Consider the following 72,089-nt stretch of genomic DNA (forward strand, 5'->3'; position numbering starts at 1 on the left):
GTGTTCAAACAATCACATACAGAGTTTATAACGGAGAACAAAAGGAGTCCAGTAAATTTACACTACGATTCCAGCTAATAAAAGTGAAGCTACTGTGTATTACGTGGCTTCCAAAGGGAATATGACAAACCAAGAATGAAAACAATGACTAAAAAGGGCATTCATTGTGTCTTTTATTCATTTAATCCTGCATGTCACACACACACCCATCTTGGTGTTATGGGAATAACAAAGGTTGCATAATTAATAGGAAATGCTCACTCACTGGGAGACATGGTTCGCATGTCAGTCCCCCGGAAAAGCCAGCTGAGTCGCCTCCACTGGTGGCTAGAAGTGTCCACAGTCACCCTGACACAGATGCTAGGCTAATTTAAGACCCGGCTGTTAATAATCCTCTCCAATCCCTTCCTAACTCTTTGTTGCAAAGTGTCTCCAGAAAACACACTGGATCACATGACTTCCTATCTTTCTAGACAGGTGCCTTATCGCTTTTCTGATAACAGACCCAAATGCAATCATAGGCGGGAGCACTGCAGTCAGGGTATCATGACATTTAGTGTCACCACAAGCAAGCGCATTGAATCCAAAAGGGCTTCCATGCACTACATACCCCCGGTAGATCTTCCTGGTCCTCTTGGGGACAAAGAGGCACACCATGGTCACTGACCTCCAGAGGAAACCCAGTGTGTAGAGCTTCTAACACTGTACACTTGTAAAATACAACACCTTGAAGTCCTAGCAGCACTGCCAGATGCGGCACTTGTGCATCGGCAGAACACCCTCAGGAGCTCAGGAGTAAATCCTGTTGGTGGTGCTGATGAAGGGCAAATAGAGTGCGCACGATGGCAAGGCAATCGCCACAACTTGATGCAACAGCTCCACTGCGCAACGCCCCATGGCCTAAAAACAGTCTACGGCTAATAATAACATGCAGCATGCGGTGCGTTTGTAGAAATCCAACACAATGTATGACTGAACTAATTGTAGACCAAACATTTATGGTATGTTTACACCGCAACAAGCTAGTAGTATGTCATCCCTGGCCTCTCTGAAGATATTTTTCAACAGATTTTCTACAGAACAGGTATCCAGTACAGCCGTACGCCCTGGTTAGTGTGTGTCGGTTCGTGTTAACAAATTATGGCAAAAATTTTGCATTGGTTTGCGTCCATTTTCTGGTTAGTATAAAATATGGAGCATACAAATACACTGCATGCGACCAACGGTCCGAAGCTCTGATATGAATACATGACTTTTCTGACATAGTAACGCTGTGGATTAACACTTTGTGCCTAATGATAGAGTCTTTTTATTGATACGGTTTAAATAAGGTGATGTATAACTAGCAAAGAGTGACTGCATTCTGGTCATTCCGTTCTGTTTTCGTTCCATTCCGTGCATTGAGTTTTATGCAGTTGGAAGTAGCAAAATGTGGAAATGTTCCAGATTAGAGGTTTATTAGATGAGTCAGTAGCTACGATGGGAAATGGAGCAGCTGTGAAGCACACGGGACTCAAGTCAAACATGATCAGATCATCTTAGAACCAGGAAATGCACTCTTCACTGAACCTAAGCCAAAAAAGGAAGTTTTGTTCATTGGAAGAATTACACTTAGTTCAACAATTTCCCTGGAGCGAGGGAGTTGATTGACATGTTGATACCTATTTGGATAAAATGTGCCAATAAAGAAGCGTAAGATAAAGCTTGATCCTTAAAATTAAGGCTCATTCAAAATTCTTAGTCATGTACAGGTTGACAAAATTGATTAATTTGAATTTTGTTTATGACAGCATTCTTACTCTTGAACAGATTTATATGAAAGTGGTACAGGTAAGTAAAATAAAAAGGAAACCGTGTCTTAATCCTCATCCTAATGGTCATAATCTCTTAGTCTCAATCTAACATCACTTAAAGCAGGATAGTTTGCGTAAACCTGCAGACTATCATGAAAGTATTTAAACCCTAACAAACAGGCTTGTCTTGATCTTAGCGTAGCATATGAGGCAGTTCAATAAAAGGGCAATTACAACAAAAAGGACACAAATGTTATTACAAAGACTACCAGTGATATATTTTGACTGACATGTAGAATGGCTTTTAAAAACTGGACATCTTGGGATCACTGTCTTGTTTCTATCTAGAAAAGGCTAGATTTGAGTCTCGCTATATGAGAAAAAGGTTGCACTTTAAAGGACAGAAATGACTACCCTGCTCCTATTTGACATCAAGCCACCTCCCTGGCTGCTTGCAAATGTAGTCAGTGTCAACAAGGCATCTCCTTTCACTGGTGCAGACCACTTTCCATAATAGGTTGAATAAAATGCCATTATTTCAAACATAAAAGCGACCTTCCATTTAAATATTAGTGTGCTTAACCTTACATGGTGGGGCTGTGATCACAATCGAATTGACTCTCCTCTGCTCACATCTTCAAGCAAACGACGATTTCACATCTTCAAGCAAACGACGATTAAAAGCAGTGATTTACAATGCAAGGATAACGACGGTTAATTGTGAATTACACTTAGCATGTTAACTATGTAGTGTAGCCGATGCGACACAAGTGACGTTCTTGTCACTGCGTCATATTTTCGCATTAGAGAGCGCTAGTGGAAGGGAAACTACCAATCAGAGGCCGAAGAGACGCACAGGCCACGCCTACAACCGGAAGAGTCAGGAAGCGAATCAACAATGGGGAACACTGCGTGCATCACATTACTATTTATCCCTTGAATGCATTTAAACCCGCACTGAGATGTTGTGAGTTTGATTAAGAATATAACCTGGCTTTCTCCGACACCGAATAAGATCTTAAAACTATTAGTCCATGATAGAATTAGCAAAATGACATTCTTATTGGCAGCCTGTATGGCACATCGCAATGTCGACATTCAAGATGGCTGAAAAGTTCATCACATAACGTCCACTTGTACATACATACGCCATATTTATCCATTTGTTTTTACGCTAGCTACTTTACAAAAGTGAGTGTTTAGGTTGATATATGATAGATAAGCCGTGGGATGTGAAATGCAACGCCACGCATTTTGAGGTGCAAATGTGACAAAAAACAACAACAGGCGACTCATAAACTACATTAAACACAATATGTTGATAAAATACAACTGGTGTTATCTTATACACCCACCTTGTCGCAGGAAACCGCTCACTGATGTAAGAGTCAGTACACTGACAAGCAGCAGCTCAAGGTGATCTCTACTCTCTTACTCCACGGAACTACTTTGTAGGGATGCTGAGACATATCCATCCGAGATAGACACCGTTCTATAATTCATATAAAGACCAAGTATTACCAAACAATAAACATGTATGTTACCTGATATATTAAATGATAAAATCCTACCGATTTAGTTTATATATATTTTTTAAATTTACGTCAGGAAATTTATTTCAGTGAGTTTAGCACTCGCACTCGGAAGGATACGCCGGATAGAGCTGTGATGCGAGGGGAAGTCTGAGTGTCAGCCAATCAGAACGCGAGCTTTCATCAGGGGGTGCCTCAAAAATGTGACACGTGATCCAGCGAGTTGCTGCAAGTTTCCGCAAAAAAAAGATCATTCCTTTTTGTTGAGAAATGTATCCAAATACTAAACAATGGTTCCACACTATATCTACAAATCTTATATTTACATCTTATACACACAAGCTGACATCGTATCGTCTTAAATAAGATTTCATACCAAAAGAATGACTATTTTAAATGACTATGCAATATCTGCCCGTACAAGTTTACATAAGCAGGCCTTTGTATCTCCACCAGGTTTGGCCTCTAAATGAATGTCGCCATCTAGTGTCAAAAATTGATAACTGCGTTCTACACAGAAAAAAATAATATAAAGTGTCAATATTAAATGTGATAATTGTAATGACTGATAATGACTACACATAATTTACAATTCATATACTAAACTTTACATTCAAATTGACGTAGTTTTTTAAATTGTGTTATTGCAAAGCCTCAACCTCTGTATTTTTACCTTATTGTAATCTAAACTGCAGTACATGGGGTACCAATTACAACAGTGCACAGTTCACAACATATGAAGTTTAGGAAAAGATACACAACTTAACTCATCAGCCATAAAGGAAAAAGTAAGTGAAAGGAAAAGAGTGAAGGAATATGTGCCAAATATATGAAAAAAAAAATGCAAGATACGGATAAGGTACTGTTCGGTATGTGCAAATATTGCATCTATCTATTGTGCATATATTTCTACACAAGTTGAAGCAAACAAAGGACTGTAAAAAAATGTACAAAAGTACCAAAATATATATTAGCTAATTTTTCATCATATTTTCCAGGACTTTATGGAGCTTTAAGTAATACCTGGAGTGAATATATCCATGGACTCCTCCCTGTGAGCCACTTTGCTCTCACCTGCAAGCACCGCTGCTTCCGCTGCCCATGATGTTGCTGTTGTTATCCCACTATGGTGCTGCACTCAGCCGCCAATGGACAATGGACACACATGTCCAGTTGAGGGACAGAACGGCCGTCCAGTCACGCCACTGCCCCGCTTGGTCAAGGCCGTGACCTGTCATTCGGAAATATTCATGGATGTGCGGGAACAATGAGACACAGCGGGAATCTCTGACATCAGCAGCTATGATGAACTGTTAGTGCATTAAGCATTAAAGCATTGAGAATATACAAGTAGGTTTATTTAATGTGCAGCATTTGATTATTCAAATACATCCTGTAATGAATTAGAATGTGGCGTTTATTAAATGTATATGAAAAATATATTTTGTAGCTTTCCAAAGTGGGCATCTCTTCGATTTTTATGCGACATTTTCTATTTGTGTGATGAAATGACAGTTTTCAAACAAAACGCAATTTAACAAGGATATAAAAACACTGAAACGTGGATAACAAAATAAATATACAGTCCTCAAAATTCTGTATGTGTACAATAATTTGAAAATGTTTTCACTTTCTCTTTCTAACAACAGGCAGAGCAGACAGTTGACACGCTTAAATCGTTTGAGTCTTTAGGTCAATCCCAAATAGACACCGTGGGATAACGAGGGTAAAGACAGATTATCCCAAAGGCCACGTAACTATTGTCTCCGACGTACACGCAAAGGCAGTCCGTGCTTATATAATACGTTTTATATAATAAAACAGCATTGCAGAAAATACTCCCCTTTATGAAATAAATAAAGTATCAAAAAAAAGTATACCTTTCAGAAAATAATACATGACATTTGAATGGAAGCCATTCCAAAACAAGGTATGAGGAATAAAACTGAGGAATTGTAATGATGAATAATGCTAGAATAAAATAAACGTGCCTTTTAAGGTAAAGTTTCAAATGAAGATATGATTGGATGAAGATTTACAGTATCGGCCCACCGGCTCTTCCTGTTAAGCTGTGCTTATTCTGCATAGTTGGATATGCTATTTGATGAGTGTAGATCAGCTTTAGATTTAGAGCAGGGGTCTCAAACACACGGCCCGCGGGCCAAATGTGGCCCGCAGGACACTAGTTTGAGGCCCCCGCCTTGATATGAAGGTTTAATGTTAGTGCGGCCCATGTAAGTTTGATATGGATGCTGTATGGTATCATGTACCCAGAAAAAATTATTACGTTTGATTAATGTTCATGTTAAAGGTTAAATAACTGTTAATAGTTATCCTCCCTATCCGTGTGGAAGTGGTACGTTTTTGGCTATTTAAGTTTAAAGGAAATAACTTGAAGGCTACCGTTTAGGTCGCTAGCTCTCTAGTTTGCGAGTTAGCATGTGTCTCAAGACCCTGCAGTTGCGCAATATGTTGTAAATAAAAAGAGTATAAATGTGACTATAGTCGTGTTTTGTCATGTCTACAGGGCTCTAATAATGCATTGTTCATTTTAAGCTCCAAGCTCCAGTGGCCCCCAAGTAAATTGAGTTTGAGACCCCTGACTTAGAAGAACCGTTAAAAACCTTGCATCGCTGGACTGCGTCAGATTTCACCATTGCTTGTTCGGGTGTGGTCCAGCTGAAGCAGGACCAGCACACCTGGTAAATAAGATGAAGGATTTCCTCATCTGACCCTAAGACTGGGGAGCTGGTCCAGACCTCCTGTACAGTACTTAAACCCAGGGAGCTAAGAAAAGAAAACAAACAATGGCAGGAGCCTATCGCAGCTGTCTTCAAGCGAGAGGAGGGGTACACCCTGGGACTGGTCGCCAGCCAATCACAGGGCACATGTAGACAAACAACCATTCACACTCACATTCATAGCTATGGACAACTTAGGCAATTAACCTAGCATGTTTTTGGAATGTGGGAGGAAACCGGAGTACCCGGAGAAAACCCACGCATGCACGGGGAGAACATGCAAACTCCACACAGAGATGGCCGAGGGTGGAATTGAACACTGGTCTCTTAGCTGTGATGTCTGCGTGCTAACCACTCGACCACCGTCACATACTTTAAATATGAAATATGTATTACAAAGGACTTAAAGTATCATAAATTATATATTATTGTACTGTCCTGTATTGAACATGCAATATTATTCAGAATGAAAACAGCACCATTCATATTAATAGGAACTACATATACAACATAGCCAAAGGGGGAAACAGCACCACCTGGTGGCGCACTACCTTCCCAATGCACAGTCTTATCGGCCCATATTACTCATCAGCAGACAATGACATGCGCACAAGCCTCTCCTCCATCTTTCCCTTTTTATTTGTCCCTTCCAGCAGCGGTGCAGTCAGCTGCAGGTCACATGACTTGGCTGTCTGCTCCCACTGAGCATGCTCCAATCCCTCTCTTGTGTTGTCAGGCAAAAAAAAAAAATACACTAGACAAGGCAGTCGGAGCGGAGAGCAGCAAATGACAAACACACTGGCTTGTTCTCTTTGCACGTTAAAATTTTTTTAAAAATCCTCACATTGAGGAGTGATATTTTATTTTTGATGAGCTTATCGGCGTCTGCGTTTTGCAGCAGCAGCAGCAGCAGCGAAGGAGGAAGGAAGGAGGGAGGAAGAGGCTGAGGCAAGGACGGCATCCTGACTCTCCATCCTTTCTGTGAAGGTAAATATGGATGGATGAAGGAGGTGTGATGGTGGCCTATAGAAGATGGAGGGAAGGGGTTGTGGGGGGGGGGGGGGGGGCGTTCTGCCTGACTGCATTTGTGCTAAATAATGAGGAGAAATGAGGACAATAGTTGTGGCATCTCTATTGGTATGTGACACCACAAAGCCTATGGGGATGCTGATGGGGGGGAGGGGGAGGAGGTGCATGCATGTCAGGGATGCTGTTTGCATCACGGAGACATTTTTTAGTGAGGATTCTTTTATGCAGATGTATTTTTTTTTTAAGGCGGCCATACTGCATAGGGACATTTTATGTTGGCGTTCTCTCACATAAACATAATAGCCCTTTCTGTGCTGCTTTGTTTTGCGGCGAGAAACGTGCTTCAATGTTTTGTTCATCGTGGAAATCAAACCATAGCACAACACTATTATTGTCATACAAAACAAACAGTGGAACCTCGACAATTGAACACAATCTGAGTTGCATTTTTAAGTAACATTTGTAACGTTTTCTTAACTCATTCTATCCCATCCATGCACTATATCGGCCATTTTAGTACTATTGTGCTCTCTGGTGATATAAACATAGAACCTGACTCCTGTCTTTCATTGGGAAAAATGACTTTTTTTTTGCTCTTTAGTAATCAGCAGGCAAGTTTCAGGAAAATATCAGCTCCCGACTCAAAAAGTGAGAAAATAAGCTTTTTGTGAAAATATTTTTTTTTTTCACAGTTGATGTTTGCTAAATACAAGGAGTCTTGAACCAGTCATGATGTGCTAAATATATCACTATATTGACACTTACTATGGTACCCATTATGTCATTGGATGGTCATATCACCTTGTACTTTGGTATGTGACAAAAAAAAAAATAATAATTTTTTTTTTAAACTATATTAGGAAAGCAGGAAGTGGACAAATGTAACAGTTACTGCATGCTTAATGCATGTTAAGCTGCTTGGATATTGTAAATATCACCTCGTACTTTGGAATGTGACAAAAATAAAAAATAAAAATAATATATATTTTTTTAACTATATTAGGAAAGCAGGAAGTGGACAAATGTAACAGTTACTGCATGCTTAATGCATGTTAAGCTGCTTGGATATTGTAAATATCACCTCGTACTTTGGAATGTGACAAAAATAAAAATATATTTTTTTAACTATATTAGGAAAGCAGGAAGTGGACAAATGTAACAGTTACTGCATGCTTAATGCATGTTAAGCTGCTTGGATATTGTAAATATCACCTCGTACTTTGGAATGTGACAAAAATAAAAAATAAAAATATATTTTTTTAACTATATTAGGAAAGCAGGAAGTGGACAAATGTAACAGTTACTGCATACTTAATGCATGTTAAGCTGCTTGGATATTGTAAATATCACCTCGTACTTTGGTATGTGACAAAAATAAAAAATAAAAATAATAATTTTTTTTTAAACTATATTAGGAAAGCAGGAAGTGGACAAATGTAACAGTTACTGCATGCTTAATGCATGTTAAGCTGCTTGGAGATTGTAAATATCACCTCGTACTTTGGTACGAGGTGCATTATTAAATAGAAAAAAAAGAAAAAAAAAACCCAAAACTCAGACTGTATTATGGAAAGCAGGAAGTGAACAAATGTAACAGTTACTGATTGTAAAAGTACCAGATAGTACCATCATTATGTGATGCATTCAATTGTCATCTGATGCATGTTCAAATTAAACCATTACCATTCACTTTGACACATTTTTTTTAGCTCAAATATCTAAACCATACCAGCACAAAAAGGTGTTGTTTACATCAAAATAACTATTATTTACAAATATAACACCATGGACTATTTGCAATTTTCACATTTGGGATTGAACTGTGTGTGTGCATGTACGTATACATGTGCATGCGTTCAAATTTCCCATACAATACCCTTGGTTAAGGTGATTTTGGGATTAGTGTTGCAAACAAACAAGCCAAAGAAAAAGCAACATATTGTTTTTTAGTGCTTGTTGAACTGAGCTAAAGTGCTAACAACAAACATTAGCAATGGACTACACCTGCTTTTTCTACTCTGGATCTTGGTTTCAAAAAAAAGTATATAATAAAAATAAAATATAATAAAATTTAATTTGCGTAATAATGTCAACATCTTTGATGTTGTTTTGCGCGAGAGGCAAAAAGAGGTGATGATGCAATGCCACAATAGAGGAGACCACATTTGGTGCAATTGTAAGCTGAAAAAACGGCCACAAGGTGGCAGAAGTGCATCTCATAAAAGCTCTAATGCATCTTTCCCATTGAAATACAACAACCAGGAAGTGAAACGGCATTTCAGGAGGTTAAGCATTGAAGGCATATTATAACATACGCATAGTTTGTGGTGTTATATTCATAAGACAACCATTTTTCTGTTGTTTATGTTGTGGCATTGTTGTTTGAACATTTTGGCTAAATATATATGGCTACATTTGTGTCAAAGTGAACGTTATGCTTGGAATGTATCCTTTCACAAAAAGCCGTTTTTCTCCCTTTTTTTGTTGGCAACTGATATTTTCCTGAAACATACCTATGTTCTACTACTGATTACTCAAGAACTGAAAAAGGTAGAAACAAAGTTTTTTTTTCTGATAAAAGATGTCTAATTTTTGTTTTGGAATATATCAGGATTGAAATATACCATAAAATTCTGTGTGCCTGGAAAAATCAGTCAAAATTATAAAAAAATTGCTGGGACTGAATGAGTTAATAATAATAATAATAATAATAATTAATAATAACAATGATAATAATACAAATAATTGTTATTATTATTATTATCTTATAATAACAACAATAATTATTATTAATAATGTAATATGTATAATATTAAATATAGCTATTATTATTAAGAATTATTATTAATAATAACAATAATTATTATTGTTGTCATAATAATAACAATAATAATAATAATTATTATTATTATATAATATTATATTATTATTATTATTATTATTATTATTATTATTATTATTATTATTATTATTATTATTATTATTATTATTGGATTGCATTGGAAAAAAGTTACATCGGTTTTCTGTGAAAATATGAACTGTAAATTTAGCCCATATAATAATAATAATAACAATAACAATAATAATAATAATAATAATAATAATAATAATAATAATAATAATAATAATAATAATAATAATAATAATAATAACAGGTCATATTATGTAACATTATGTAAATTTGGTGAAGGCTTTTTAAGAAGGCTTTATAAGCGGAATAGTTGAACCCCGTTATGTGCATTTTTAGCTGTCTATTTTTATTTATTTTTATATCTTAATAACAGACAAAAAAATAGAAAGATGTGTTCATGTCTCACATAAGGACTGCGGATAATTTTTGTTTGGAATAATGTCACACAAAAAAAGCCCCCCAAAAAAAGCAAAAGACATTGTTCGATGCTGGAAAAAGCAGTTTTGATTATTGTTTTTTTTTTTAGCTAATGTTAGCTGCGGACTCTTCTTTTTCTCTTAACATCCCTTGTTGAGACGGGTTCTTATTTTTATCCTGGGGTGTTGCAAAAAAAGCCAAAGCGTTGGTAGCTAACATTAGCCGTGCACTTAGACATTGGACATAGGCTTTTTTGGAATTAATGTCACACTAAATAGCAAAAAAAAAAAAGGCGTCTTTTGTATGAGGTTTGAGGCGTTTTGACTTCCCACTGTGTTTGTGTTATTCCTACAATAAAAACATCCAAATTACCACACACCCCCCACAACTGTACTACTTTTACAACAAGCCCATTAAAAGGTGAGACGACCTCCGCTGGTTTGGCCGCGAATAGATGTTTTTTTTTTTTTCCTCAAGGAAAAGACACAACATAACACAAAAGGCAACCCGAGTACTGAACATCTATCTTTCTCTTTCTCTCTCTCTCTCTCTCTCTCTCTCTCTCTCTCTCTCTCTCTCTCTCTCTCTCTCTCTCTCTCTCTCTCTCCCACGCACACGTTCTCTCCACAGTGATTAATGCCACTCTGAGAGGAGGCAGAGACGGCAGTTGCTAGGATACAAGGCAAGGTGAAGTGCCGACGTTTTAAAGGAAAGCAGAGGAGGAGGTCGGTTCGCCACCAACAAAGCGTGTAATCAGGCGAAGTGGCCTTTTTGTTTTTTCCGATTGCCACCTTTTATGGATTTGTGTTTGTCGTATCAAGGTGTGCCCGAAGCTGCTGCCATGGTTGGCATGAGGCCTGAAGCCGTCTGATCGAGACCCCCCCAAGAACTGCCGGACTGATGGTAAGTTACTCTGTGGATTTGTTTGGATTACATCAGAGGGGTCCGAAGTACAGGAGGGTCGCGGGGCGTGCTGGAGCCTATCCCAGCTGTCTTCGGGCGAGAGGCGGTGGCCAGCCAATCACAGGGCACATATAGACAAACAACCATTCACACTCACATTCATACCTATGGACAATTTGGAGTCGCTAATTAACCTAGCATGTTTTTGGAATGTGGGAGGAAACCGGAATACCCGGAGAAAACCCACGAATGCACGGGGAGAACGTGCAAACTCCACATAGAGTTGATGCATAGGATGAAATTGAACTTCGGCCTCCTAGCTGTGAGGCCTGCGCGCTAACCACCCGTCCGCCGTGCAGCCCTTTTCAATCAAACAATTCAACCACTGTACAATAAAACTAAAATAAAGTAAAATTTTAGCCTATCCCAGCTGTCTTCGGGGGAGAGGCGGGGTACACCCTGGACTGGTGGCCAGCCAATCACAGGGCACATATAGACAAACAACCATTCACACTCACATTCATACCTATGGACAATTTGGAGTCGCTAATTAACCTAGCATGTTTTTGGAATGTGGGAGGAAACCGGAGTACCCGGAGAAAACCCACGCATGCACGGGGAGAACATGCAAACTCCGGAATTGAACTCGGGTCTCCTAGCTGTGAGGCCTGCGCACTAACCACTCGTGTGCTGTGCAGCCTGGGTGTCATTACATTTAAATGTAATTCTAAAAATTTAAAAAAACAACAAAAAAATGGAAAAAATAGCAAATACTAAGTTGAAATGTTAAAATAATGTTAAAAAATATTTTGAAATAATTATAAATAATTATAAATATTTTTTTAAATAATTATAAATAATTATAAATATTTTTTAAAATAATTATATAATAATTATTTAATAATTATAATAATGATAAATGGAGGGAAATGATTAATGCAGACTTCCCGTACATAATTGCAAAATTCTTGGCCCCATGGCAGGTAATTCAGCAGTTCATCAGTAAAATATGTACAAACATCGAGTCAACAAGGTAGTGTACTTTTCCAGGAGTGATACAGTACATACATGCTATCCAAAAGCCCCCCCCCCACACAACATATTTGGCCCTGAGTGGAAAAAGTTTAGACACCCCTGCATTACCTGCTCAGTCAAAGTTTACAAATCTGCTGATATTTAATAATTGGGACCTCTGGGGGAATAAAGCTGGTTATTTTTAGTCCCTGATAAAACATATCCTCGCTCTGTAGTTGCTCTATTGAGCAAGTTTGATTTCCGCAGTCTGTGTTTATCTGCTTCTTTGGAGATGCTATAAAAAGCTCTGCTTCCGAGCCCTTGAACAGGCTGCTAAATAGATGAAAAGGATGACAGGAAATGGATGCATTTTTTTCCACTAATGTTCTCTTCACAATAAATACCCCACAGGACATCAAAGGCCAGTGTTGGACCGACGAGGAGTCCGATGGGGAGAACGAGCCGGAGCAATTTTTGTACGGCATCCAGGTACGGAAGTCAGGAGAAAACTTGAAAAGTTTCAGCACTCTTCTATGCAGTTCTGATAAAACTGATAAAACTAACATCCACGCTCATTCTTTACAAGCCGTGTCTGCACAATAATGATTTGGAGTGCATGGGAAAGTGGGCCAAACGGTCATTTATACAGAACCGCTGTTGTAATAGCGGTAAAGAGCAAATTAATCAGCTAGAATTAACACCGCTGATAAGTTAACTGTAAACAATAGTCCAGCAAGTGTAACTTAACAGTAATATATATACAGTGCATGTAGAGGTAGATCAAGCTGCTGTATGCTGACCACTCAGGATACTTCAAATGTAGCTACTGCCATCTTATGGAATTGTGTCCATTTGATATGCGCTAGGGCCTAGGGGTGGGCAAACTACGGCCCGGGGGCCACATCCGGCCCGCCAAGTGTTTGAATACGGCCCGCCCAATCTTTCCAAAGTATTTCATTTAAACTCAACATACAACCTGGCATCATGGCCTGAGCCAACCTTTTGATGGTTTTATCAATTTCGTTTTTTGACATGGTCTGTTGTTTAAAAGTGCTCCTGAAAAAAGGGACACAAGCACATAATAATAATAATTATTATTATTATTCGATTATTATAATTATTATTAGAACTATTATGATATTATAATTATTATATTAATGCTAATTATTATATTAATTATATATAATATTATTGTTATATTTGCATATTTTACATAATAATAATATAATAATTATTATTTTAATTTTATTGTAATTATTATAATATTTTATTATTTTTAAAATATTTAAATATAAATATAAAATAATAAATAATAATAGCAGATTGCATGACAATTTTACAGATACAATAAAACCAGGTGGACTGTTACGTGTAAAATATATAGTCTGCCCCCCCCCCCCGTAAATTTTGTCATATCAATGCGGCCCGCGAGTCAAAAAGTTTGCCCACCCCTGCGCTAGGCACATTTGAATGGTGATTGATGGTTTTAAAAACATAGCAATATGGCGCTTATTTTTTCAGTACTTTAAAGCATCTCCACGTGCCGTATTTCACTTTAACTTTACCATCCCCGATGTGCGTTATCATCCAAGACTTGTAATTGAAATGTAAATCCAAGGCGGGGTGGGCTTAAAGCTCATCTCTGTGCAAGTCTCAGAACATTAAAGCAGAGCTGAGAAGATAAGGATGAAAGCGCGTGGAGCTGCTCTGCAATCGAGCGCAGTCAAGGAGATGAAAAGTCTGACTTCCCGTCTAGACAGCAAAAGACGTGGACGACAGATTCGGGCCCCGCTGTTATCCTTTTTTTTTTTTTTTTTTTAGTCAAATGCACAAACCAGCATCGCTGCAGAACAGGATAACTGAAATGTGACAAATACCTGCATTAAAATGACCTTCACTGATCCGATAGGGGTCAAATATACTCCTGATACATCCTGATATTAACCTGGGGCATGGGCGTGGCTTTCACTGCAACTTTACAAAGCAATGGACAACATAACAACCATTTTGTTAGAACAGTGGAAAATGTCTTCATGCAGAGATCGATACGTGTCTTTTAGCTTGATTGACATGTGCAGTTCATTTAGAGCTGTTAATACATAAAATATATACAATCCTTTCTGTTCATTAAATACCGTAAAATTGGCGCATTTCAGACAAAGTTGTTAATGTGATTAATCGTGATTAATTCCTTTAAAAAAAAGTGATTAATCAGATTAAAAATTTTAATCATTTGACAGCTCTAAAAAAACTTTAAATATTGAAATGAATATGAAAAAATACAAAGTACTAAAATGTGAAAATATAATACACAATTTGAGAAATAAAATATTCATAGAATATTTGGTACATATGGTACATAATATATATATATTTTATATACATATTATATACATATATATTATGTTTTTACCATATGTACCATATTATGTACCATTCATGTACCATGCATGGACAGTGTAATGACAATTAAGTAGTCATAATGGTACTATTTAACAATTAAGTAGTTATAATGGTACATGCATGGTACATAATATGGTACATATGGTACATAATATATATATATATATATATACATATATATAATGTGCCATATTATATTATGTACCATGCGTGTACCATTATGACCACTTAATCTATATTTATACATTATATATATACATATATATATATATAAGATACTTTGTATATATATATATATACAAAATATTTAATATCAGAGGACAAGATTTGGAAAAAAAAATTGAGGAAAAAGCATAACGTGACAAAAATAGTTAATTATTTTTTAAAGAAAATGACTTGTAAAATTATTATATATATATAATATTTTATATATATATATATATACAGAATATTTAATATCAGAGGACAAAATTTGGAAAATTTTGAGGAAAAAAAATTGAGGAAAAAGCATAACGTAACAAAAATAGTTTTTTTTTTTTTTAAAGAAAATGACTTGTAAAATTCTTTTTTTTCTCATATTACACAAGTTTCTTATTGTTTTACTCATAATTCTAACGCCATTCTCTTCAGTTAGTAACATTTCAACATTAATCTCATACCTACAGATTTTTCTATACACTTACTACTTTTTTCTCATCATGCAGTGACCTCATCCTTATCCTTTATTCTTGTCAGTTTGTCCCTAATACTAATTCTAACTAATCACAATGACCACACTCACTTTTATAGAAGTTGAAATGAATGCTTGATAAAGATAAATGTTCCCCCCCATCCTTATGCTGCATTGATTGACGGCTAACAATTCTTGTGACAGGGGAGCTGCGCTGCTGACCTCTACCGCCACCCTCAGCTCGATGCAGATATCGAGGCGGTCAAAGACATCTACACCGACAGCGCCGTCTCTGTCAGGTAAATAGAGCTCAGACCTTTGCAATAATCATCCGTACACTAGGCCATACTGCAGCACGCCGATCATGGAATGCCAGTGGAGTGTAACAGCTAAGTAACCTACGAGGAACAAACAAACACATTGGAACCCCTAAATTGGAAGACAATTTAATGGCTGTTTGACTGCCAAATTGTTGACGTTTCAAAGCAGTGCTTTAAGTTCCTGTTATCAGGCAAATAAGGAGAATAATAATAATAATAAAGAGAAGTTAACTCCCAACTACTCAGACATGAAATGGAGAGGAGTTTTATAGGCATTGCTGGAATTTCGATGGCAGACAGGCGACATAATAGGAAATCATCTTGGTGCTTAGTACAAAAACCGAAACACATAAAAAAGTATGTAATTTTTATATGATAATTAATATTACAAGTAATATTTTTCCAATAAATTAAATTTTTTGTATATATTTAATATTAACAAAAAATACATCTCATACATAAAGGAAACAAGGCCAAAATAATTATTTTTAATTTTTTTTTATTTTATTTTATTTTTTAAATTAATTCAACAAGGCCAAATTAATTATTTTTAATTTTTTTTATTTTTTTATTTTATTTTTTTAATTAATTCAACAAGGCCAAATTAATTATTTTAATTTTTTTTTAATTTCATTTTTTTAATTAATTCTAAATGAGGAGTGGATGTCACCTATTTTTGATTGTTGATATTGTTGACTTCCTGTTTAATTCAATAGTGTTACTCGCATTCTTTATCAATGTTTTGGCACTTGCAACTTTCTTTGGCCCCATGGCGGGTTATTTTGCAGTCGCATGCAATTAAAAGATACATGGACAGCGATCATATGAAATCATATGACAATTTGGGGCATACAAAGACTGTATTTTCAATATGATGGGGCGGCACGGCGGTCTAGTGGTTAGCGCGCAGACCTCACAGCTAGGAGACCAGGGTTCAATTCCAATGTGTGGAGTTTGCATACGTGGGTTTTCTCCGGGTATTCCGGTTTCCTCCCAAATTCCAAAAACATGCTAGGTTAATTAGCGACTCTAAATTGTCCATAGATATGAATGTGAGTGTGAATGGTTGTTTGTCTATATGTGCTCTATGATTGGCTGGGTTAGGGTTAGGGTTAGACAGCTGGGATAGGCTCCAGCACCCCCCGCGACCCTCGTGAGGAAAAAGCGGAAGAAAATGAATGAATGAATGAATGTCTGCTTGGTGGGTTCTATGGTTATCATCACACATTCTCTTAATGCCTTCTGTGAGTTAATCTGAATTCCATGTTGTGTTGTATGTTTGAGGCCTATCTTCCCGGATAATCATGCAGAATCATTCCTGTCTTTCCAGGGAGTACGGCATCATCGACGACGTCGACATCGATCTTCATATCAACATCGGCTTCTTAGACGTGAGTTGCAGCGTTCAGCTTTTATTGTTCATTTTAGCTCATTACTGCTATTTCCAATGAATCTTATATTTCTAGTTTATTCATGTGAAGAGAAAGTGTCCTAATTAGCAGGCTAACGTTGTGTATATCTGCATGTGTATGTTTGTGTGTGTGTGTGTGTTTGTGTGTGTGTATATGTGTCTGACTCAGGAGGAGGTTGCGACAGCTTGGAAAGTAATCAGAACAGAGCCCATTATTCTGAGACTCCGCTTTTCTCTTTCTCAGTACCTCGATGGACCCGGTGAGTAGAGATGTCAGTGTTGATGTTCAAGGCGCTTTTTAGCAATTTGTGCCACTCACTGAGCGTGGGAGGTGAGTACGACGCGTGCGGCACGTGGTGGTGGAGGGCAAAGAAAAAGGGAGGGAGGGGGAGGAGCGTTTGCGTGACTGCAATGTGTAATCATAACAAAAAGTCATCTTTCCTCAGAGCCGTCGGTCGACGTGTTCCAGCCCTCCAATAAAGACGGATTCAGCTTGGGCCTGCAACTCAAAAAGTGAGTCTCCGCCGCAGAACACCGAGGTCTCAAATTAAAGATTCCTGCTTTACTAATGATGCACAAAAGGGAACATCATTATGGATAACATTTGTCATTAGTCGAACTAACCTTTTCTTCTTCGCTGGCAGGATCCTGAGCACGTTCACGTCTCAGCAGTGGAAGCATCTCAGTAATGAGTTCCTTAAGGCCCAGCAGGAGAAAAGGCACAGCTGGTTCAAAGCTGGCGGAACCATCAAGAAGTTCCGTGCCGGGCTCAGCATCTTCTCTCCGATCCCCAAGTAGGGTTTGCCGACATTGTCCTTCAATAATGATATGCTGCATGGTAACAGAGTAATAGTGGTACATTCATCAAAAACAATAGCTGTAAAACAGCAAGGTAAACGATGGTAATGGTTTTATTTCATTTGAACATGCATCAGATTACAATTGAATGCATCACATAATCAGTTCACAGTTCCACATGTCCGAAAGGAGTAGGAAGAAGCAAAGCTTATTAAATCCTACCCTTCCATCTGGTACTTTTACAATCAGTAACTGTTACATTTGTTCACTTCCTGCTTTCTTAATTTAATTTAATTTAATTTAATTTAATTTAATTTAATTTAATTTAATTTAATTTAATTTAATTTAATTTAATTTAATTTAATTTAATTTAATTTAATTTAATTTAATTTAATTTAATTTAGCACATCATGACTGGTTGAAGACTCTTCATCCTTGTATTTAGCAAACATCAACTGCTTGTATTGTTTCTTGAATTGGCTCATCGTTGTGCATTGTTTGATTTCCTTACTCAATCCATTCCATAGTTCGATTCCACATACTGAAATGCTATGGCTTTTTAACATAGTCCTAGCATATAAGTGTTTCAAATGTACTTCTTCCCTGAGATTATATTTCTCTTCTCTTGTAGAGAAGTATTGGATGACATTTTTAGGTAATTGGTTATTTTTAGCCTTATGCATTATTTTAGCTGTTTGAAGATGAACTATATCAGCAATTTTAAGTACTTGTGATTTTAGAAATAAGGAGTTAGTATGTTCTCTGTAGGCGGCATTATGAATTATCCTTACTGGCCTTTTTTTTGCAGTACATTTAGCGAGTGAAGATTGCTTTTATAGTTATTAACCAATTTTTCCACACAATAAGTAAGATATGGTAGAACCAGAGAGCAAGTGTGGAGTGATTTTTGATTGAGAACAAATTTTGCTTTGTTCAATATTGAAATATTTCTGACCACCTTATGTTGTATTTTTGTAATATGTGATATCCCATATTACGTATATCACCCTTTCAATGTCTGCACCGTCTATTTGTATTTGCTGGTGTGTGTCCTTTCTGCTGTAGAATAGTCAAATATAATCCAACATTTTCTCACTGGAAATAATGGGAATACAAATAATCTGTTCCAGAGTCAAACTGTTGCTTTTCTTATAAGAACATCCAAGTTTACTTTCTATTACATTGTCCCTTGAGAGGATATACTGTCTTAAAAATGCATGCTCACCTTTGCCACACTGAATGTAAACAGGAAGTGACGGCTATTCTTTGTTTTGGCTCTTACCAAGGTCTCCAAGCTTCCCCTTAATCCAAGACACGGTCCTAAAAGGGAAGCTGAGCGTCCCGGAGCTGAGAGTGACCCGACTCATGAATCGATCCATCTCGTGCACCATGAAGAACCCGAAAGGGGAGCTCTTCAGTTATCCGCCAAACAGCCAGGTGATTTGTTTCTTCGATAATCTGGAAGTTCTACACTCAAACAAAAGTCTTGGGACACAGCTCTCAATTGGTTAGACTAATTCACCACTTTGTGTTCATCTTATGAGACATTTTGGACAACGTTCAGAAAACAGTCCGAGTACACAATTGACTTGTCCCAAAACTTTGGTCCCAAGAGTCGGTCCTACAAAGCTGAAAAATGTACTACTTCTCTTCTCCTTTGTTATCCACCCACCCGAGCCTTTCCTATAACCCACCTGGCGTTCCGTTTCCCATAATGCTTTGTCTTCGCTTGACTCAGCAGACTGTGGCTGTCCCAGCGGCCAGGGCCCCAGCGCAGATTACCACCAGGCAGCTGATTGAATTGTTTTTCTCATCCCAGGCGGGCGGCCACTGCAAGAACATTCCTACGCTGGAGTACGGCTTCTTAGTGCAGGTGCAATACGCCGCTCGAGTTGTTGATGTAAACTGTATTTAGAACGCCGTAAACAAGTTGTCAATGCTTTAACTATATCAATATTTGATTTACTGTATTTTCTGGACTATAAGTTGCTCCGGAGTATAAGTCGCACAAGGCCAAAAATGCATAATTAGAAAAAAAACATACATAAGTCGCACTGGAGTATAAGTCGCATTTTTTGCGGGTAATTTATTTGATAAACGACTTGACCAAAACAGACATTACGTCATCTTGGAAGGCAAGTTCTAACAATAAAAGAATAGAGAAAAGGCTGAATAGGTGTAAGATATGCTAACACAATGCTTATTCAGCTACACAAAAAATAAACATGAACACAAAAGGTTTTTTGAGTTTTTTCATTTATAAGTCGCTCTGGAGTATAAGTCGCAGGAACAGCCAACCTATGAAAAAAGTGCGACTTATAGTCCGGAAAATATGGTATATATACCGTATTTTCTGGACTATAAGTCGCTACGGAGTATAAGTTGCACAAGTCAAAAAATGCATAATTAGGTAGAAAAAAACATACATAAGTCGCACTGGAGTATAAGTCGCATTTTTTGCGGGTAATTTATTTGATAAACGACTTGACCAAAACAGACATTACGTCATCTTGGAAGGCAAGTTCTACCAATAAAAGAATAGAGAACAGGCTGAATAGGTGTAAGATATGCTAACACAATGCTTATTCAGCTACACAAAAAATAAACATGAAGTGTGTGTTTATGTAACATAAACAGTTTTTTCATTTATAAATCGCTCTGGAGTATAAGTCGCAGGAACAGCCAACCTATGAAAAAAAGTGTGACTTATAGTTCGGAAAATACGATATAAATAAGGAATCCTACTTTGCTGAAATTCACTTATCACTGTCAGGACTGGAACTATTCATTCATTCATTTTGTACCGCTTATCCTCACGGTCGCGGGGAGTGCTGGAGCCTATCCCAGTTGTCTTCAGGCGAGAGGCGGGCTACACCCTGGACTAGTTGCCAGCTAATCACAGGGCACATATAGACAAACAACCATTCACACTCACATTCATACCTATGGACAATGATTTTGGAATGTGGGAGGAAACCGGAATACCCGTAGAAAACCACTCAGAGATGGCCGACGGTGGAATTGAACTCGGGTCTCCTAGCTGTGAGGCCTGTACGCTAACCACTCGTCCACCGTGCAGGCGGCCCGGAACTAACTAACAGCAATTAACAAGGCATGAAAAAGTAAACATAGCTCCCTTTGGCCACACGATCATACTGTACAACATAGCAACAGAACCAATGTTGCAATAGGCGTACACCCATCCACCATTAATACCGTGGATGACTTCATTGTATATAGTCTGTGTATAGTGCGACTTATAGTCCGGAAAATATGATATAAATGAGGAATCCTACTTCACTGAAATTCACTTATCACTGTCAGGACTGGAACTATTCATTCATTCATTTTCTACGGCTTATCCTCACGAGGGTTGTGGAGGGGGGGGGGGGGGGGGGGGGGATGGTGGAACCTATCCCAGCTGTCGTCAGGCGAGAGGCAGGCTACACCCTGGACTGGTCGCAGCCAATCACAGGGCACATAAAGACTAACCACACTCACATTCATACCTATGGACAATGATTTTGGAATGTGGGAGGAAACCGGAATACCCGTAGAAAAGCACTCAGTGGAATTGAACTCGGGTCTCCTAGCTGTGAGACCTGCGTGCTAACCCCTCCTCCACTGTGCAGCCGGACTGGAACCAACTAACAGCAATTAACAAGGCAGGAAAAAGTGGAGAAGTAAACATAGCTCCCTTTGGCCAAACGATCACTTATTAACAAGTACATTGTGCAACATAGCAACAGAACCAATGTTGTAATAAGTGTAAACCCATCCACTATTAATACCGTGGATGACTTCATTGTATATAGTATGTGTATAGTATACTGTGTACATTATACAGTATAGTACGGCAAGATTTCACACCAACAGCTGAGTAGTACAACATATTAAAGTGCATGCAGAGGTAGATTAAGGTTTTGGATGCTGAGCACCACATACTGGATACTTCAAGTTGCTGCCATCTTCTGGAGTTAATTAAAATTACATAGACTTCGCCAATAGGTATCGATTTTGATGCCAGGGTTTTTTTTTTTTTTGACCCGCCCGTCGATTATTTGCTTTGTTGTACCATGCATGAGGATTAGTGGTTAATTGGAGTTGTTGACAATCTTATACAAAATGAACATCCCCATGATAAATATGTATTTCATATGGCAGTGCTAAATTAGGGATTAATAAGCAGGAACACAACTCTTCTTGTGTGTGTGTGTGTGTGTGTTTTGGGCGCATTTTCTCTGAGCAGATAATGAAGTACTCCGAGCAGAGGATCCCCACGCTCAACGAGTACTGCGTGGTCTGTGACGAACAGCACGTCTTTCAGAATGGATCCATGCTCAAGGTAGTCGAAAACCGAAAGCCACAAAACGTCCTGGAGCGATGTGATCTTTAAAAAAGATCAACTGGTTTTGTTGCAGCCGGCGGTGTGCACCAGGGAACTGTGCGTGTTCTCCTTTTATACTCTGGGTGTGATGTCGGGGGCTGCAGAGGAAGTGGCCACCGGTGCAGAGGTGAGAAGAAGAATAACGCCACGGTTACGTTTAAAAGTCAACATCTGACCTTTCCTTCAACCAGGTGGTTGATCTCCTTGTGGCGATGTGCCGAGCTGCTCTTGAGTCTCCACGTAAGAGCATCATATTTGAGCCCTACCCCTCCGTTGTGGACCCCAATGACCCCAAGACTTTGGCCTTCAACCCAAAGGTCAGCATCACTAACATTCTTGATGCAATTAATGAGTAATTCTGAACGACAAGGCCTATTTTGATGATCATATTCGGATCACATCCGCGATACAACCATCTCGTCTCAGCTCGGTACGATATCATAAAACACATCGCCAACAATAAGGATAATATTAGGGATACAGCCATTCAGCATATCATAAAAAAATATATGCAATGCATATTATAGCATTTATTATTATTATAGCATTATATTTTTCCAAAGATAACAATGTTATTATACAATGACTCAGCAATGACAAACCCAATACAATATTATTGCGATAGTTTGCCAATTATAAAAATATTGCAATATTAAATTAGCTCAAATTTGCAATTAAAAATTAGCTCATAGGAAAAAATATATATTTAATATTAAAATATTTATCAAATAATATTTATTCAAACAAAGTAATAACAACCGTCTCTTGTTTTTATTATAATACTTTGCCAATGTAGATAGCAAAAGGATAATATCAGGTTACATATCAGTAATAATCGCCATAAAGTAAAAAATTAACTATATTTAAGTAAATATAGTGTAATATTCTAAATTATATTTGTTTAAAAAAAGGAAGAAAAATTGTCTCATCTTAACTTAATATTATTGCGATAGTTTGCCAATTATAAAAATATTGCGATAAATTTGCTTATGGGAAAATTTTTTTATATCAAAATATTTATCAAATAATATTTATTCGAACAAAGTAATAACGACTGTCTCTTGTTTTAACTCTGCATGGTATTATTATAATACGTTGCCAATGTGGATAGCAAAAGGATAATATCAGGTTACATATCAGTAATAATCGCCATATTGGAAACATCACTGATACACCAAAATAAAGTAAAAAATTAACTATATTTAAGTAAATATAGTGTAATATTCTAAACTATATTTGTTTAAAAAAAGTAAGAAAAATTGTCTCATCTTAACTTAATATTATTGCGATAGTTTGCCAATTATAAAAATATTGTGCTAAATTTGCTTATAGGAAAAAATATATATTTAATATCAAAATATTTATCAAATAATATTTATTAGAACAAAGTAATAACGACTGTCTCTTGTTTTAACTCTGCATGGTATTATTATAATATGTTGCCAATGTGAATAGCAAAAGGATAATATCAGGTTACATATCAGTAATAATCGCCATATTGGAAACATCACTCATACACTAAAATAAACAAAAAAATTAACTATATTTAAGTAAATATAGTGTAATATTCTAAACTATATTTGTTCAAAAAAAGTAAGAAAAATTGTCTCATTTTAACTTAATTATTTATCATTAATTATAATACTGTAATACAGCTATTCATCGATATTGAGTATATAAAAAATCTACTATACATAACAATATTACATAACTTGATACAGTATGATTGCCATCTTTTTCTCATGATATCGACACTATGACGGCATTTGTCCTAGCAACAGATTTGACATGTCTGCACGTTCTTTCCACTGTCATTACATGCAAATGCTGCTGGGCTGTACCGATCAACACAGAAGAAGAATTATGAGAGGCTTCAGAAAGCGTTGGATAGCGTCATGTCCATACGGGAAATGACCCAGGTATGGAGGGAATCAGACCACAGTTTCATCTTCAAGGAAGACTACACTTTTGGGGCAAATTTTACCCATCATGCCACAATCCGAATGTGAAACATGATGACACGGCTTAATTAAAGAGAGAATAACAGCTTGCACAGAATGGGACCCACTTTACATAACATAGCCTGCATATTAACCAAGCTGCAACAACATTGTTATTGTAGGAGCTAACTACAAGAACTCGAAGAACTACATTTCTGGTGTAGCGACACAGCGCATCGCTCCCTGCATCACTTACAATGTCAAAGACTACTAAGTACTGAGTGGGAACGTTGGAAAAGTTAATGCTAGGTTACAATTCATGCCTTGTATGAGTTGTTTAGTCAACAACTAAACATCCGGACCAATTGAACCAGTGGATACTGACTCTTAACTAACGACTCAGTTATACATGCTTGTTTGTTCTCAGCATTTTCCACCTGTGGACCATACTGAATTTACCATCTGAACGGGGAGCCTCGTGCTGGAAGATACAGCCATTAGTGGTGTGTCGGTCATGAACGAACAGGTCAAAATAACTAGTTTTTTTTGTGAACAGATTGAACGAGGTCACTGCCCTTAAAATACCCGTTCAGTACATTCAGTTGCAAATGCTGGGCGGGACTTTCTGCGTGCTTGCCTTGTCTTATCCTATCGTTGCGCCTCGCAATGTGGGTGGGTCGGGTTAGCTGACTGAAAGGCCGAAATTGAGAGATTCACTTCGTTCATTCCGTTCACAAAAAATTACTTTTGACCCGTTCGTTCATGACCGACAAACCACTAGTCAACACGTGTTGTTTGCGCTGTTGAGTCGGAACAAATGTGAACATGAATGAACAGACTGACTCACTGACACACAGGGGGAGATGACAAGCTAACGACCAATTGACCAAAATGAACGGATCACTGCCCCTAAAATACCCGTTCAGTACATTCAGTTGCAAATGCTGGGCGGGACTTTCTGCGTGCTTGCCTTGTCTTATCCTATCGTTGCGCCTCGCAATGTGGGTGGGTCGGGTTAGCTGACTGAAAGGCCGAAATTGAGAGATTCACTTCGTTCATTCCGTTCACAAAAAATTACTTTTGACCCGTTCGTTCATGACCGACACACCACTAGTCATCACGTGTTGTTTGCGCTGTTGAGTCGGAACAAACGTGAACATGAATGAACAGACTGACTCACTGACGCACAGGGGGAGATCACAGGCTAACGACCAATTGACCGAAATGAACGGATCACTGCCCCTAAAATACCCGTTCAGTACATTCCGTTGCAAATGCTGGGCGGGACTTTCTGCGTGCTTGCCTTGTCTTATCCTATCGTTGGGCCTCGCAATGTGGGTGGGTCGGGGTTAGCTGACTGAAAGGCCGAAATCGAGAGATTCACTTCGTTCATTCCGTTCACAAAAAAGAACTTTTGACCCGTTCGTTCATGAATGACACACTACTAGTCATCACGTGTTGTTTGCGCTGTTGATTCGGAACAAACGTGAACATGAGTGAACGGACTGACGCACAGGGGGAGATCACAGGCTAACGACCAATTGACCAAAATGAACGGATCACTGCCTCTAAAATACCCGTTCAGTACATTCAGTTGCAAATGCTGGGCGGGACTTTCTGCGTGCGTGCCTTGTCTTATCCTATCGTTGCGCCTCGCAATGTGGGTGGGTCGGGTTAGCTGACTGAAAGGCCGAAACCGAGAGATTCACTTTGTTAATTCTGTTCACAAAAAAGAACTTTTGACCCGTTCGTTCATGACCGACACACCACTAGTCATCACGTGTTGTTTGCGCTGTTGAGTCGGAACGAACGTGAACATGAGTGAACGGACTGACTCACTGGGGGAGATCACAGGCTAACGACCAATTGACCGAAATGAACGGATCTTTTTACCGAAATGAACGGTGAGAGCAGACAGGCGGTTCTATTATATCACTTTTCACGTTTTGCTTAAGGATTGTGGATTATGGGCAAAATTCCCCCAAAAAATGCAGTTTTACTTGAAATACCCCAAACCCAAAAGGTTTTTTTTATGTGTTCTCCTGATTCGGTTCTTACATTTGACCCCACTGTGGGTTTAGAGCCATTCGGCCATCTTAACGAGCTTGTGTGCTTTTGCCAGGGCTCGTATTTGGAGATCAAGAAGCAGATGGACAAACTGGACCCTCTGGCCCATCCACTGCTGCAGTGGTGAGTGGAGAAGAACATGAATTTGAAGTCAAAAAAAAGGTGAAAACCTTCAATGCCTAACTTTTCCATTTGATTTCATGGAGAAAATAATAATAAAAAATAATAATTAATAAAAAAACATATATTTTTATACTTGTTGACTTAGCCATATTGTCATTTATTACTGAATCTTATCTTTTTGCAGGATTATTTCCAGTAACAGATCTCACATTGTCAAGCTGCCTCTCAGCAGGGTAGGAAAAAACTCCTCTCCATGATCAAATACTGCATTCCTCGTTTAGTCTAATTTGAGGGTTAATTTCCCCTTGTGTCTCTGCTTTGTTTCCCCCTCTCGAATGATGTCATCGTGGTAGCAACTGAAATTCATGCACACCTCCCACCAGTTCCTGCTGCTCAGCAGCCCTCCAGCCAAGGAGGCTCGTTTCCGCACTGCCAAAAAGCTCTATGGCAGCACCTTTGCCTTCCAGTGAGTCCGATTCCCTCCTCCTCTGACTCTAATATAGTTTGCATCCTGTCAGAGTCTTATTTTTTATTTTTTTTTTCAAATGTGGGGCATTGTTGTTGTTATGTAAGATAGCAATTTTTATTTTTTTATTTGATGGAACGGCAACAAACACAACAACTCGGCAGGCACGCTTTCCTGGGACGTATACAAGCCAAATATGTGATTGTGAGATCAGGATTTGGGCACCAGTAGATGAAGCTGAGTGTTTCATACGTAGTCCATCTGGACACTAGCACGGCCCAAATAACGTCTTGTTAACCATGACATTCATCGAGATTTTTTAACGTTTTTTTAAAAAGGCATTCATTATGTAATATCTTATTTAATTTCTATGTTTATAATAGTATGGTAATGTAAGAAAAACTATCCTTTTTTTCTCATATTGTTGCTTCCAAGCTTTAATACAACTGAGCATTAGAGTCACATTGAAAAAATATCAGAGATTTAGAGAATAAATCATAATTTCATGAGAATAAAGACATAAATTTACGAGAAAAAGTCATACACTCATGGGAAAAAAAAGTTGTACATTTATGGGAATAAAATCGCAGATTTACCAGAATGAAGTAATCAATTTACTAGAATAAAGTCGTAAAGATTTAGAGAATAAAATCATAATTTCATGAGAATAAAGCAGGAAATTTACAAGAAAAAACTCTGACATTTCCGAGAATAAAGACGTAAATTTACGAGGAAAAAGTCACACACTCACGGGTAAAAAAAAAGTTGTACATTTATGGGAATAAAATCATAGATTTACCAGAATAAAGTCATCAATTTACTAGAATAAAGTCGTAAATTAACGAAAATAAAATCTCTGGCAATTCTCTTCACTTAATGCTACAGGCATTGCCTGAGACAGCTATGAAAAGGGAAGCCTGATGTGACCTTTGGCCTTTGGCATGTGGAGGGACCACGTTATAACACGTATTACATGAATTTATTCTCCTAAATGTATTACTTTTTTTTTCATAATATTACAACTTTTTTCCTCATAAATTTCGGATTTTATACTCGTGAATTTACATTTTTTTCTCTCATAAATTTAGGCTTTTTTCCTTGCAAATTTATTCTTGTACATTTACAAATTTATTCTTGTAAATTTGTGACTTTACTCTCATAATATTACAACTTTTTTCCTCATAAATTTAGGACTTTATTTTTGTACATTTTCATTTTTTTCATAAATTTTGGCTTTTTTCCTTGCAAATTTATTCTTGTACATTTACAAATTTATTCTTGTGAATTTACAAATGTATTCTTGTAAATTTGTGACTTTACTCTCATAATATTACAACTTTTTTCCTCATAAATTTAGGACTTTATTTTTGTACATTTTCATTTTTTTCATAAATTTTGGCTTTTTTCCTTGCAAATTTATTCTTGTACATTTACAAATTTATTCTTGTGAATTTACAAATGTATTCTTGTAAATTTGTGACTTTACTCTCATAATATTACAACTTTTTTCCTCATAAATTTAGGACTTTATTTTCGTAAATTTTCATTTTTTTTAATAAATTTAGGCTTTTTTCCTTGCAAATTTATTCTTGTACATTTACAAATTTATTCTTGTGAATTTACAAATGTATTCTTGTAAATTTGTGACTTTACTCTCATAATATTACAACTTTTTTCCTCATAAATTTCGGATTTTATACTCGTGAATTTACATCTTTTTTCTCATAAATGTTGGCTTTTTTTGCAAATTAATTCTTGACAAATTTATTCTCGTAAATTTGTGACGTTATTTTCAAAATCTCATATGATTTTTTTCTTTCCAATGTGACCCTATTATTCAGTCGTAATTTAATGACTAAACTCCAAAAATTATTTTAGACATTTATTAGAGGAGATGTTGTTAGCAACAATACATTTTTATTATTAAACATTTATTTATTAATTAAAAAAATATATATAATACAGTATAAAAAATATTTGTATTATTGATTAAAGCAATACATTTAAAAATATTTGTTAAATTACATTTAACATGTTTTTCTACATATTTTCATACGTACTTGTAGAAAATACAACACATATATTAACACACATTTTATACATACAGTACATATAATTTTATACAAAACTATATTGTGTTACATGAAATAAATTGTGGGTGATAAAGTGGGGCATGACGTATATTAAGGTGGAGGACATTTATTCTAAATATCAATCGGACATGAATGCAACACATGCAACACCGTTATAAATGTGTTTTTATAATAATAATGTATAATATTCGTTCTATATTGAAATAATTTGATATTCAATGTTATGATTATACATTTTGTATTTATAACTATTACTAAATATTTTACTATTACTAAAAAATTATTACTAAATATTTTACATAATGGTATATATAATATGTAGCAATATCATGCAATAAATTGTATTGGACAAAAAAGAGATTTAAAGTACATAGTAAAGTTTCCTGGTTCAATAGCATGAGCAAGTGTGTCCAAACTGCGGCGCGGTGTTTATTTGAGTGGAGGCCACCATTTGAGGTAACGACGTTGTTCATGCTAAATATCCAGGAACTCCCTCTATTCTCTGAAACATGAATGCAAATAAACTAACGCATGTTTTTTTGAAGATGCAACATCCAATCAGAAGCGGATCATTTTCACACGCCTCTTTCTCTCTCCGCCTCCCCCCTACACTTGCTCTTCTAGTGGTTCCCATATAGAGAACTGGCACTCTGTTCTGAGAAATGGACTAGTCAATGCCTCGTATACCAAACTGCAGGTACCGGGCCAGTTGGGCTCACCTTCACTACAACCGCGCCTTCTCGGACCGTGAGCCTGCTTTCCGACAGAGCAGGCTGACTGTCCGGCTGATTCATTTTTGCAGTTAATAGATGCCAGCTTCCCTTCTAAGGCGGTTTTGCCATAAGAATACTTAGCCAGCAGGGTGCACTGGTACAGCTTGTGTCTAAGACTGGATGCCACACTTCGATATCAGAAGGGTGGTTCTGGTATCAGCTGTGACAGGAAGCTACCTGTGCGCCCTCTTGGGGTGAACCACTTAGAGCACTGTGTAGGCTAGGTCTGACGCTGCACGGGAAAACCGGACCTGTAGTGAGTAAAGATTCTAATAAGGAGATCTTCCATTGGAGCAGGTTAGTAACCGAAACCCATTATTGAATGGCATCATTGCACAGACCATGCTGGTGAGAGATTATTTCCCTCCTTTTTTTTTACCCAATACCCACCTTCACTCCGTGTTTCCCTGCTTTCCACTCATTGGGAATTCCAAATAACGTACATAAAAAAATGACGCAAGTCTATAAATATATCCAAGAGGTATTCATTGTTTGCCAGATGGCCGACAATGGAATTGAACTCGGGTCCCCTAGCTGTGAGGCCTGCGCGCTAACCACTCATTCACTCATCCGGACCGGAACTAACTAACAGCAATTAACAAGGCATGAAAAAGTAAACATAGCTCCCTTTGGCCACACGATCATACTGTACAACATAGCAACAGAACCAATGTTGCAATAGGCGTACACCCATCCACCATTAATACCGTGGATGACTTCATTGTATATAGTCTGTGTATAGTGCGACTTATAGTCCGGAAAATATGATATAACTGAGGAATCCTACTTCACTGAAATTCACTTATCACTGTCAGGACTGGAACTATTCATTCATTCATTTTCTACCGCTTTTTCCTCACGAGGGTCGCAGGGGGTGCTGGAGCCTATCCCAGCTGTCTTCGGGCGAGAGGCGGGGTACAGCCTGGACTGGTCGCCAGCCAATCACAGGGCACATATAGACAAACAACCATTCACACTCACATTCATACCTATGGACAATTTGGAGTCACCAATTACCCTAGCATGTTTTTGGAATGTGTTAGTGTTCTTACAAAGAACACTAAACTCATCACACACCAACTTAACACTGAAGAGGTATAATTATGAAACCAGCTCAACCAAATCATTCATTTATTCATTCATTTTCTACCGCTTATCCTCACGAGGGTTGCGGTGTTGCTGGAGCCTATCCCAGCTGTCTTCGGGCGAGAGGCGGGGTACACCCTGGACTGGTGGCCAGCTAATCACAGGGCACATATAGACAAACAACCAGTCACACTCACATTCATACCTATGGACAATTTGGAGTCGCTAATTAACCTAGCATGTTTTTGGAATGTGGGAGGAAACCGGAGTACCCGGAGAAAACCCACGCATGCCGAGAAATGGCCGAGGGTGGAATTGAACCCTGGTCTCCTAGCTGTGAGGTCTGCGCGCTAACCACTAGACCACCGTGCCGCCCTATTCAAGACGTATAGGGTATGTAATTTGACACTATGTGTTGAAATGACCCATCTTTCCCGCTCTTTTCCAAACCCAAGCTACACGGAGCAGCATACGGGAAGGGCATCTATCTCAGCCCCATCTCCAGCATATCTTTCGGATACTCAGGTAGGAACAAGTCCTGGTCCTCTCCACGCTATGTGTGTGTTTGTAACATAGCCTCATTATCACCCTGGAGTGTTTTGTCATGTGTGGAAGATTTACAGGCGATTTACAAAGCTCTGATAAAACATTCCACTGTTCTCAAATATCTTCATTTTTATTTTTCTACACAAAATAAGATGAAAAATAAACAAATCAAGAATGAAGAAAATCAATCAATCAGTAATAAATAAATATAATAATAAAACGGCAAATAATTAAAAATTAAGAAACCACATATAGTTGGTGGGTAGACAAATTATTTTTTTCAGATTAAAATGAACAAAGCATTATTAGAGCCCTGTAGACATGACAAAACACGACTATAGTCACATTTATACTCTTTTTATTTACAACATATTGCGCAACTGCAGGGTCTTGAGACACATGCTAACTCGCAAACTAGAGAGCTAGCGACCTAAATGGTAGCCTTCAAGTTATTTCCTTTAAACTTAAATAGCCAAAAACTTACCACTTCCACACGGATAGGGAGGATAACTATTAACAGTTATTTAACCTTTAACATGAACATTAATCAAACGTAATAATTTTTTCTGGGTACATGATACCATACAGCATCAATATCAAACTTGCGCGGGCCGCACTAACATTAAACTTTCAAACGTGTTTGAGACCCCTGTTCTACAAATAGAGAACCGTACTTGTGGTCTATGGTCAAGTTGCATTTCTTTAATATAACATTTTGATATGTAATCTTAAGTGAAAGATAAAATAGGAAGCTGCTTCACAATTTCATATGTAATGTAAGTGTAAAAAGAAGTAAAGCTCTCTGGTCGGTATCACGTGATGTTGATGTTTACGTTTTAGTGCGCATGACCCATTGACTATTCTGGTTGATTATAGCGGCGCATGTAGACACGCGATTGGAATATTCCTTTCCATGGATACCACTGCTTTCGGAAAAGTCATTCGGAAAGATTCCATTCGGAAAGAGAAAAACTTCTCATGTAAACGTGGTTAATGACAACTACACTGTTCGGGTTGTGAGGTTCCAAACTGGTTTCATTCCGGGACCTACTTTTAACCACTATTATTAAGTGGTGACCCCAAAAAATAGCCTTCAAAACACATGCATGTCATCTTTTTCAACAAAAAAATTGTTAATGTGCAAAATGTATTTCAGAGCAAAGTATCAACAGACGGAATGTCAACAAGTATGAATATTGTCTGATGTTCACTCGTGCTTTGGGTACAATTGTCTTTGTATGAGGCATAGACTACCAGACGTCATGTTTTACCGATGCTCCATCAATGGTCGTTCTAATGGAAGTGTGTTGTGTTCCGTGCAGGAATGGGGAAGGGACAACACCGCATGCCCACCAAAGACGAACTAGTGCAGCGTTACAACCGCATGAACACCATACCACAGGTGAGTGATGGACAATGTGAATTCGCAACCTAACCCTAACCCGTGGCTCATGGGTCAAATCGGTAATGGGCAGGAAGGAAGCAGTGCATACCAATAAATTCAAGAAAAAATGATAATACTGTATAAAGTAAATATTATTTACCAATTGAAGTGCATTCCATCCATCCATCCATCGGATCGGCGCAGCGTCTGCAGTAATGCGGTCGTTGAACCGGAGACCGTCGTTGTGAAGAGAGAACTGAGACGGAAGGCAAAGCTCTCAATTTCCCGGTCCATCTATGTTCCGACCCTCACCAGTGGTCATGTGATTTAGGTCGTGACCGAAAGAATAACAAGGCAGAAGTGAATTTCCTCTACAAGGGTGGCTGGACTCACCCTAAATACGCTGATCCTTCACATTGAGAGGAGCCTTTTGAGGTGGCTCGGGTAGCTACTCCAGGTGCCTCTCGGATGACTACCTGGTGAGGGTGTTCCCAGCACCGACAGCAGACCCAGGACACGCTGGAGGGATTATGTCTCACAGCTGGCTTGGGAATGCCTTGGTGTCCTCTCGGTGGAGCTGGAGACCAGGAAGTCTGGACGTCCCGACTGGGACTGCTGCCCTTGCGAGATGGACCCGGTCGGATAAGCGAAAAAAAATGGAGGAATGGATGGAAAATTTATGAATTTGCATATTTCCTGATCAAATACAAGGCGGAACTGAAATATCGCCAACATTCATTCATTTTCTACTAAGAGGATTGCAGGGGGTGCTGGAGCCTATCCCAGCTGTCTTTGCGCGAGAGGCGGGGTACACCCTGGTCTGGTCGCCGGCCAATCACAGGGCACATATAGACAAACAACCATTCACACTCACATTCATACCTATGGACAATTTGGAGTCGCCAATTTACCTAGCCTGTTTTTGGAATGTGGGAGGAAACCGGAATACCTGGAGAAAACCTACCCACGCACGGGGAGAACATGCAAACTCCACACAGAGATGGTGTGGAGGGTGAAATTGAACTCCGGTCTCCTAGCTGTGAGGCCTGCGCGCTAACCACCCGTCCGCCGTGCAGCCCTTTTCAATCATACATGAGCAAAAGAGAATTCAACCACTGTACAATAAAACTAAAATAAAGTAAAATTTTAGCCTATCCCAGCTGTCTTCAGGGGAGAGGCGGGGTACACATATAGACAAACAACCATTCACACTCACATTCATACCTATGGACAATTTGGAGTCACCAATTAACCTAGCATGTTTTTGGAATGTGGGAGGAAACCGGAGTACCCGGAGAAAACCTACCCATGCACGGGGAGAACATGCAAACTCCACACAGAGATAACCGAGGGTGGATTTGATCTGCGGTCTCCTAGCTGTGAAGCCTAACCACTCGTCCACCTTGCAGCCAATATCGCCAACATGCAATTCTAAAATCCAAAACATCAACATCCATCCATAAGTGAACTGTCCCTTCTTGTTTTAAGCAGAGCCGTCCGATACAATCAAGGTTTCTTCAAAGTCGAAATCTGAACTGCATTGCACTTTGTGAAGGTAAGACAAGTAATGTAAGAGTCAAAAAGTACTTAGCACCACAGCTAATGTTTGTAATTTCTGCTCATTTTAAAAAAAAAACAGTGATCACATCCAAGGATCTGCAGAAGCACGGCAACATTTGGGTGTGTCCCGTGTCGGACCATGTTTGTACTCGCTTCTTTTTTGTGTGAGTAGTTCCTTTCTCTGGCAAATACATTTATATGTGTTGGATCTGTAATCGAACACTTTTTTTGGAAATGGAACAACCTTATGTAGATTACCTGTAAATTATTTGATGGATTAACCATACATTTAAAATACTGAACTGAATGGAGCGCTATACCATAACAAAAGTGTCGTACCAGTGGGTGGAGCTTGTTCTTTCCTACTTTGTGATTCGCTATTCTTGCATTTCAGGAATTTAGCAAAAATAGAGTGGAACCTCGGTTTTCATGATGAACCTGTTCCAAAGGGGTACACCTAATACTCAATCATAAGTGACAAACACAAGTGAACAATAAAAGAGTAGTTTTTAAAGAGCATCGGATAAGAGCTCAGGATGCATCATTTCCATGGAGAACATGGAGGAGTGTAGCGTGCAGAAGGTTATCCATTGCAGGGACATTTTTTTTTTTTTTTTGCAGAGACACAGTTTAGTTATAAATGCGAAAATAGTAAACAGTTCATGATGTTCAAATTGTTATTTTGATGTAAACCAACCCTTTTTTTTTGGGTTGTGGTACATTTGTTTACATATTTGAGCTGTCAAAAAAGCAAAAAAATTATGTCAAAGTGAAAGTTATGCTCGAAAAAAAGCAGTTTTTCTCTCGTTTTTTGTTGGGAACTGATATTTTCCTGAAACTTAGCTAAGTTCTATACTGCTGATTAATAAAAGAATGAGGCAGCGTGAGTTAATTCCACTAACGGTTTGTAATCGAGAGCAGGCTAACGAGGACGTTTTGTAGTCGACACGCTACCAACACAGTTGGACTCATGCAGAGTATTAATTATACGACAAGACTGAGTTGCCAGATCCTCATTTGAGTATCGTAGTGCGTAAACTAAGTATTACAAGATTTGGTGCTGGGAATAGTTAGTTTTTAATACCGTAATGGTAAAACGCAACAGTTAATATTGTATGGTAACCGAGTCAGTGTACGATAACCAAGTCATACCAAAACAGGGGCGTTCAAAAACCAAGGTTACACTATATTGCCAGCTTTGTCAAAGAAATAGATTAAGGGATTTTTTGAATGTGTGCAGGTACGAGGATGGCCAAGTGGGGGATGCCAACATCAACACCCAGGAGCCCAAAGTACAGAAGGAGATCATGCGTGTGATCGGGACCTAGATCTACCAGACTTGTTCCTAGAACTGATCATGTACAGTAGATCCATGCATCTCTCTTGGCGGGATGCACACAAACCGGACATGAGACGGACAAAACGAGCGATGAGCGAATGTTTGCAGGAGAGCCGACCTCCGGCCATGGAGAGAACCGAGGTCGAGCTCCGGGACATAAACTTTTATTCCTTTACTTTGACTCGCTATCCCCTCTCTGCGGACCGTTACCCCATGACTACGCTTTTTGACATTTATGGCGAAAATCTGCAGTAAAGAAGAAAAGATGACGGCGTCACTGGCATGGCTTTCCACAGTTACATCCTGCTTCTAATGACATTTCCTTTCTCCTCTATCTCCACTCATCATTTCTATCCATCTCTCTGTGTCTCTCTATCTCTTTATATATATACGTATATATATCTATTCCTGATTTATAGAACATTGGTGAAGGAAATCCCCTCTGTTGTCTCGACAAAGACATGATCACCCGTCTTTTTTTTATTGAATACTGTTTGAGTAATGGCATCAATTATGCCTGTGCAATTGTTATCTAAAGGGCAAGTCTAGTGCTATTGTTTTGTCCTTGGTCGCTGCAGTTCATTTGGCAGAATTCAATAACTGACATTGAACTATCCACTCGAGGCATTTTGGTTTCATGATTCATCATTGGTAGCGTCTTATGTTTTTATGAAAGGTACATATCACATTTAAATATAAGGCTAGAAGCAGCCATGATACCAAATTAATGGATTGTTACAATTTAAAAAAGATCACTGCATATAAAAAAACAAACAAAACAAACAAAATCTATAAATATAATGATAATAATATAATTAATAATTCTTGAAGGTGGATATACATTTTAACAAAATTGTAAATGTAAATAAAAATAATATAAAAATACAAATGACATTAATAAGTAACATGAAATATTTTCTTTTATTTATTATTTTTTAATTGACTCTAAATTCCTTACTAATTCTGAAGTAGTACACATTAATTTAATTGTGATTTTTTTATAGATTACATGGACATTAACTAATGAATATAATTATATGTATTTTTTATTTAATTTAATTTATATTTATTTTTTATTTTGTATAATAATTTCATGACATTTTTAAATGGAAAAAAATACATATAAAGTAATATGACAAATAAAATGATAATAATATAATTAATAATTCTTGAAGGTGGATATAAATTTTAATAAAATTCTAAATGTAAATAAAAATAATATAAAAATACAAATTACATTAATAAGTAACATAAAATATTTTCTTTATATATTTTTTTTGACTCTCAATTCCTTACTAATTCTGAAGTAATACACATTAATTTAATTGTGATTTTTAATAAAGATTACATGGACATTAATTAATAAATACAATTATATGTATTTTTCATCTAATTTAATTTATATTTATTTTTTTATTTTGTATAATAATTTAAATGGAAAAAATACACATAAAGTAATATAACAAATAAAACAATGAAATGTATTTAAAAATCTCAAAATTAATCACATTTATTTAAAAACAAAAATGTTTCTAGGTTTGATTTTCTTGTAGATGAACACAAACATCAGTCACATCAGCAAGGCATCATTTTCTGGTCAAAATCTCAATTTAAAAAATAGGACACTCTATCCATTAAATGTAAAGCAGCTTCTTGAGTAGTTTCACGTTGGCGACTGTGTTTAGTTAATCCGGTTTATCAATTACCAGCCATGTATTGTATGTACATACTGTATGTGTGCTCAACATCCACACTAGACATTGCACTTACTCAACATCTGCCTAAAACTCACTGTCCTCTCCCCTGTGTAATGGAGGAAAAGGACACATTGGAGCGAAGCCGACTGTAATTATGTGACAATGTATGTACTGTGTGTCAGCGCAGAGAAGGGCTTTGATGAAATGTACCGCTGAGGACGGATGAGGCCTGTTTTGGTTCCGGCTATTTGAACGTTTCTTCTCGCAACACCAGTTTCTGGTGCGGAGGGTGTCTAAAGGACTTGGAAGTCAGTGAACCGTAGGGGGATAAAACAATAAAATCCCGATTTTGCACAGTTTTACATAAAGTCTCCTATTATTCTTGGAGTCTGTAACTATTTTTAGCCAGAAGAGGGCGCTCTACTAGCATATTATCATATGAATCAACCTCACATGTACAAAAATCCACAGAATTATATTATATATAATATTATATATCACTACTATTAAAATAGTTAATTAAAAGCTGCACATAAATTTACATTTTAGTGGGACCCATTAAAATATTTTAAATATATTTAAAAATAGTTCAAGAGTAATTTTTGTAAATGATCATTAAGTGATAATTATTTGATGACATAATTAAACGTAACTATATTTTAGTCTGAAACTAAACTAATTTTGCTACATTATTTTTCTGATTTCTTACACTCATGCCAGGCCCGTTCTTAAAGGGGACCGATTATGCTTTTTCCACTTTTCTTACCTATAAATGTAGTTGGGACGTTGTATTGTTGTGTTAAACGATGCCAATGTTTCAGATAATGAGCTTTGCGCATTTGGAAGTGAGCCCTGAAAAAAGTTTTGGATGGCTCAAAACGCTCAGTTTCAGAGGGCGTTGCAAAACACCTCCTTTGTGATGTCACAGAGGCCGTGGGCGTGGCTGTAGGCCAGATACACTCTCTGCCCTCCCCCAAGCTCTACTTCTGTGTTTACGTTGCTAGCAAGGGCTCATATAAATTGTTTCTTTGGGTGTAAGGAAAAGCCACATTTGTTTATAATTCCTACTTTACACGTTACCGGTGCTGTAGAAAACGCTAAAATGCTAAAGCTACTTACCATTGAGAGGCGTCTTTAACTTTGGACTGGCCTGTCTACTTCCGGATCCGATTCTGGTTCCAACAAATATGGCTGCATGTTAAAAGCCGACATTTTAAAACGATAAATCAACGTTTATTATCCACTCATATACCATATATACTTATAATCACTTCATCATTTAAAGTTGGGCTTGCAGCTAGCGGCACAAACCGGAAGTCATTCTAAGCACCTTAGAGTGTGACCGACCACAGTGGAGTGGGCGTGCTGGTGCTGGTTATTGTGTGTAGCTGCTCTATAGGAGTCCACAACTCAATACAAAAGGCCGAAAAATGCCGTGGGTGGAACACATTAAAACAGACCATTTTTGCAGGAAGCACGAAGCCCGAGGAAATATATCTGAATAGGTGCAGATTCTGGAAGAACTAGAAAGCTTCTGTGCTGGTTCTTGTGTGTAGCTTAGCTGCTCTTAGGAGTCCACAACACAATACAAAGGGCCTAAAAATGAGCACAATAGGCCCCCCTTACTTACAACTCAAATACTATAAAGGTATACTAAAACTAAATAAAACTAAAACAAAACAAAATGGCTCACCCTTTTTTAACATCCCAAATGTTGTCCAAGTGTAAAAATATGGTAAGCAGTGAATGGCAACAACATTTACTGTGAAAAATTATGTGGAGGTTCGGGTGTGTACTACCTGGGAGTTGAGTCTCTTCACTATGACCTCACTTTAACCTTCCTCATTTTGACTTTGCCCCCCCCTCTCTCTGTTTTTATTTTTGCAGAGCCAGCTGGATTTTGGCTCTCGACAAGGCATCGAGGACTGTAATTCACTCAACCACCACAGAGGGGAGCTCTGGTTTTATCCTAACCTATACTGCAGTATTTGCTTTCTTTGCATACTTCACAAACATACTGACATTTGTTGTGTGGTCAGATAAAGAAGGAAGTGAGGCAAGGGTCAGGGCAGGTGCCCAGGTCCCATGGGGGATGGGGGGGGGGGCATAACCTCTGGACTCGGGAAGAAGTGTGGCTGTTTGATTACCGCACAAAAGGACACAATTAGCTGGCGTTGTTGTAATTACTTGTACTTTTATCGAGTTTGGTTACCTCACAGCGGCGGGGGCACCGGAGGAGGTTGGCGGATTGGGCCACAGACCTCTGGGGGGGGAAGGACCTGTAGAAGTAAAGCATGATTGCGCATCAGAATATGCATAATTTGCTACCTAGATATGTTTTTTCTAAGCAATTAATGCGGTGACATGAACTAAGCGGCACATTCAGGTGCATCGCCGCGCTTGTTGAGCATGTGTGCTCAATTCCCAGGAGAACAATCATAACCAAGTATCTCATGATTTAAGAAGTACATGCTTGACAAAAAAAAGGGTGATTACGGAAAACGATAGCGTGCAAAGACTTTGCACATGAGCAAAGAAACCGTGCGTTGGGGTGTACAAAGCAAAACAACAGAATTCGATTTTCCTGCTTTACAGTCAGCCCAGAGCTCCAGTCAGCCCAAACTTCCATTCAAAATACAAGCCGACTCTGCCTGTGCTTTTTATTACGTTTTCAGCTCGCGTGTAATTCTTTCTATTTATGTGCAAGCAAGAGCGCCTCCTCCCAGTAGTCATATCACGCAGATGCTCTTTTATATTTAATACAGAGCAGTGATTTGACTGCAAAATGAAGGTCTATGAGTAAACCTTTGAGGTTATTTGCTTAGCATTTGTTGACATGACTCGGTACTCACTAAGTTTGACATTTATGTATATTTAGAGGTAATTGCAACTGTACGGTATGTGTACTCTTTCTTGAAGAGTCTTGAACCAGTCATGATGTGCTATACATATCACTGTATTGACAGTTAATATGATACCCATTATGTCATTGTATGGTCATATCACCTCGTATTTCGGTACGGGACAAAAAAATTTAAAAATTTTAAAAAACAAACAAAAAAAATACCCTTAAATATATTAGGAAAGCAGGAAGTGAACAAATGTAACAGTTACTGATTGTAAAAATACCAGATGGAGGGGTAGGATTTAATAAGCTTTGCTTCTTCCTACTCCTTTTGGACATGCACGGGGAGAACATGCAAACTCCACACAGAGATGGCTGAGGGTGGAATTGAACCCTGGTCTCCTAGCTGTGAGGTCTGCGCGCTAACCACACGATCGCCGTGCCGTCTAAAATTAAAATTAAAATTAAAATTAAAATTAAAATTAAAATTAAAATTAAAATTAAAATTAAAATTAAAATTAAAATTAAAATTAAAATTAAAATTAAAATTAAAATTAAAATTAAAATTAAAATTAAAATTAAAATTAAAATTAAAATTAAAATTAGGAAAGCAGGAAGTGAACAAATGTAATAGTTACTGATTGTAAAAGTACCAGATGAAGGTGTAGGATTTAATAAGCTTTGCTTCTTCCTACTCCTTTTGGACATGTGGAACTGTGAACTGATTATGGGATGCATTCAATTGTAATCTGATGCATGTTCAAATGAAATAAAACCATTACCATTACCATTCAGTACTTGAAAAAAATCCTTATACTTACCCGTAAACCTGTGTCAGCAACTGGATGCTTGAATTTAATATACTATACATATACACTATACAGTATGGGGCAGTTATTCTTCTGCCCCAGTTGATTAAAAGTGATGTTAAATTGGTCAAATACAAAATCGCAAGGAACAAAAACAAGGTACTCTCTCAATGCTATCATGTGTGAATCTATATTATGCTTTATTTTCTATTATTATGTATACTATATTGGGTAATATAGTCTTGTCCTCCCGGTGGAGTTGGAGGAGGTAGCTGGGGACCGGGAAGTCTGGGCTTCCAAACAAAGACTGCTGCCCCTGCAACCCAGACCCGGGTATGTGATGGATATTGGATAATATGATTGGAATGTTTCATGTCTAGAGTACTCTAATAATTTTAAAAACATATCTAGAAAGTGTTAAACAGGTTTTTTATGCCCTAATAAATTAATCATAATAATGTTTTTCACATTTATTTATTTGTTATACTTCTAAAAACACAACTACCTGGTCCGAGAGTGATGCCGCCCCACAGCGGTGTGTGGTGACCCAAGCAAAGCGGCTAGTAGGGGGGCACCACAGGATGGAGTGTTGGGGGTGAGGGGCGGTGGTGGTGGTGGTGGTGGGGGGGGCACTACACCATCGCTGCTCATAAAGCCAACAGCTGTGCGGGTAATGTTTTGTGACACACAGACCTTCTGTTTGGCAGAGAGCTATAGGAGGCGCCGTATTCCGTCTTCAACAAATGGCTCTGTCATTCACCCCCTAAGTCTTAATTATCACTCGTGCCTTTTTTTTTTTTTCCGCCGTTTTGCACAGGATCCATCTGCACGCTGTATAATTCCACTCCGCAATTTACAAGTGGCATTTATTACAATGGCCTCAGCGCCGTCTCCTCTTTAGCCTTCACCCGAAACACAAGAGAGGGAAGACGTGTGTACAAAAGAGCGGAACAATCTGGCACCAACTCTAGTTTCACTCCACCCCCACACCACTTGTAAAGCTACATACGTTTTTCACGTTTGTTATTAATTGCATTTTTATAGCATTCATATTATTGTTACTGGTGAAATAGCTTGTGTTGATTTGTTTTTTTTTTGTATTTTATTTTCCTCTTTCCGTTCATAATTTATTCCCGTCTTTGGAGACAAATCCTAATTCTTTGTTATTTCCACTTCACAGGCTTAATGACATCCACAGATCCACATATAATATTCATATGACCTTCTTGCTGCTTAGTTTTCTTCTCTGCACCCACTTTCATATCCAGCACTCAAGTACTCAGTGTACGGCTTGGAAACTGCAGCTCCCAAGTGGGGGCAGCACTCATGCATCCCCAGACCATGGTACTTCATGCTGTTTTTCCTTCAGTCATCATTAGGGTTGGGTATCATTGGAATTTGCATGATTCCGGTTCTGATTCTGATTCCTTGTTTTGATTCCAGTTCCTGATGATTCTTGATTTTTTTTTATTGATGCTTTTAAAAGGCAGAGTCGTAAAAGTTTGCATGGTTTAACTGGGGCCAGTGGACCTTAACTGAGGCCAGTGGACCTTAACTGGGGCCAGTGAGTTTAGATATTGCTGTGGGGACTTTTGTGACCTCTTGAATGAGTCACTGTGAGTCCCACAATCACTGTGCTCTTGAGGTCATTTTTGTTGGCCGACCACTCCTGGGTAGGTTCACTACAGTTTTTCGCCCTTTGTGCATAATGGCTCTTACTGTGGTTTGCTAGAGTCCCATAGCTTTAGAAATGGCTTATAATGGGGATGTTTTCCGATCAGTTTTTTTTTTTTTGTGCCGATACCAATCCTCTACCAATACCAATTCTTAGCTCCTGTACTTTATTTACGTAAAACTTCCACATCAGCTAGCATCCTGACACCCTTGGTTATTTTGGAATCAGACAGACGTCTTTTATTATTTGACTTAACAGATTCGGACTGCTAAGAGGAAGTCTAGGAACTAGCCGTTTCTTCTTTGTTTGCGGTCATTTCTTTCGGGCATCGAATCGAGGAATCAAAATTAAGAGAATCGAAATATTAGCTGGAGACTCGATGCCCGACCCTCGCTTTCATCCAGTATTATTGTGCTCTGACTTCCTGGCAAACATTTTTCTCCCAACACGCTCAATGACAGACGGACACTCGTCACACAGTGGCTGCCTTTCATCTTCATCTCCCGCCTCTTTGTCCCTCCAGCACCTCCTACTTCTTTTTCTTCTCTTTCCGTCCCCATCTTGCATCTCCATCCTGCTTCCCTATCTCGCTGTTTCTCCTCTCGACAGCCCCCCCCCTCTCTGGCTTTCTGTTTTTCTGCCAATCCTGCCTCTATTTCTATCTTTCTTTTGTGACTTGTCGCTTTTTATGCCCCCATGCCTTTTTTCTTTTTCTTGTCAGGCAGTTTCTCAAACCGTCACATTTTTAGTGACCATTCTCACTTACCGGGGGCAATTTATATTTTCTTTTTGGCACCTGGCAAACACGCACACACACACACACACACACACACACGATGTCCCATCTCCAATTCACTCTTAAGTGGGACTCAGAATTTCCCCTGAGCTCTGTTATGGCGGCGGAAGCCTCTCGAGTCCGGCTGCGTGAGATGTGTTGTCTGCTCCCTGACCATTCTATTAGACTGCTGTAATCTGACAGGCTTGTTATGGCCAGCATTGGCTCAACTCCAGTGTGTGTCGACTCTACTGTCTAATATCATGTCTAGCCTCAGCATCTGTAAATCCTTAACATGTACACTGTAGGTCAAAATACATTATAAGGCACCGTTTTATTGATTATTGATTTTGTTTTATTTTAGTTTGATTTAGTTTCCTTACACAGTGCAATGGTTAACATGTCTATAATGACAGTTCATAGCAACATTTTAAGATAATCACTAAGGGTTGGAACAGATCCCTTTCTTCAATGGGCAGTTCAACAATGAGTAATTAAATTTTTAGTTTTATTTAATTTTATGATGAAGTGATTAACTTCTCCGGCATGGCAGTTATTATGTTAAAATATTTTAAGATGGACCACTTAATGAATCATCCAACCAGGGGTCCGCAATATCCTTTTAATTATAGCGTAGTTAACTTGTCTATATCTAGTAAGTGAATAACAAAAAAAAAAAATTAAGATGGCCCACTTAATGAACTAGATGATGCAATGTCAGCAGACGTTGTGTAAATTCTGAAAAGCTGAAGTGAAACCGAAACACTTTGAAAAGGTGCGAAAATCAAAATTTAGAATGAACACAGGAGTCGTTTAGAAGCTGAAACTTGACTGAAATGCAGTGGAAATACGCTAAAATATATATATGGTGAAATATACTGTACTCTACCAGCTGCGCTATACAACTTTTATGAACTTACCACAGTTGGGGTAGCAGTCGGTTATGCTAAATACGTCTAATGCTAACACCCATAATGCTTTGCGGCACTGCTCTTTAAATAGTTGTTAATATTAGATGTTTAATGTTGTGTATTTTGTTTTTCAGTTTTACGTGTGATTAGTTTTTTGTCATTCTATGTACATAAGTAAATACAGAGTGTGGATTTAAATACAATGTGTGTATTTACTTTGTTCTCTTCGATTTATCTGATTTCTAACATTTTGATGTTGGATTTGTTTGAATGGTTAAGAAATGTCATTAGCGGACAAAATGTGAGGTGAAATAAGAAGAAGTATGACAAAGAGGAAAAAATACATGAAAATGGCCGACTACGATAACATATGTGTGAATTATTTTCTCAAAATCTTCAACAGGATGAGTAATTTTACTTTATTTTAGCATGATTTTTTTTTAAAGCTTGTCTTTTAAGATAGTTAACTATGTTAAAAGTTTGGGACAATTTGAACCTAAAGCCCAATTTACTTTATGTTATATGTTATGGAAGAATATTATTTTAATTAAAAATAATATTTAAAAATTAAAAATTAAAAAAAAATAATAATAAAAAATAATATTTAAAAAAAATTACATTATTTCAAATAATATAATTATATTAAAGGTTTACATCTGGCAACCCAACCCAAGCCCAAGTGGAAATGGATTCTATCACCTCTTGTTGGTGTAAAGGGCAGGTGTCCCAATATTTTTGTCCATGTATGTGTATGCATCACCCGTCAATTTAGGCCTTTCCTCTTCCATCCATAATTCCATTAAAGACATTTCTCTTCTGTATCAGTTCATCATGTTCCCCTCATCAGTGTCCTCATGTTCTCTCCTTTCATCTTCATCTACTCCCACTGTTTCAGCCTCTCTTTCTCTCACTCTCTCTCTCTCTCTCTCAGGCGGTATGTCTATGCAAGACTCGCTCGCTCGTGGTGTTGACCTGAGAAGAGTTGACATTCAGGGGCCGGTCCCCTGCCTGCAGCACTGACATTTCTGCCAGACTTTGATGGCGGCTTTGAACAGAGATGTGTGGAAGGGAAGAGCTGCCATGTCTGCCTTCCTACCCGCTAGTGAAACTCCATTTCTAGCAAGCCAAAAGAACAAAAATACTAGGACACCTGGCCGTTATTTCTATAGGAAGTGACGATGGATATAAACACAATGCTGGTTTTCCTCACATTTAACAAGCTTGAATGGGATTTTTGTCTGTCACATCTATAGGGGCCTTGCTTTATGTACTGGGGCACCGCCATGCTGGGCAACAGGAAAAAGGCCTTCTTCAGTGTTTCCACAAATATGGAAGCACACAATTGTCCAAAAGTGAGACAAATTAATCACGGAATCTCAATCAACATGAATTCTGTTGGGTTGTGCAATATAAACATGGTTATGAATTACATTTTCCTTTCCACTTTCTATCATTATAAAACTTTATCCTCTTGGATAAAATGCCCTTAGTCTCCTCTCAAATTCAATTATTTTCATCTCCTATTGGACGAAATGCCCTTAGTCTCATCCAGGATTCAATTATTTTTGTCTTCTCTTGGATGAAATTTGGATGAAATTCCGTCAATGTCATCTAGAATGAAATGGCCTTAATCTCCTCTTAGATGAAATGCCCCCAGTCTTCTCGAGAACGAAATGCCCTCGGTCTCCTGGATGAAATGCTATCTGTTTCATCTTGAACGAAATGGCCTTAGTCTCCTCTAGGATGAAATGCCCACAGTGTCATCTAGAATGAAATGCCCTCAGTGTCATCTAGAATGAAATGGCCTTCGTCTCCTCAAAGATGAAATGCCCTCAGTCTCCCCTAGGATGAAATGCCCCCAGTGTCATCGAGAATGAAATGGCCTTAGTCTCACCTAAGGTGACATGCCCTTAATCCTCTTTAGAACAAAATGCCCTCTATCTCCTCTAGGATGAAATGCCCTAAGTTTCTCTTAGGATGAAATGCCCCCAGTGTCATCTAGAATGAAATGGCCTTAGTCTCCCCTAGGATGACATGCCCTTAATCTTCTCTAGAACAAAATGCCCTCAGACTCCTCAAGGATGAAATGCCCTCTGTGTCATCTAGAATGAAATGGCCTTAGTCTCCGCTAGGATGACATGCCCTTAATCTTCTCTAGAACAAAATGCCCTTAGTCTCCTCTAGAATGAAATGCCCCCAGTGTCATCTAGAATGAAATGGCCTTAGTCTCCCCGAGGATGACATGCCCTTAATCTTCTCTAGAACAAAATGCCCTCAGACTCCTCAAGGATGAAATGCCCTCTGTGTCATCTAGAATGAAATGGCCTTAGTCTCCGCTAGGATGATATGCCCTTAATCTTCTCTAGAACAAAATGCCCTTAGTCTCCTCTAGGATGAAATGCCCTCTGTGTCATCTAGAATGAAATGGCCTTAGTCTCCGCTAGGATGATATGCCCTTAATCTTCTCTAGAACAAAATGCCCTTAGTCTCCTCTCCAATGAAATGCCCTCAGTCTCTTCTAGGATGAAATGCCCTTAATCTCCTCTAGGATGAAATGCCCTCTGTGTTATCTCGAATGAAATGTCCTTAGTCTCCTCTCGGATGAAATGCCCTTAAATCTTTTTCAGGATAAATTGATTTCCTCAGAGACAAGACACTACTGTAGACAATTTTTCTCCTCTCAATTGTTGTTTGTTCGGGTATCTTGCCTTGGCTGATGCCTTCAATGCTGTATTTTTCAGTTTCCTGCTGTATTGATTAATTTGTGTCTCATTATTTTTGTCTACATGTGAACATTCTTTGCAAAAACACACACAACAAATCAAAGACCCCCCGCCGGGAGGCCTTCAAAGACACGTTTTACCCCTCGGTCGGACCTAGTTATCTATTCAACCAGACCCCTCCACCTGGCCACGCCCCCCCCCTGCTGTGTTGCCTTCAAAGACCCTCATGTCACTCCAACAACCCTACAGACCCACCTTCTTTTTTTATATTCATCTCCTGTGTGCACAATTCACAAAGTCTACAGAAGATAACGGGAAAAAATGACAGAAAATTGCTTGGGAAAAAAAAAGTGTTATACAGTGAAGGCAAGCTGCCTGCTTTGGCAGAGTCCTTGCTCTCTGTGCTGCCATCGAAAGCTTCTTTTTCATGTGTTCCAAAGCACGCGCTTGCTCTGCCGGGCCAATTAAAAACGACTTGGCTACTTTGCCATGCGACGGCGTCTCAGGGAGGTGGAGGAGAATCGAAACACTTCGTTTTGTTTCTCTCCCAGGAGCCGGACGGATGCTGGTGAGAGATCTGACAGCGCCAACAGCAATTTAAATAGCCAATGGATTTCTGTACTCCCATTCTCGAGTAATGCAGGAAATAATTGATTTTCCATGCTTTTGAATTTACTTGTGATGGGTTCTAATGATGGGGTGCTGCCAAAAAAAACGTCCTGTTTTTATTTCATCCAATTATCTTTATATCTGTCATGTTACATGTTGAAACAGTCTTGCTAATGCTGCTCACTTTCAAGTTCTTCTTGGATCATCTGACATTTTCTTGACATACTGTATATATGTGTGTGTGTGTATATATATATATATATATATATAAAGAAAAAAGTGGAAAATAATTATTGCAAGTAAAGTAAACTTTGGATTAAAGAAATAATAACTTTGATGAATGGTCTAGTCATCAAAAAAGCACAAACAAAATATTTAATAAGCATAACAGATTATAAGATATTCATTCATTTGCTACCGCTTATCCTCACTAGGGTCGCGGGGGTGCTGGAGCCTATCCCAACTGTCTTTGAGGACCAGTCCAGCCAATCACAGGGCACATATAGACAAACAACCATTCACACTCACATTCATACCTATGGACAATTTGGAGTCGCCAATTAATCTAGCGTGTTTTTGGAACGTGTTAGTGTTCTTACAAAGAACACTAAACTCATCACACACCAACTTAACACTGAAGAGGTATAATTATGAAACCAGCTCAACCAAATCGTTCATTCATTTTCTACCGCTTATCCTCATCAGGGTTGCGGTGGTGCTGGAGCCTATCCCAACTGTCTTCGGGCGAGAGGCGGGGTACACCCTGGACTGATGGCCAGTCAATCACAGGGCACATATAGACAAACAACCATTCACACTCACATTCATACCTATGGACAATTTGGAGTCGCCAATTAACCTCGCATGATTTTGGAACGTGTTAGTGTTCTTACAAAGAACACTAAACTCATCACACACCAACTTAACACTGAAGAGGTATAATTACGAAACCAGCTTAACCAAATCATTCATTTATTCATTCATTTTCTACCGCTTATCCTCACGAGGGTCGCGGTGTTGCTGCAGCCTATCCCAGCTGTCTCTGGGCGAGAGGCGGGGTAGACCCTGGACTGGTCGCCAGCCAATCACAGGGCACATATAGACAAACAACCATTCACACTCACATTCATACCTATGGACAATTTGGAGTCGCTAATTAACCTAGCATGTTTTTGGGAATGTGGGAGGAAACCGGAGTACCCGGAGAAAACCCATGCATGCACGGGGAGAAGATGCAAACTCCACACAGAGATGACCGAGGGTGGAATTGACCTCGGGTCTCCTAGCTGTGAGGTCTGCGCGCTAACCTGATATTCAAATCCAAAATCGCAACTTTATGTTTATTGTACTCACCCAAATCTTTTTCATATTAAAATGGTTTTCATATAAGATATTGCAGTATACAATATAAGTAAAACACAAGTACACAGAATAGTATTGTAGTTGCATCCTTTAGTTGTGTATGCTGTGTTTAAAATTCCAATTTATTCTCTGACAACAGCATTTGCATAAAAAAACTTAAGTGAGATGCCGTGCCTATTAGAGCAAAGCCTACATTTTACAGCAACAACTGGCCCGACATTGCATAATCCCACCTCACTCCCTCTATGCTCGGACATTCCCCCCCTTCCCCCGGAGTGCAGGGAGCCTGCCTGTACTGGTCTATTGATTGGGCACGGGACTGCAGCTCACCTGCTAATTGAAAGCCGATCGGGGCCCTGGGGCAGAGCTGTAAAACAGGCCCCTTGTGGCATTAAAGGCTGAAGGCTGACGGGCGACTGTAAATCCAGAGCTCCTAATAGAGCTGCTGTTCATCCACGCTGTACGTGTTGCTGTTCTATTTTATGTACACATATTAGTCCGACATGTAAAGTATGTGTTGCCATGTATTTGGAATACACGTGTATGCGTTTTCCTTAATTAAGTCCCTAAGGGACAATACTATAGAAAGTAAACTTTGACAGCAATTATTGTCTCAATAGCTGCGAAAAAATTCTAATCAATTCAGCATCTGTGGGTCATCCTCAAGTGGAGGGAGGGTGCATGAGAACAAGTGATGTCCGAATATTGGCACTTTGGGCATGTTCACTGTGAGATGTTGCCAACTGTTTCGACATTAATGTCTATGTGTTGACAGCGGGTAGTAAATCTATACCGCTGTACAACCTGTACTACTCTTTAAGTACTGCCAATATGTTTACTTTGAATGTTTTTTTGAACGTACATTCTAAAGCTAGAGTAGTAACTAAGACGATTTATATCCAATTCCCCCCCACACACAAACCATTTGCATTAGCACTCTCCTTTTAACTTAACTACGCCTCCATTAGCTCTTGTTGAAACACTTTGTCCCTCTCCGAGACGAGTGATTGAGGAGGGAGAGGGGCCGCTCAAGGGGAGCGTTGGCTGTCCTGCAGGACAGCGCGTGGAAACAGAGGTTAATTGGATTGTAATTAGCGCTGGGGTGATTAATTGATAGCATCTGTAAATTTGGATGTTTCCATTGTAGATGTGACAAATGAGAGCATGCTAGGCCAGAGGAGGACAGGCACGGGGGTGGGGGGGTGGGGGCAAAAAGACATGCCAGGAGTGGCAGGAATCTGGAGAGGTCTATTTCATTTTATGCTATGGACTAAACTGTGTGCTTATGTGGTGATTAGCCGTTTCCTCAGCAAGCTTCGACCGCCATTCCTGCTGTTTATTTTATACATAATGTTATCGCCCTCTCCATGTGTGAATATGCTATTTCACACATGCAGATATATGCTGAGATGTGACATACGGCGCGGGTGTAAAAGGTTGAGTGTGCAATGCCTTAGCCATAAGCGATGTGTGCGAGCTCACGCTGAGAACATTTGTAGGACTCAACCATCTAACAAAAACCTTCTCCTTAAGCAGCGTAATAAGACAAAATGATGCTTTCAACGTCAGGGAAAATGCATGAGACAGTCAGGCAAATGAACATGGGTCATTTACATAATCTAAGCTATGTAAACAGTCACGATAAATGTATCCGACAGAAATGTCCCCATGTAGCCTCTTTTTTTAATAGTCGCATACATAAGTCTAAGTGGTCCCGTAATAGTGTACTGGAAGTGTGTTGTTCAAAATATACACTTGATGCTGGAATTTAATTTAAACAGTTAAAAAGCGCTTTTAGGAAGCAATACATTTGTGTGTCTGTAGCTTTAATGCTAATGCAATGAGCACAATGTTGGACTGGATCCATTTTCTAAGGAGACATTATCCAAACCCTTCTAAGAACTTTACCAGGGTTTGCTATTCTATGAAAATTGCAGGATTGGAACCGTTATACGACTGAGTTATTGTGACGATGAAATGAATTTTGTTTTGTTTTTTTCTTAATTGATGATTCAATCCTGGATAATGGCGGGGACACAAAGAGCGGACAGGAAAATCATGGTTTTATTGGGTGGCTCGGATATGAACTGTAATTGCATGCTAAAAATAATTTGCAGAGGGAGTCATTATTGACGTGTTATTTACAAAACACACAAGTAAAGTACAGGAACTTTGGAAATCCAATAACATTCACTACCTTTCGTGTCCACCACCATAACTTAAGTGAGAAGCGTTTCTAGCACATAGCAGTTGTAATACTTATATAGTTATGGGTGCAAATAATTTGGTGGGAATAATATGTTATGAAGTTAAGTGGGGTCCAAACATCACGACTGTTATCACTGATGTGAATGTTCCGTTTTATTTTCCACAATTTTTCATTGCAGTTATTTTTTACTGCTGCAAAATACTTATATAATTATGGGTCCAAATAATTTGGTGGGAATAATATGTTATGAAGTGAAATGGGGTCCAAACATCATGACTGTTATCACTGATGTGAATGTTCCGTTTTATTTTCCACAATTTTTCAGTGCAGTTATTTTTTACTGCTGCAAAATACTTATATAATTATGGGTCCAAATAATTTAGTGGGAATAATATGTTATGAAGTCAAATGGGGTCCAAACATCATGACTGTTATCACTGATGTGAATGTTCCGTTTTATTTTTCACAATTTTTCCTTGCAGTTATTTTTTACTGCTGCAAAATACTTATATAGTTATGGGTCCCAATAATTTGTTGGGAATATTATGTTATGAAGTTAAGTGGGGTCCAAACATCACGACTGTCATCACTGATGTGAATGTTCTGTTTTATTTTCCACAATTTTTCAGTGCCGTTATTTTTCACTGCTGCGAAATACTTATATAGTTATGGGTCCAAATACTTTGGTGGGAATAATATGTTATGAAGTGGGGTCCAAACATCACGACTGTTATCACTGATGTGAATGTTCTGTTTTATTTTCCACAATTTTTCAGTGCCGTTATTTTTTACAGCTGCAAAATAGTTATATAGTTACGGGTCCAAATAATTTGGTGGGAATAATATGTTATGAAGTGGGGTCCAAACATCATGACTGTTATCACTGATGTGAATGTTCTGTTTTATTTTTGACAATTTTTCAGTGCAGTTATTTTTTATTGCTGCAAAATAGTTATATAGTTATGGGTCCAAATAATTTGGTGGGAATAATATGTTATGAAGTGGGGTCCAAACATCACAACTGTTATCACTGATGTGAATGTTCTGTTTTATTTTTGACAATTTTTCAGTGCAGTTATTTTTTATTGCTGCAAAATACTTATATAGTTATGGTCCAAATAATTTGGTGGGAATAATATGTTATGAAGTTAAGTGGGGTCCAAACATCACAACTGTTATCACTGATGTGAATGTTCTGTTTTATTTTTGACAATTTTTCAGTGAAGTTATTTTTTATTGCTGCAAAATACGTATATAGTTATGGTCCAAATAATGTGGTGGGAATAATATGTTATGAAGTTAAGTGGGGTCCAAACATCATGACTGTTATCACTGATGTGAATGTTCTGTTTTATTTTCCACAATTTTCAGTGCAGTTATTTTTTACAGCTGTAAAATAGTTATATAGTTATGAGTCCAAATAATTTGGTGGAAATAATAGTGGAAATAATATTTAATGAAGTTAAGTGGGGTCCAAACATCACGACTGTTATCACTGACATGAATGTTCTGTTTGTTTTATGTTGTTTTTTTCAGTCTGCAGAACATGTGATCTGCATTGTAACTCTACACTTGTCCACCATAATAGAAGCCATATATATGCACACACACACATACAACAATGTCACATTAAGCATTGGAACAGGAGGAAACTAGCATAGCTATGTGAGCTATAATGCTAACATTACACTCACATTTTAACAGCAACATCATGCTCGGCCAGCCCAGTCACTGAAGAAAAACAAAAAACCAAAATGATCAAACGTATATTCTCCCACATAAACAGGCTATGGGGCACATTAGTGTTAGAAGATCATTAAAACGTCACTTTTGCATAATAGGGGCCCTTTTAAGGGTGCGATGAATGTTGACGTGGTGGTCCACACAAGGACAGAATGAAGCTAATCAAATGCGCCTCCAAGTCAGGTCCTATCACACAGCACCAGACTGGCGCCAATGAGCCCACGTCGTTAAATTTGCATTTCATCCCCCTCAGCTGGGAAGGTACAGGGGTACCACGTTCACCCCTCCAATCTCCAAACCACGTCCTGGAAGGGGCAAAAAAAGGAAGGATGCAACCATTCCTGTGACACCCTCCCTGTGAACCTCTGGAGCTCTACTATCCGGGCACTCTCTTGATAAATAAAGTGAGAGAAAATAGAGAAGATGACAGCAGGGGAAATATTTGCTGTTGTGTTAGGAGCGCTTCTCGCAAGCAAAGAATGTGGGTCGGCATATTTGCGCAGCTGCCTCGCAAGAACGCCGTGTTTGAGTGCGTGCCCGCTAGAGTCTATTTGTTTGTCAAAGTCACTATGTCTGTGTTGTGTAAGATATTTGGGCCTTTTGCTTGTGTATTAATCCCTTTCTTTCTATATACATGAATACAGTACATTTGTGTGTATGTGCCTGCATGCGGTGCGTGATGGGCTATATATCGAGGGAGAAGCAAATCCATCTGTCTTTCTCGGATACAGGCGCCAGAGGTTCTGCCGCTCGTTGCTTTTCTTATCGCCGCTCGTTCACCACATGTTCACCAGCTTTCCATCTTCCATCTTTCAAAGAAGAGTCGAGTCCTGAGAGAATGTGTTTGCATCGTATGCAAATCAGGCATTACCGCAGCCAAGCACAATAGCATTGTTTTCACCATTAGTTTTTCCAACAGATTTGGACAAAAAGTACTGCACAGATTTCAACATTTTGGCAAAACAGATGGCCTGAATTACTGACCTGTATATAAGATATACATGTGTAAAAAAAAAAAAAAAAAAAAAAGTGCTGTCTCTTTGTGTTTCCATCAACAGCGCTCTATACACATAATTTTGGTGCTACAACGAGATGACCCATGTTAGTTCACAGGGTCAGCTGTCTCATGGTGCGTTCACTGCAGCTTGTAAAGCACAAAGTGAGGTGCATGCAACAGTTTATTTTGCCTCTTTTCTTTTTCTTTTCTTTTCTACACTAAATTCCGGTGTATAAGACCCACCGGTGTTGCTAAATTTAGATGGAAAAACAGATTTGTACATCTAAGCCGCACATGTCCACATCATAAAATGTCATATTGGACCAAGCAGGTCTTCATTTGACAGGAGCTATGAAAAACTCAAGAAGAACTTGTCAACCCATCGGAAATTGCAGGTCATTACTCAGTATAACAGCTTGACTCATCTTACAAAAACAGTTAAAAATCCTCACACAGCAACTTAACACTCATAAAAGGCAAATATTTATAAAATACCAATAGATGTTTAATATTTAAAAAGCAAATATTTTAGTAATAAATCAATGTATTTTGTCCGAGCAAAGCATTTCATTGGTTATGCCTGCAGAGGTGCTGAATTGCTGCCTCTGTCCACCAGAGAGAGGCTGACATCAATGCAGGGCCCCAGTCGGTATAACCAACCAAACATTGAGTAATGAGTTCCAGTGATTTGATGAGACCTCGGCAGATATCGTGTAGATGGAAAAAAATCACAGATGACAGGAAAGAGGAAGTGAGAGAGCATGGAGGAGTGTAGCATGCAGAAGGTTACGCATTGTAGGGAATGTATGCAAATGTGTTATATTTCTAAATAAAGCGTTATTTTGATGTGAAACAATCCTTTTTGTTGTTTATATTGGTATAGTTATTTTTGTTGTAATTTCTGTCAAATTTAAAGTTATGCTTCAAATTCCTTTTTTTAGTCGGGAACTGATATTTTCCTTACCTTACATATGATCCACTGTTGATTACTATAGCAAAAAGGTAGACACAAACTTTTTTTCTGATGAAAAACAGGAATCTAATTTTTCTTTTCTTGGTTCCATGTTTTACATATGGAGCCATAGAACGCAATATTCTGATCAGTCTAAATTGACCGGAGCTGAAGGGGCTGGGATTGGCTTAATGATGAAATGTAAAGATGAAAAGTCACAAAATGTGCTGTAATGACCATCTAGGGTTTAAACTGGAATTTTATTGGCGACTCAATTGGTGATTACAGCCTTCTGTTATGCATACACGAGCTGATAATGGACTCATATACTGTTTTTAGGACAGATGTTTGATGATAATGCCCTTTTAATAGCTTAAGACTCTGGATATAAATAGATCTCCATAGAGGGAAAACAGGAACGTTTTTTTTTTTTTTTTGGCTTTCTAGAAAAGAAGTGCTGGACTACACGCAGCATAAATGGTACTCATCATTACAATGCTAAGAGTGCAGTGTGTTTAGACAGCGCAGTGGAGCGTGTCTCATTTGATTACATGATGTTCCTCACAGTCCTCAGCAGGCCCACGGGCCTTCTTCCTCTGCCCTGTCGTTGACCCTCCTTTTCCCCCCAAATGACCCAGCAGCCACTTGGCATGTTCACGTCCTCTACTCCCACTTACATCTTTTTTACTCCTCCCTCTTAGCCCTCCGCTCTCGTTTCATCTTGCTCTAATCCTGTGTCCTTGTTATCCCTGTCTCTCTGCCGCCCCACTCAACGCTCCACTGTGGAGGTCACCAATGATGCAGAGCCAGACAAGTCACCTGTGTTTAATTACATTAATAAAACAGCCCCCGAGGCAGAATGACCTTGCACCCCACTAACCACACCAACACTTTGCTGTTGTTCGGCTGGTTTTGTGAGAGCGAGGCTCCTGCTTTCATTGTCCCCTCCCCCCCCGCCCCAGTCGATGCCAGGTAAATGCGTCTCTCAGGCGGATGCCGACATGCTCACGTTTTGGAGGTTATGTCAAAGCAGATGTCGCGAGAAAAACTGTGCCAAAATATAAAGTAATCCCCACAAGAAAAACAAAACAACAGACAATTTTAACACAGTTAGAGCCCTCTAGACATGAAATAACACCCCTATAGTCACCTTTGCACTGGTATTGCCCAATATCATAGATAATAAGACATAAAATAGACTCACACATGTGAAATGTTGTGAACGTTTCTTGTTGTTGCTTCTTTACTTGAAGTTTCTGACAGTTCTTCCTGCAGTGGCTATTGTCTCCTAAATGTAACATAATAGAATACTACATATCACACCGTGTCTTTCAATGCATTTTATGAATGTCTTATGTTTGTATTTTGGTTCACTTAGCCAGTTTTATGTGTGAAAATACTTACTTTGGTGATGGACTGCACAGAAGCCTGGAAATCCTACAACGAGAAATGGACTCGGTTGTGACAAAGGAAAGGGTCAAACTGCAAATTAGCATACAGCACATGACACAACGTTTGAATCAACATTATTATAGATACAAAATAAAAATACAGTAGTTACTGAGGACCTAATGAGTAGCGGTTAGAGTTAGGTAGGTCAGCTCCTCATTAAGTACTGTCATTTTTACCTTATCGTAAAGTTAGCATTCTGGATTCTTGTCCAGCTTTTTCCTCCAAATTTTGAGCTGCTTGACAGCCAAAATCATTCTTGTCCCAAGGGTTAGTGAGCGCTCTTTGTGCTTGCAGGAGGTAACGACACGGACATGCCCTTCCAGATGAGAGAAATAAACTAAACCAATCACTCTTCTTGAGTTTCACCCACGTGGATGTCTTTGACTTCCAGGAAGACCGTGCCGCCACAGATTCAATTTGAGGGAAGGAAGTGAAACATTAATTTGGGGAGGGGATTCTCCGCATGAGCTTTGGTTCACCCAGGTGCGGGGGTGCTCCTTGGCGACATAAAGCTGAAAATCGGAAGGACACAAAATGCCCCCTGGGCCGGAAGATAATGGTCCTATGCACATAAATTATGGCAGAAGCAGGATGGCATTTGACAAGCAGCAGTAACTTACTATTATTGCCTGCAACCCATGATGACAATTCGTGTGCTAGCCAACAGGTCGGAGCGATGTAATATGCATGGGATTCATGCAAATGCTTCCAACATGTGTCAGAAATATTACCGCCACTGGCTATAAACCTTGTATCTTGGAAAAGCAGCCTTATTTTCATACTGACAACCATGCATCATTATTGGAGTTTATGAATAGAATGGGAGCCCCCCCACACCTCTACCGGGGGGGGGGGGGAGTCACACAGCTGGCCCCTCCTATAAAGTTCCCGCCCAGGTAGAAGCCGGGAAATTACAAGTCGAGCCTTACAAGGTTTTTTTTTTTTTTTTTTTTTTCGAAACAGCAGGGATCTAATCTCTCCGAGCCAGCGTCGCCCTTTTCCATGAATAGCACAACAGCATCACAATAAAAAAAAAGTGGCATCATCTCCGGCAAGAACTTTACAGCTTAATGGAGACACATCACTTTACATTCCCTCCACAATGGGGACTGCTAACCTTGTGAGGGGAGTTGTGCTCTTTTGGCAATTTATGTGCTACTTTGTATGGCAACGCCGCGGGGGAGGGGAGGGCCTCTGGCACCGTAATGGTGTTGATGGTTAATGTTTTCATTTAGATCACTGGAGAAAAGTAGTTGTAGTCGGTATTTACTATGGGCAACAGGAGTTTTAACACTGTTTCGTGCTGCCCTCGGCAACAGCATGCATCCATTCATTCATTCGGAGAACAGATGTTTACATATTCTTAGCATGGGAAGCGATCAATATGATGCTTATTGTATATGCAGGGGCTATATGTAAATAGACAGGAACCATTACATTGTGGGTGTGCGACAGAATAGACAAAATGTAAATAATATGTGCATATGAATAGCAAGACTGATGTTTACATTATGCTTGTATATGAATACACATATATATATGTGTTCACAGTACATGTATATTGTACAGCAGTGGTCTCAAACATGCGGCCCGCGGGCCAAATGTGGCCCGCAGGACACTAGTTTGAGGCCCCCGCCTTGATAACTGATAACTGTTAATAGTTATCCTCCCTATCCGTGTGGAAGTGGTAAGTTTTTGGCTATTTAAGTTTAAAGGAAACAACTTGAAGGCTACCGTTTAGGTCGCTAGCTCTCTAGTTTGCGAGTTAGCATGTGTCTCAAGACCGTGCAGTTGCGCAATATGTTGTAAATAAAAGTATAAATGTGATTATAGTCGTGTTTTGTCATGTCTACAGGGCTCTAATAATGCTTTGTTCATTTTAATCTGAAAAAAATAATTTGTCTACCCACCAACTATATGTGGTTTCTTAAGTTTTTATTATTTGCTGTTTTATTATTATTATTATATTTATTTATTTATTACTGATTGATTGATTTTCTTTATTCTTGATCTTATTTTGTGTAGAAAAATAAAAAGTAAGATATTTGAGAACAGTGGCTTTTCTTGTAGAAAATTGGAACCAAAGCGAATTTTTTTTATTTTTTAGTTTTTAATAAATGCGTTTTTTGGGTTGTTTTTTTTTTTTTTTGCAAAACCTGATGCGGCCCAGTCTCACCCAGACCCGAGCTCCAGTGGCCCCCAAGTAAATTGAGTTTGAGACCCCTGCTGTACAGTATGTTTACGTTACGGGTCCCAGGATATGGCACCGCAATACCAAAATACGACAATCTGTAAGAACAGATACGAGTGGACAGCATTGAGGACACGGAGCACCAACTTCTTTGTCCAGATTGCGTCTGAATTACATTCTTCTACAATCAATGGTCACAAATAAGTACAAATAACATTCATCCACCTTCATTACCTTTCCCAAATTACCTCCACTGTTTTGGTTTTACACTGGCAACATAAACATGTTAATACAATCGCTTAACATAAGTGCATAGAATAAGCAACTTCCTAATTTGCTACAACACTGAAAATACATCTAGAAACAAATAAATCTCACACAAAGTGTAATGTCAAAATGTAAACCAGAATATATGATCGCGGGTGTGTTTGTGTGTGCGTGTGCGTAGGAGCTCAACGACCATATTCGGCGAGCGTGCCTGTGAGCCAAAAATGAGGGCCGTCTGAACCCAAACTTACCGCGACACAACACTAACTGCCGTCTAAAATGTAGACACTACTAATAATCTTGCAATATTTAGAAAGCGCTTAAACAATACTATATGTTTAAATTATTTCCCTTAACATATTATGGGTTTAAAATGATTATATTCGCTACTTTAGTCAACAACTGACATGTAAGAACATATACAAGTAGACAGCAGTGAGGACCTACTTCGTCCAGATTACGTCTGGGCGTTGGCGGAAGTCCACACCCAATGCGATCCTGGCACAACAGATCCCGAAACAAAGGTTCCACCCGAGTACTGCTCCCATTGCATAATAGTATTAGTTTGACATTTTTACAGTATAAACACAATAAAATACACTTCTTACATTTTGTTGTATTAGATCACCCCCCTCAAAAAAAAAAAACAAATTAGTAATCAGCAGTAGAACATACTGTAGGTAAGTTTCAACAAAATATCAGTTCCCAACCAAAAAAGGGAGAAAAGACACATTTCAAGCACAACTCTGACACAAATTTAGTCATATATATATTTAGCCAAAATATAAACAATGCAATAAAGTTTTTTTTTACGAAAATAATGTAATTACAAACATACACTACTATTTACAATTTTCACATTTGGAATTAAACTGTGTCATGCATGGGTTAAAATATCTCCGGCACACTACACAATGCCATGCTTTTTAATTTCCTGTATGCTATGTTATTACATGGGGAAAATGCATGTCGAGTTCTTTTAAAATTCTGCCAACTTGTGGCCATTTTTATGCCTTAAAACTGCACCAAACATGATCTCTTCTATTTTGCAATTGCATCATCACCTCTGTTTGCATCTTTCGCATACAAACTTAAATCCGTCTTTGGTCAAGAATGAGTTAAGTGAGTATAATATAGTCTTATATTTGTTCACCAAATCAGCTTATAACATCATGTTTTTGAAGTTACTTTATTTTCAATGATATACTGTACAATGATAAACTGTCCTTGAATGTAGCAGACCAGTCCTACAGTCTACAAGATTATCCGCAGTGCTTCAATTCATCTGTGTTGCATACCTGCTTTTAGTGTTTGGCCCAAAAGCATTTATTATGGTTTTATGTATGCTCCTCTTTGCATTGCTCTCCTGTCTTTGTGCTGCCTCATTATTTGTCTGCAGGGTTTTCATTGGACTCCCCAACTAGCAATTAGCGCTCCTCTCCTCTGAAACAGTGGCACTCAATGCCCCTTCTCTTTATTGCACGGTTAAGTAGCCTTCAGACCCGTGTGGCTATTAATAACATGGCTGCTATATAATACCATAAAAATGCACTGTGCACTATCTAGGTTAGCGCATTGTTTACTTTGCCTCAAAACATCATGATAAACAAATGTGCCTTTCTGCTCTTCCACTCTCCTCACCTTCTCTTTTCCCCACTTTGGGCACAAAGAGATGCAGAGAGAGGGAAGTTAATTAGAAAGACGTCCACAGAGGGGAGAAGGAAAGGGGGGGTTGTATCTGGTAATGGAAAAAAAAAAGCGCCTCTGCATGGAAACAGATGGGCCAGAATTTATTAACTTGCAGGAACGCTTCAAGGAAGCCGCTGCGACCAGACGCCCGGGCTAGTCAGTGTCTGGGCCCGAGCGCTCGCAGGCTGCTGGGTGCAGGTTGAGGCTGTCTGGGGCCAAAAATAGAATGTAAATTTATCATTGGATTGTTGCAAATGACCCGTCAGTGCGGAACAATGGATGCAATCTGGCGCTCCGGTTGAAAGGTTTTTACCTAATGCCTGCAAAAAAAAAAAAAAGTTATCGAGTCTTAACGGGTTTAGAAGTCAGTTTCGGCTGCATTTGGGATGTAATCTGGCATCTGTACAAGAAATTTCCATGAAGTGGCCCGGAGAGAGAAGAACCATCTAACCCTGTCCTGAAACGCGATGCAGCCAGGAAGTTTCAAACATGCGCCAAGTACAACTTATTGCTATTTGTTACCAGCTTAACTTCAAGACACTCAAGTGATTTGCTTCAAACTTTCTGGAGGGGATGTGTAGCACGAGCCACAAAATCTTGGAAAAGATCAATTGTTGTTTTGCTTATTGGCAATTCTTGCTGTTATGTCCTTAAGTTATTCGATCTCCAACATGCTTAACAAGTTACAATGTGGAACAATACGGGCCAAATTTGGTCCAAGATTTGCCAACTACGAGCCAGTTTGCCAGTATGTACGGACAGTAATTCTTTATTTATTACGATTAATTGGTAAGTCAATTTCCCAGAAGTAGGATTCTGTATTTACGTATGATTAGAATATTTTTACGACCAAAAGATATATATTTTTTAATAATATAAATATATATATAAACAAAAAATATATATTAGAGCCCTCTAAAAATGAAATAACAACCCTATAGTCACTTTTACACTTGTATTACACAATATACTGTTTTTTCCCAATTTGTTTATTGGTTTTTTATACAATTTCCCAGAAGTAGGATTCCCTATTTATTCATAGAATATTTTTACAACCTTTTTTTACAACCTTCTAAAAACCAAACAAATTAGAGCCCTCTAGAAATGAAATAACAACCCTATAGTCACTTTCACACTTGTATTACACAATAAACTGTTTTTTCCCAATTTGTTTATTTGTTTTTTATACAATTTCCCAGAAGTAGGATTCCTTATTTATTAATAGAATATTTTTACGACTTTTTTTACAACCTTCTAAAAACAAAAAATATGTATTAGAGCCCTCTAGAAATGAAATAACAACCCTATAGTCACTTTTACAATTGCATTACCCAATATACTGTATTTTCCCCAATTTGTTTATTTGTTTTTTATACATTTTCCCAGAAGTAGGATTCCTTATTTATTAATAGAATATTTTTACGACTTTTTTTTACAACCTTCTAAAAACAAAAAATATATATTAGAGCCCTCTAGAAATGAAATAACAACCCTATAGTCACTTTTACAATTGCATTACCCAATATACTGTATTTTCCCCAATTTGTTTATTTGTTTTTTATACATTTTCCCAGAAGTAGGATTCCTTATTTATTAATAGAAAATTTTTACAACCTTTTTTTACAACCTTCTAAAAATGAAAAAAATAGAGCCCTCTAGAAATTAAATAACAACCCTATAGTCACTTTTACACTTGTATTACACAATATACTGTTTTTTCCCAATTTGTTTATTTGTTTTTTTATACAGTTTCCCAGAAGTAGGATTCCTTTTTTATTAATAGAATATTTTTATGACCTTTTTTACAACCTTCTAAAAACAAAAAATATATATTAGAGCCCTCTAGAAATGAAATAACAACCCTATAGTCACTTTTACACTTGTATTACACAATATACTGTTTTTTCCCAATTTGTTTATTGTTTTTTTATACAATTTCCCAGAAGTAGGATTCCCTATTTATTAATAAAATATTTTTACAACCTTTTTTTACAACCTTCTAAAAAAATTAGAGCCCTCTAGAAATGAAATAACAACCCTATAGTCACTTTTACACTTGTATTACCCAATATACTGTTGTAGACATTCATTCATTCATTCATTCATTTTCTACCGCTTATCCTCACAAGGGTCGTGGGGGGTGCTGAAGCCTATCCCAGCTGTCTTCGGGCAAAAGGCGGTGTACACCCTGGACTGGTCGCCAGCCAATCACAGGGCACATATAGACAAACAACCATTCACACTCACATTCATACCTATGGACAACTTTGAGTGTTGTAGACATAATAAAAGTAAATAGTCATTTAAGACGTACATAAGACTTCATGTGTATAGCTGTAAATGTGTTCCTAGGAGAACAGAGTGGCGGGTGAACAGGAAGTCACATCGGGCACTGTATCCGAGTTGAGTATGAGCTTGCGGTAGGTTGCTGCAGGAACAGTAGCTTGCATTTTTAATAGGGATTATTGTGCCTTCGAACCTGCAATAAAAGCCTGTTGTTGTGCAAATCAAATCTGGCGTTTGTGTAACAGTACAGAAAACTACATATCATTCACATTTGAATGTGTCTTCAGAATGCCTTATAAATTGATTTTTTTGTTCATTTTCGCATTATTTTTTTGGGAAAATGCTTACTTATTTAACCGTGAACCACAAAGTATTTAACCATAAAACAGCATGATTTGCTAATGAGTGTATTTTTTGAAAAAAAAAAAAAAAAAAACGCGATAGAGTGAAGTAGCGAGCAATAAATAAAGTGGTTGTAAAATTTGGCAGAGGTCCCGTACGTGCTCTCTAGACACTCTTCCTGTTTACATTTGGCAGAGTGCTGGAAGCATTTAGCAACGTACACCAGCCTCAACTCTGAAGAGTGCACTTCTACTTCCCATTTTAACTTTTAAGACTTCCTGTAAATGACACAGATCTGCTTGGTTCTGGTCCAAGTGTTTTTTTTTTGTTTTTTTTTGCTTTAGTTTTAATTGCAATCTCTTTCTATTGTATGTGAATATGCGAAGAAAAAAAGAAAAAAAAGAAAGCACACTCCTGGAGGGATTAAAAACCTGGTGTATGTTATCTTGGAGAAACTGGCTGCTGCTCTTCAAAAACACACACACAGCAGCCCGCAGTCTGCTCGACAAAACAACAATAATTGTGGCATCGCGAAAACATCATTTTAAGTAAACCTTATTGCCAATTCTGCTTTTCCCCTTAAGGTTAACACATAAGCTCATCACTTCACCAAATACCCGGCGGAGCAATCTGTGTGTGTAATTTGCTGCTGTAGCAAAGGTGCGAGGTGCTGAATTATAACGGTAATTTAGCAACACCGCGGCGACAAATGGAGTTCAATGATCTATTATAAAACTATATGTTTTGGCTCTGCACCTTTCATCGGGCGGAGAGGATATATATAAAGAGCTGAAATGAAAATTTCATAAAGAGTGAAATATGGTAAAATGAACACTTGGCTGCTGCTATGTGTGTGTGTGTGTCCATACAGTTTAAAGATGCGTGACAGCCCGGCGTGTGTGTGTAAAACGCTACCTTAAAATGACAAAAACAAACACTTCCTGTCTCTCAAGCGCAGTAAAGAGCATATTGGAAGGAAGCGCGCCACTGGGAATGGAACACTGTTGACAAGAAGAAAGTAGAACATAAAAGACATGTTTGGAGAAAGAACACCTTCACTCCGACAGATGACATATTTTGATTTATAACGTAATGTGTTGCATTTTTATGGATGATGATATTGTGCAATACAGCAATCGCTCGTTTATTGCGGCTAATTGGTTCCACACCCAAACATGATAAGTGAATTTCCTTCTTTATCAAGGGAATATGTTCATTTTTTTTACCAATACAAGGTTTAATATTATTAGTGGCAGCCAAATCGTTACCTTTACCTTTAGTCGTGGTTGTTGTGTCCCTGGACAAGACGCATCGTCCATCTTGCCTCCAGTTGCTTCCAAAATATTTAAAGTTAACTTTTAACATACAAGAGTTGATCTGAGACAACCGTTTGGTGGTTTAAGTAGCTAAGGGACCCATTCTGCTCATTTTTCGGCCCTTTGTATTGAGTTGTGGACTCCTATAGAGCAGCTACACACAATAACCAGCACATAAAGCTTTCTAGTTCTTCCAGAATCTGCGCCTATTCAGATATATTTCTTTGGACTTTGTGCTTCCTGCAAAAACTGTCTGTTTTAATGTGTCCACTCACTGAATTTTTTGGCCTTTTTTATTGAGTTGTGGACTCCTATAGAGCAGCTACACACAATAACCAGCACAGAAAGCTTTCTAGTTCTTCCTGAATCTGCACCTATTCAGATATATTTCCTTGGGCTTCGTGCTTCCTGCAAAAGCGGTCTGTTTTAATGTGTTCCACCCACTTTGTATTGAGTTGTGGACTCCTATAAAGCAGCTACACACAATAACCAGCACAGAAAGCTTTCTAGTTCTTCCAGAATCTGCACCTATTCAGATATATTCCTTGGACTTCGTGTTTCCGGCAAAAACAGGTCTGCTTTAATGTGTTCCACCCACAGCATTTTTTTGGCCCTTTGTATTGAGTTGTGGAATCCTATAGAGCAGCTATATACAATAACCAGCACATAAAGCTTTCTAGTTCTTCCAGAATCTGCACCTATTCAGATATATTTCCTTGGACTTTGTGCTTCCTGCAAAAACGGTCTGTTTTAATGTGTTCCACCCACTTTGTATTGAGTTGTGGACTCCTATAGAGCAGCTACACACAATAACCAGCACAGAAAGCTTTCTAGTTCTTCCAGAATCTGCACCTATTCAGATATATTTCCTTGGACTTCGTGTTTCCGGCAAAAACAGGTCTGCTTTAATGTGTTCCACTCACAGCATTTTTTTGGCCCTTTGTATTGAGTTGTGGAATCCTATAGAGCAGCTATATACAATAACCAGCACATAAAGCTTTCTAGTTCTTCCAGAATCTGCACCTATTCAGATATATTTCCTTGGACTTTGTGCTTCCTGCAAAAACGGTCTGTTTTAATGTGTTCCACCCACTTTGTATTGAGTTGTGGACTCCTATAGAGCAGCTACACACAATAACCAGCACAGAAAGCTTTCTAGTTCTTCCAGAATCTGCACCTATTCAGATATATTTCCTTGGACTTCGTGTTTCCGGCAAAAACAGGTCTGCTTTAATGTGTTCCACTCACAGCATTTTTTTGGCCCTTTGTATTGAGTTGTGGACTCCTATAGAGCAGCTACACACAATAACCAGCACAGAAAGCTTTCTAGTTCTTCCAGAATCTGCACCTATTCAGATATATTTCTTTGGACTTCGTGCTTCCTGCAAAAACTGACTGTTTTAATGTGTCCACTCACTGAATTTTTTGGCCCTTTTTATTGAGTTGTGGACTCCTATAGAGCAGCTACACACAATAACCAGCACAGAAAGCTTTCTAGTTCTTCCTGAATCTGCACCTATTCAGATATATTTCCTTGGGCTTCGTGCTTCCTGCAAAAACGGTCTGTTTTAATGTGTTCCACCCACTTTGTATTGAGTTGTGGACTCCTATAGAGCAGCTACACACAATAACCAGCACAGAAAGCTTTCTAGTTCTTCCAGAATCTGCACCTATTCAGATATATTTCCTTGGACTTCGTGTTTCCGGCAAAAACAGGTCTGCTTTAATGTGTTCCACTCACAGCATTTTTTTGGCCCTTTGTATTGAGTTGTGGACTCCTATAGAGCAGCTACACACAATAACCAGCACAGAAAGCTTTCTAGTTCTTCCAGAATCTGCACCTATTCAGATATATTTCCTTGGACTTCGTGTTTCCGGCAAAAACAGGTCTGCTTTAATGTGTTCCACTCACAGCATTTTTTGGCCCTTTGTATTGAGTTGTGGAATCCTATAGAGCAGCTACATACAATAACCAGCACATAAAGCTTTCTAGTTCTTCCAGAATCTGCACCTATTCAGATATATTTCCTTGGTCTTTGTGCTTCCTGCAAAAACGGTCTGTTTTAATGTGTTCCACCCACTTTGTATTGAGTTGTGGACTCCTATAGAGCAGCTACATACAATAACCAGCACATAAAGCTTTCTAGTTCTTCCAGAAACTGCACCTATTCAGATATATTTCCTTGGACTTCGTGTTTCCGGCAAAAACGGTCTGTTCCACCCACGGCCCGCCTCTAGACACGCCCACTCCGCTGTGGTTGGTAACACTCCCGAGTGCTTAGCTTTCTCTTGTGCTAGCATGAATTAACTTGAGGTTGACAAATATGCACATTCGCACTCAATAACGTCTTTAAATATTACATTTATGCATTTCCCCATCATATCAGCATTTGGGAGCAAATATGAGGTGAAAGAAAAACAGCAAAAACACAGTATAGGATGGCACAAACATCATAAAGATGTAAAACTGGGGGATTTCTAACTGTATACTATTTTTTTTGATAAAATAATGTCCCATGTTTATCAAATGTATAACCATTTACATACAATTCCATGAGTTATTTACATTTTTTTAATTAAGTGTTAATTTTTTTGTTGTTTGTCTGGTACTGGTCTGAACCAGGCTGGTGTTTGGGGGTTTAGGGACCCCAAATATATGGCATCTACTATGGTGGAAAAGTGTAGCGTTACAGTGTGTAAGTGCAAAATGTACAATAGCGTTTCTTGGAATCACAAACTCTGCTCATTAGCAGACATGCAAAACTGCATGTTGCCCCTAAAAGCACTTTGAATGTGATTCCTAGCAAAACATTCTCAAAAGATTTTTTTATGTTTTTGGACATGAAGGTTTTTGATATGCAGAACAACACACGCAGCATGCACAGCACAGCGTTAAAAGTTAAGGAAAAATGGATTTTGTCGGGAACACCGCTTTATTTAAGGCTCTGCAAAGCGGCTGTGCTAAGAAGCGCTTGCTTGCTAAAGCGGTGTGAAGCAGCCTTGCTTGTGTTGTCGTCGTGAGCTTCAAATGTGGCAGCCGCTCAGAGTAAAAATAGACCGTGGTGACAACTCCGTGTGCTGTAAAAACTCCCATTAAGGAGGTGTGTTTCTGTTGCTGCATGGGGGGGGGGGGTGGGGGGTTCACCTGACACTGGTGCAACAGGGAACTCCGATGCTCTCTCAAATTTTCAAATGAACAACCTGAAATGTGACAAAATATCTAGTGAGTCGAAAAACACGAACAAAACATTAGAGAAGAATCAAAGGTGACGCTAGCAGGAATCCATTATCTTACACTTCAGCTGCATGGAGCGTCCAGACGTACATGTCCAGGGCTCAAGAGAGCCAAGGTAAGGAAGGTTAAAAGCCCAGCACTACCACTGAGAAATAAGACACATCTGAAGCCATTTTCTAAGGTTTTATAGCTTTATGGAGAGTAACTCTTGATGGACCAGCTGGGGGCATCTGGCTGGATCAGTAATGACCACAAGTTGGAATTTGGGCACTGATGTGGGCTAGTGGGACCTTTTGGGTTTTGAAGACTGGAAATTGACCCCCAAAACCAAGCGGCATCTTTCATAAGAGACTTTCTTTAAGCAGTGAAACAAGGACTAGGATATTTATGCAGGACAACTCTATATCCGGGGTTACATGATGAACAGGGACTAGGATATTTATGCAGGACAACTCTATATCCGGGGTTACATGTTCTTATTTTGGTGTATACACAACTGACTTCCATTTGTTTACAGACTTCTGTGTGGAAGTTTGTGAAGGTTTTTGCCAAATTATCCGATAAGCTTCTCTCTTTGAGTTTGTTGTACTTGTTAGCTTCTGAACTGTAGGATTTTTTCAAAATAATCCAATTAATCACACTATTGCAGTACATTAATCATAATTAATCCTCATTCGCATATGTGTGTGATGTACGCTCAGAAAAAAAAGTCTGTTTCCACATTTTCCGTTCTTCGGTAATCCGCAGCAGAACAGATAAGTTTCAGGAAAAAATCAGTTCCCAACTATACAAGGGCGAAAAATAGATAATGTTGTGCAAGCAGTGAACCCTTTTACCAAGCTTCTCTTTCACTTTCTCTGAATTGTGTTGATTTGTTTGTTTGTTGCACTTGTTAGCTTCTGGACTGCAGAATTAAAAAAAATAATAATCTGATTAATCACACTTTTGCAGTACATTAATCATAATTAATCTTCATTTGCATATGTGTGTGATGTACGCTCAGAAAAAAAAGTCTGTTTCCACCTTTTTCCGTTCTTCGGTAATCCGCAGCAGAACAGATAAGTTTCAGGAAAAAATCAGTTCCCAACTATACAAGGGCGAAAAATAGATAATGTTGTGCAAGCAGTGAACCCTTTTACCAAGCTTCCCTTTCACTTTCTCTGAATTGTGTTGATTTGTTTGTTTGTTGCACTTGTTAGCTTCTGGACTGCAGGATTTAAAAAAAAAATCAGATTAATCACACTTTTGCAGTACATTAATCATAATTAATCCTCATTCACATATGTGTATGATGTACACTCAGAAAAAAAGTCTGTTTCCACCTTTTTTTGCTTTTCAGTAATCCGCAGTAGAACAGATAAGTTTCAGGAAAAAATCAGATCCCAACTACACAAGGGTGAAAAATAGATAATGTTGTGCAAGCAGTGAACCCTTTTACCAAGCTTCCCTTTCACTTTCTCTGAATTGTGTTAATTTGTTTGTTTGTTGCACTTGTTAGCTTCTGGACTGCAGGATTTAAAAAAAAAATCAGATTAATCACACTTTTGCAGTACATTAATCATAATTAATCCTCATTCGCAAATGTGTGTGATGTACGCTCAGAAAAAAAAGTCTGTTTCCACCTTTTTTTTTTCTTCGGTAATCCGCAGTATTAAGATAAGTTTCAGGAAAAAATCAGTTCCCAACTATACAAGGGAGAAAAACAGAACAGATAATGCTGTGCAAGCAGTGAACCCTTTTACCAAGCTTCCCTTTCACTTTCTCTGAATTGTGTTGATTTGTTTGTTTGTTGCACTTGTTAGCTTCTGGACTGCAGAATTAAAAAAAATAATAATCTGATTAATCACAATTTTGCAGTACATTAATCATAATTAATCTTCATTCGCATATGTGTGTGATATACAATCAGAAAAAAAAGTCTGTTTCCACCTTTTTTTGTTCTACAGTAATCCGCAGTAGAACGTAGATAAGTTTCAGGAAAAAATCAGTTCCCAACTATACAAGGGTGAAAAATAGATAATGCTGTGCAAGCAGTGAACCCTTTTTACCAAGCTTCCTTTTCACTTTCTCTGAATTGTGTTGATTTGTTTGTTTGTTGCACTTGTTAGCTTCTGGACTGCAGGATTTTAAAAAAAATCCGATTAATCACACTTTTGCAGTACATTCATCATAATTAATCTTCATTTGCATATGTGTGTGATTTACGCTCAGAAAAAAAAATCTGTTTCCACCCTTTTTCGTTCGGTAATCCGCAGTATTAAGATAAGTTTCAGGAAAAAATCAGTTTGTTGCACTTGTTAGCTTCTGGACTGCAGGATTTTTTTAAAAATCTGATTAATCACACTTTTGCAATACATTAATCATAATTAATCCTCATTCGCATATGTGTGTGATGTACACTCAGAAAAAAATAAAGTCTGTTTCCACCTTTTTTTGTTCTTCGGTAATCCGCAGTAGAACGTAGATAAGTTTCAGGAAAAAATCAGTTCCCAACTACACAAGGACGAAAAACAGAACAGTGAACCCTTTTACCAAGCTTCCCTTTCACTTTCTCTGAATTGTGTTGATTTTACCATCACATAACTGATAGCTCCTTTGCTACAAAAAAAAAAGTTGATTCAAAACACTGCTGGACTCAAATTTCATATGAATGAAAAAAACCCAAAAACCCCACCATATGCTAAATGATGCCTGTGCAAATTGAAACAGCCATTTTATTGGAATATTTTCGGGATGTCGGTGACATTGCGCTGATGTTATTGTTGGTAATGGCGAGCTCAGCGGGGTGTTTATTTGAGGAGCACTTGGTCTGACAGCTCTTGGCAAGTGCTCTCTCTCTCTCTCTCTCTCTCGCTCTCTCAAGCTGTTGTTGTGAGCTTGGCCGCCAACCAAGAGAATTAAAGGTCCTAACCGTCTATATATTCAAATAAAGGCCTTGATTACACGTGTGATTTGTCACCATGATTAATCTTTGCATGAACTGACTGGAAGAACATGTTGTGTTTATAACACATGGGGTGCTTCTCCACAGCGGGTTTGTCCTGGCCACCATCCAGCTAGCAAGGACGAAGACAATAATCTTACTGGCATAACAATGAAAGTACTATATTGAACCGAATATAAGACGGAATTCTGAAGAAGCGAGATTGTCTTGTAGTCAGAGTGATGAATGATGCCAAAAATTTCTCCTAGAGCTTTTCTTCCTGCCACTCGCACATGCATGCACACATATAGCGCTGCTGCCCCAAACAACAGAGGAAGTATCACGGTAATTGTTAGACTGCCGAGAAGCATTCACACGAACAACATAAACTTTTCAACAAAATTCCCACATTCTACTCGAGCTTTTCTTCCTGCCACTCGCACATGCGTGCACACACATACAGCGCTGCTGCCCAAAACAACAGAGGAATTATGACGGTAATTGTTAGACTGCCGAGAAGCATTCACACTAACAACATAAACTTTTCAACAACATTCCCACATTCTACTCGAGTTTTTCTTCCTGCCACTCGCACATGCATGCACACACTAGTAGCGCTGCTGCCCCAAACAACAGAGGAAGTATGACGGTAATTGTTAGACTGCCGAGAAGCATTCACACGAACAACATGAACTTTTCAACAACATTCCCACATTCTCCTAGAGCTTTTCTTCCTGCCACTCGCACATGCGTGCACACACATACAGCGCTGCTGCCCAAACAACAGAGGAATTATGACGGTAATTGTTAAACTGCCGAGAAGCATTCACACTAACAACATAAACTTTTCAACAACATTCCCACATTCTACTCGAGCTTTTCTTCCTGCCACTCGCACATGCATGCACACATATAGCGCTGCTGCCCCAAACAACAGAGGAATTATGACGGTAATTGTTAGACTGCCGAGAAGCATTCACACTAACAACATAAACTTTTCAACAACATTCCCATATTCTACTCGAGCTTTTCTTCCTGCCACTCGCACATGCATGCACACACATATAGCGCTGCTGCCCCAAACAACAGAGGAATTATGACGGTAATTGTTAGACTGCCGAGAAGCATTCACACTAACAACATAAACTTTTCAACAACATTCCCACATTCTACTTGAGCTTTTCTTCCTGCCACTCGCACATGCGTGCACACACATATAGCGCTGCTGCCCCAAACAACAGAGGAATTATGACGGTAATTGTTAGACTGCCGATAAGCATTCACACAAACAACATAAACTTTTCAACAACATTCTAATTCTCCTAGAGCTTTTCTTCCTGCCACTCGCACATGCATGCACACATATAGCGCTGCT

The 72,089-nt window shown here is 38.5% G+C and overlaps 2 protein-coding genes across 5 annotated transcripts in view; one reads left to right on the forward strand and one right to left on the reverse strand.

The window, feature by feature from the left end:
- Window positions 1-3,285, reverse strand: part of pkma (pyruvate kinase M1/2a) — a 14,226-nt gene extending 10,941 nt beyond the window's left edge. For both annotated transcript variants that reach the window (XM_078795785.1, XM_058089809.2), the window contains exon 1: window positions 3,149-3,285. The gene's annotated coding sequence lies outside the window, so the exon portion shown is untranslated. The remainder of the gene's footprint in view (window positions 1-3,148) is intronic.
- A 3,505-nt stretch (window positions 3,286-6,790) lies between these two features.
- LOC131139870 (protein mono-ADP-ribosyltransferase PARP6) lies at window positions 6,791-37,771 on the forward strand. Of its 3 annotated transcripts, none has more exons than XM_058089804.2 (24): window positions 6,791-7,053; window positions 11,054-11,148; window positions 11,245-11,326; window positions 12,752-12,829; window positions 15,618-15,712; window positions 17,064-17,124; window positions 17,314-17,404; window positions 17,591-17,657; window positions 17,789-17,938; window positions 19,229-19,379; window positions 19,681-19,815; window positions 22,192-22,287; window positions 22,364-22,456; window positions 22,521-22,646; window positions 24,183-24,248; window positions 26,392-26,459; window positions 26,644-26,692; window positions 26,813-26,925; window positions 29,643-29,715; window positions 31,333-31,402; window positions 32,746-32,825; window positions 34,296-34,362; window positions 34,447-34,531; window positions 35,608-37,771. In XM_058089804.2, the coding sequence occupies exons 3-24, from the start codon at window positions 11,324-11,326 to the stop codon at window positions 35,693-35,695; spliced, it is 1,905 nt and encodes a 634-aa protein (XP_057945787.1). In that variant the 5' UTR covers window positions 6,791-7,053; window positions 11,054-11,148; window positions 11,245-11,323; the 3' UTR covers window positions 35,696-37,771. The 3 variants fall into 3 exon arrangements, with proteins under 3 accessions (XP_057945787.1, XP_057945789.1, XP_057945788.1); XM_058089806.2 differs by having other exon boundaries at window positions 6,792-7,053; window positions 34,299-34,362; XM_058089805.2 differs by having other exon boundaries at window positions 6,792-7,053; window positions 19,684-19,815.
- Window positions 37,772-72,089: the final 34,318 nt, after the last annotated feature.

Source organism: Doryrhamphus excisus, linkage group LG13 (genome assembly GCF_037039965.1).
Source record: "Doryrhamphus excisus strain RoL-2023G ecotype Guam linkage group LG13, RoL_Dexc_Guam_v1.1, whole genome shotgun sequence".
NCBI classification, from domain to species: domain Eukaryota; kingdom Metazoa; phylum Chordata; class Actinopteri; order Syngnathiformes; family Syngnathidae; genus Doryrhamphus; species Doryrhamphus excisus.

Excerpts from the sequence above, each read along its gene's own strand:
- LOC131139870 (XM_058089804.2), top strand. Across the intron at positions 22,288-22,363 it reads AGAATGGATCCATGCTCAAG|CCGGCGGTGTGCACCAGGGA; the intron begins GTAGTCGAAAAC and ends GTTTTGTTGCAG. Across the intron at positions 34,532-35,607 it reads TGTACTCGCTTCTTTTTTGT|GTACGAGGATGGCCAAGTGG; the intron begins GTGAGTAGTTCC and ends GAATGTGTGCAG.